Source organism: Microcebus murinus, chromosome 19, assembly GCF_040939455.1.
Source record: "Microcebus murinus isolate Inina chromosome 19, M.murinus_Inina_mat1.0, whole genome shotgun sequence".
Taxonomy (NCBI): Eukaryota; Metazoa; Chordata; class Mammalia; order Primates; family Cheirogaleidae; genus Microcebus; species Microcebus murinus.
Genome location: NC_134122.1, coordinates 25,121,196 through 25,175,636, shown reverse-complemented (window position 1 = coordinate 25,175,636; position 54,441 = coordinate 25,121,196). Strand labels below are relative to the sequence as shown.

The window sequence follows — 54,441 nt, the reverse complement described above, 5'->3', positions numbered from 1 at the left end:
CGGGGCCAGGGACACGGCACTGGGCTCCAGCGTCCCCCAGGCCACCCCATCTGCCCAGACCCCTGCATTCCTGCCCTGACCAGGAGGGACCTGCAGATGGAAAAAGACCCTCGCCTTTCTGGCTCTTTCTTACAATTGAATTGAACGTTTTCCTTTAAATCGTCATCTTTGGGGATCACAGTTATCCCTGACAGTGATGTGGAGAGCCCTGGCTGTATTTGCCTAGACTTAATGGGGACTCTCAAGACTCAGTTTTCCTGTCTGAGCAATGGGAGGTGTGACTCTTGCCACCCCACCCACAGCAGGTGTGGTGGGGAACCCGACATCAGAGCTGGGGATGTCCCTGCTGGCCCCTGACCCAGCTGGTGTAAGATACTGGGCTATAAGGACAATGGACACCTTTCAGCTTCTGTTTACTGCTTGTTTGCTAACCACAAGGCATTATGAGTACATTATGGGATGCAGAGGAAAAAGATAAAGAATGTGGAAACCAGAGTCTCTCAGCTAGGACCCGGAATAGGTTAGAGCCTATCAGGGGCAGGATGAAGTAAGAATCACTGTGGGGGCGGATGCATGACCAGTGTGTAAACAACTGAGTTATAAAAAGGGGACTAACACACAAAGGAGGGTCCCTGCCCGGAGAAGAGGCCACTGCGCTGGCACTCTGGGGGCTGGGACCCTAGCTCGAGCTAGACAATAAAACTCCTTTTGATAATTACAGCCTCGGTGACTCTGTCTCTCTGTCCTGCGGCCTTGTGAATCTCGAATATAACACTGGTCCCCTGGGTGCTGAGTCTTTGCAGGCTGGGACCATGGTTGGCTGTTCCTGGGAGCCAGTCTGTGCCAGCACATACGTGTGTCATACGTGTGTCCGTGATAGTGTGTGCCCGTGTATGCACACCTATGCGCGCGTCTCTTTGCACGGGCTCTTTGCGCGTATCTGTGTGAGCGGGTGTGCGCACACGCACATGCACGCACACAGGACCGCGTGTGAAAGTTCAGAAGTGTGTGCACATGTGGCGGCCACGCTGAGGAGTCAAATGTGACTCAGGCACAAGCGGGAACTGTACCCGCTGTCCCGGAACCGACCCTGGGAAGCCCCAGAACTGGTCGCGACAGGAGGGACCCGAAGCTGGGAAAAGGTCCAGAAACGGGGAGCCCTGTGCCGGTCTCTTTTCCTGGGTGGGGGCTGCCTGCTCAGGAATCTGGACTCATCCAGGGGCCTGGGCGCCGTGGGGGGATGGCAGGGCCCCCCATCATGGTCCTAAAGAGTTTGGCCCCGAGGATTCATCTGTCCCTCCCACGTTGAGATTTTGCAGGCTGCCAGCCTGGCTTTAATGGGGGCTTGGGGAGTGGCCGCCGGAACCTGCTGGGGGCCCCACAACCCTAGGCGGCCGCCACCTGCCCCTGTCAATCTCGAGACTCCCGCCCCCAGCAGCTGCCAATCACAGCGCAGGCCTCCCAGTTTCGTCATCAGCAGCCAATCAGCGCCTCCTCTGGCCGCGCTCCTCAAGCAGGGCCGGAGCAGGTGGGGACGGGGCTGCTGCCTAGTGTATGGGACACCTACGGGGCGCCCAGTGCCACCGCTCAAGGCATGCCTTGCTGCTCTTCACCTCGGTTTGCTCCTCTGTAAAATGGAGCAACAGCGCCCACCCCTATGGATGCTCTGGGACTAAATGAGACTCTACACAGAAGGGGCCGGCCGAGCGCCTGCCCCCCACCCCAAGTCCCTGCAGGGATGGCCTGGGACCCAGGGCGGGCTCAGGATTCAGTTTTCCCCTGGCCATGACTCTGGGGAAGTCTGGAAACTTCCGCCGCTTCTCGACTCTGACAGATGGAGACAGGTCTCCCTCCCTCCCAGAGTTGGGCCTGCGGCTCAGGGTTGGGATGTAGGCACCAGCCCAGGTCCCAAACTTAGCCCACGCAGCTGACTCCTTCCAGCGTCTGCACCCCAGGGGTCCCAGCCTGCTGTTGGGGGAGGCACTCCAGGCACTCACAGACCCCCCTCCAAAGTCCCCAAGTCCCGGAACACCTGTCAACTGAAGGATGAAGTTTGCTCTCCTGGTTTGAGTGTTCCTGTCTCTCTCTGCACCTTTAAATATGCAGCGTGCAGCGCCCAGGGCCACCCCATGCGCACCCCCACCCCAGGCTCCCGCATGGTGCAAGGTGGGCTGGCCTGCGGGAGAGCCCCAGATTTTTGCCCTTCCTGCCACAGAGCACTTATTGTCTATGTGCTCTGGCCACTGGGGGCTCTGGGCAAGAGTGCGGAGACTACCCACGGGTGCTGCAGCCCCGCCCTCTGGACTCTTCCACCACCAAGCTGGGAGCAGGGCAGCCACCTGTTCCACCTGCCCTCCCCCCACCTCCAGCCCCAAGACACACACAGGCCAGCTGGGGGCTGCAGACTCGCATCATTTTATTTTGCTCTTTCCAGTTTGAAGCTACTATCATGGGCGTTTAGAGTTATACAAATGACACTTACAAAAAAATAAAAGACCAAGACACCCAGAGTGAGATAGATGCATGGTGGTACAGGGAGCTGGTGGGGTTGGGGGCTGGGTGCGGCTCACCCTAGGGCTCCCAGCCGAGGGCAGTGCCTGGCTTCATCTCGCCCAGGAGACGACCGAGGGTCCAAGCTCCAGGGGACCCCGGTAGACGTGCAGCACCAGTCACGGCAGGGGCTCTGGCTGAGGCAGTGAGGGGGGCCTGGGGCTGGGGGCAGGAGGGAGAGGACCAGCCATGCCCAGGAGGGAGGGGCTGAGACAAAAGCCCCTGGAGAGGTGGGGTGCAGGTCTGGACCCCCCAAGCCCACTCACCACTTAAAACCAGGCTTGCCTCGGGCACCTCCAGCAATAACAGTTCATTAAAAAAAAATACTGATTTGGTCATTTTCTGCTTCCAGTCAGGCCAGGGTGAAAGGAAAGAGACAGGAGCAGGGTGGCCCCACCCCCACCCCGGTGGAATGTGCAGTGGGGCAGACCCTGTGGCCACCAACCCGGCCGCTCTGGGCCCCCACTGGGTGAGGGGCTGCCTTCCAGCCGCGCGACAGAAAGCACAGGTACGGGAGTCCCAGCCCACGGGGCTCCCTCCTCGTGCAGTGCAGGGAGGGTGCACCAGGAGGGGCCCAGGGGGCGAGGAGAGGGCCCGAGGAAGGGACAGGAGATTCCAGTTACATGCCCACCTCGAGTGGGGGCTCAGGAGGCCCCCAGCCCCCCAGTTCTCCTCAGCCACTTCCTGGGAAATAAGGCTCGGAGCCGTCTGAGGTCAGAAGAGGTGCCAGCGTCGCCCACAGCAGGGGAGACGGCAGAGGGGTCTGAGGTCCCTCTAGGGAACAGGCGGGAGCTGCTGGCCCATGGGAGTGGGGACCCGGGCGTGGGGGGAGGAGCGGTCCACAAGGGGCAACAGGTGGGGGCACCGTTTCTCTGGGGTTTCCAGTTTGAAAGGCAAGGGGCTCGCCTGCCTCCGGCCCACCCAGGGAGGAGCAGGACAGGTGCGGCTGGCGGGCGGCACTAGTACTCCCAGAGGGAGGCGGGGTCAATGGTCTCCGCCGAGGCCTTCAGGACACCCGCGTGGTCCCCCTTCAGGTAGCGCCCGCCCACCTTGATGGCCACCTTGTTGTAGTCACAGAACTCAAAGAAGAAGTCCACAGGGGCGTCACTGCTGCTGGTGACCGCTGCGTCGTTGCCCACCATCCAGTACTTGCCCGTGGAGTCTGCGGTGGCAGGGAGCCCGTCAAGCTGTGCCCTATGCCAGCCTCCCCACCCATCCCACAGTCCCCTTCCATGCCCGGCTCCACACCGGAGTGGGTCCCTGGGCCCCACGCCCTCCCGCCCACAGGAACGGGGCTCTGAAAGGCATTCTGAACCCAAATCAGCACCTCTGATCACCCAGGTCCTCCTCTGGGGGGTTCTAGTCCCATACCCTTCTCTATCTCCGTCCCCTCCTCCAGAGAAGAGGGGAAGGGGCTGCTCCAAGCCCAGAGCCCCTGGTGGCCATAGAACACCTGTCCCCTTGGGGCCTGGAATGGCCCTGAGCCAAGCCACAGGATGGCCAGGCTGAGCCCCAAAGCCAGGGCCCGGCAGGGGGTGAGGGGACTCCCACAGCTCTGATACCAGCCCCCTAGACAAGGCGGGGTCCCTGCCCGACAACCCCCCTCAGGAGAACCTGCCTTTGATGTTATAGGCACCGTCGTTGAACTCGAGCTGGAAGACATCGTAGTTAGAGCGGTTGGCGTCCAGGGTGCCGGTGACCTTGCGGCAGCCAATGAAGCCATGCTCCCCGCGGAACACGATGATGGGGCGGTTGATCAGCTTCATGAGGAAGAGCTCCGAGTCCCCTGTCCCAGAAGGGGGGGAGGACAGTGAGCCTCCTGGTAGGGGGTGGGGTGGGGACCAGGGTGTCCAAGGTGTGGCTCAGAGAAGGCCAGCCAGGAGCCGAGGTAAGGCCTGGGGTAAGATGGGCATGACCCATTTGGGAGGGTCCCCAGCAGACGCAGTGGGCCTCAGGTGGGGCTGGCAAGTGGCCATGATGTGGCCAGCCTGCCAGGGTTCGAGGGCAACACCAGGGAACCAAAGGCTCAGGGGTGCACCTGCAGGCGGCTACCTGCTGTCTCCACCGAGGCGGCCAGCTGCCCGTTCTTCTTGGCGGTCACGAACTTGCCATTGGACGCTCGCAGTGTGATGCGCCGATCACGCCACTCGATGTCAAAGTAGCAGCTGGCATTCCTGAAGGTGGTGGGACAGGGTCAGGCAGGGGCCGGCCCAGGCGAGTGAAGGGGTGACAGGCGGGTGGCAGGGCACTCACTTGGTGGACGCGGTGGACTGCACGCCCCCGGTGGCTGTCAGTGTCCAGTACTTGCCCGTGTGGGTGCGGAAGGCACACTTTTTGGTGTCACGGTCGATCTCCAGTTGGAAAGTCTCCTGGTCGGTCTCTTCGTCCTGGTTGGCCGACAGGTCCATACCTGCGGAGAGGAAGCCTCCAGCTGGCCCAGGGCCCCACGTCTCCCAGTTTTGGCTGGTCACAGCCCTGACCTCACCCACCAACACACACACACAGGGCCGCCATGGGGTGGCAGGGCTGCCGAGACCCTCCAGCAGGCAGGACCCAGGGACACAGGGAGGGCCGGCCAGGGCCAGGGCCAGCTACATCAGCTTTCGCACCTTGTCCCTGATCACAGAAGTTATAGCTTCGAAAGACATTCTAGAGCCAATCAGGAGGATCTTAACGAAGCACAGGATGAGATACTAAGGACTGATTATTGTTAATCACGTGCAGTTATGTAAGAAACGGCCTCATTTTTCAGAGACACAGATGGAAGTATTTTGGGATAAAATGCCCTGATGTCAGGGATTTGCTTTAAATACGACCAAAAACAGTGTATATAAGGACAGATGGAGCTAGCACAGCAGAACCTCGCAGCTGGGGGGGTCAGTCTGGATGTTCACGACATTCCTCCTGCTTCCGTACATGTGCAACAGTTAAGAGTATAAAACACAATAGCACGTGTTCCCTTCTGAAAATTTAGAAAACTCATAAGAGCATAAGTGTGATGTCATATATATCCCACCCCCACCACTACTGCGCGCCACCCGTGCAGTGAACCCCGTCTTGCCTTTTCCTTACACGTAAGAAGCGTGCACATCGCTCTGTGTCTGCATTTGCAAACCACTTCCTGTACGGCACCCTCAAATGTCTGCACAACACTAAACAATCCGAAGTGACCACACTGATCCCTGAGGTCAAGATACTACGGTGGCTGCCAAGGCTCTGTGTCCCCACACTGCCCAGAGGTATTAGCCCTTATAACCATGTCATTTTGCAAACCAAAGTTCATTCCTTCAGATAAAAGCTGGACATAGTTTGGTTCCAACAGAACAAACTACACTCCCCAAGTGCCCTGGATTCTAAGGACTCGGCCACATGGGCATCTGCTGGGCTCCATGCCGCTGCCTGGCTCGTCATTGCTCAGGCGCCTTCATGAAGCAGGGACCCCAGCAGTGGGGAGCAGGCATCACGTCAGGTGAGGGGGGCATGTGGGGGGTGGAGCCCACACCCAGAGGACCCCTCCCTAGTTCTCCAAGCACCCCCAGGGAGCTCCAGGGGGTCAGCTCCACCCTAACCTGACTGTGTGTCCCCACGTCAGCACCCCAGGGTGACCTTCATCACATTTCACAAATGGAGCTGAGGGTCGGCATGTCCTTGCCTAGGGTCACAGGGCGAGAAAGTAAGGGGTCCAGCCAGTGACTCTCAGCAGGGGAGGTGCGCAGCCCTCTTGTCACAGCCTCCTTCCTCGCACCCACCCTCCCGTCTATGGATCCATGGTCCTGGCCTCTGTGGGTCACTTACGGCCCTGACCCAGCCCCTCTCAGGAGCCCCTGGGCTCCAGCCTCCAGGACTGCCCCATCCACGCAGCGGCCACCACCCAGACCCTGCTGGTGCGCTGGCCCCTCTGAGCACCGGAAGAGGGGGGTGAGCGGGGAGGACAGTGGGGCTGGCGCCTCTCCTCACCCAGCCAGAGGCACTGCAACCCCCACTGGGAGGACAGCCACACCCATGCCACCTGGCCTCACTGTGCCCAGAGGGCCTGCACATCCACAGGCAGAGCTGCCACACCCTGCTCTGCGCAAAGCCACTGTGGGGGCCCACCTGGCCTGGCCCCACGGCACCAAGCGCCCAGTGAGTGGGGCGGCTGGTCCGAGGGAAGGCAGGGAACAGGCCCGGGGAAAGACCCCTGAGCCGCCCCCAACGGCAGTGAAGACAGGGGCCCTGGCGCCCCAGAAAGAGCGGCAAAGGGGAGGGCAGGCAACAGTGGACAGAGGCCAAACTGGCACAGCCTCGCCTGGGGCGCAGAGAGCTGGTCCCCACGCACCCTGCAGATACACAGGCGCTCACAGCCCGCACGGGAGGTCACTCGGCTCCTTCTCCACAAAAGGGGCTTCTGACCGCTGAGCCCTGCTAACCTGGGGCCAGCCCCTTGCCACCTGGGGACGCAGGTCAGCCTTTTCCTCCCAGCAGCTCCACAAATTAACCCCAGCCTCACCTCCAGCCAGGGTCAGGGAGGCCAGGAGCCCGCCCAGGGCCACACGGCTGCCGCCCTCTGCTCAGGCACTCAGACCGCCCGCCGCGTGCTCGGTCCTCACACTGGTGGATGAAGAGGCCCAGGCCAGCCAGGGAGGGACCACGGGTGGGGCCAGGCACCTTTGGACAAGTGCCCTCACCTCACACTCTGCTTCAGCTTCCCTACCTGCCAAAAGGGCCTCTTTGCTCTGATGCTGAAAGGACTTCGGGGCCTGGTGCCAAGTAGACACTGGGTCCCCCTCGCCTCGTGGGAAGGGGCGAGGGGAGGGGAGTCGGCCCCCTTCCAGCAGGGCCCCTCCTGGCTCCAAGGCCCTGCCTAGGCGGGAAAGGCCCCACTTGGCCTTGGAGTCTCTAATTAGAGCTGCGTTACTATGGAAACAGGGTTTTCTTCAAGATTTTTCTTTTCGTCAACAGCAGCACAGAAAACCTGAGTCACGGGCCCACAGGAGCCAGGAGATGCGGAGGCTCCTCCACTGAGCCCACGGGCACAGCCCCTGCCAGAGACTCCCGGGCTCCTGTCTGCCCTCCCTGACACCCCCCATGGTGGCTTCCCCTGTGCCCAGCTTCCCACCCCCACTCAGGCCTCAGCAGTTCTCAAATTCCCCTGGCATGTTCAAAGCAGGCGCCACCCACCTCATTTAGAGGAGGGAGCCTGGAATCATCTATGGCTTCCCCTCCCCTCCCGCCTTTCCAGTCAGCTTACAACTACCTGACCATTTCAAAATCCTCCTCCCTTTTTACACAAGCCATTCTCTGGCCTTGGAATGTCCCACCTCTTGGGGAGAACTCTTATACATCCTGCAAAGCCCAGTGAGACCAGCCCTTCTTCATCCAGCTAGTCCCAAGGTGGCTGAGACAGGGCACCTCTCGAGCCACCCCTGCAGGCCAGGTCCTAGGCCCAGTGGGGAGCCCCCAGGCGCAAGAAGGGTGGCAGGAGAAGACACTGACCGCTAGGAGACAAGACAAGACGGGAAGTGTGTTAAGTCGTGTCTCAGGGTCTGGCCCTGGCCAGGCGAGGATCCTGGGGAGCAGGGAGGAGACCCCACTCGGGCCATGAGGTGGAAGGACAAAGGAGTGCTCACTCAGCCCAGCCTGGCTGAAAGAACCAGGCCGGCCCAAGGGGGCCTGGGGCCCACCATTTACAGATGGGTAAACTGAGGCTGGGGAGCAGGCTGCAGCTTCTTCCGGTGGCACCCCGCCCCCACCGGCCCAGCCTGCACAGGCCTGCGGGGATGATTCACATCCCCCAGCTGGCTAAGCCCCGTCCTCCTCCTTCCTGGCTGGCGTTTCCCAACACATGTGTCGGAAGCACAGACACCGCCCCCTTGCCACGCAGGCCCGGCCAAAATGGCTCCGCAGACACGCCCCCACTCCCACTGCATGCAGACTCCTGTTCCTCGGAGGTCCGGGGGTTGGCTGACAAGGACCCCGAGATCTGAGGCCGCTGGAGCCCCAGCCTCAGCCCTCAAAGCTCCCAGCCCCTAGTTCCATGTCCCTCTAAACTCAAAGATGAGCCAACACCTCTCCTGGCTCCAGGTTCTCGCGGCTCCTGCCCCATCAGCCTGAATCACGGCCGTGACGCCTCCAGTAAGCGTTAGTAGAGGGGGGATCTGCCCAGGCTCGCTGCTCCTTCCTGACCCCAGGACCAAGGCCATCTGCTTCTGCCTCATCTGCCACGCCACCCCAACCCTGCAGGCAGAAGCATGTCTCTGCACTGATGATGACCTGTGACAGGTCCTGCGACCCTGCTGGCCCCTCCCGGGCATCTTCCACCCTCACAAGCTTCCTCCCGGCCACGCTGAGCTTCCTGTGCCTTCCTGCCTCAGGGCCTTTGCACAGGCTACACCCTCTGCCTGCAACGCTGTCCCACACACCTGATACCTGCTATACCTTCTATCCACCCAGCTCAAACTTCCTTCTGAGAAAGGAACCCTCATCTAATCTGGGAGTCTGAGGTATTTCTTGTACCCCCAGTCCTTTCCTTGACCCCTCATCACGTCCCTGAGGATGTAAGCCCCACTCTCGGCTCACCACTCTTGGCTCAGCGTGTCCTGTCAGCAGGGGTGCGGGACTGCTGCACAAGTGGGGGATTCTGACCCACCCCTCACGGCGTGGGGAGGGGAAAGGGAAGCTGAGGGGCATCAGGGTCCAAATAAGACCCATTCTTCAATCAAACGTGCCCAGTTCTGCATGCTGCTTACTTGCTGTCACTTGCTGTGTGACCTAGGGCAGGTGACTTCACTTCTCTGGGCGGTAACAGAAGAAACTCAGACACAAAACAGCCATCACTCCACCCAGGCCTCCACATTCACCGCCCCACTACCGTGGTGATCTAGCCCCTTCTGCAGAGCCCAGAGCCAAGAGGGTGGCCGCCGGGAGGCTCCTTCCATGGGGAGGGGAGGCAGGGGACCGGTGATTGGCTCCATCCAGCTATCTCCAAGGCCTGGGGTCCAACTTCCCATCCTGGGGCGCAAGGTCCCCACAGGCCCCTCTGGCTGGGCCCCGGCGCGGCATCAACAGCCTTTCCGCACAGGAGTGGCAGAGCCGCCGGAAGGCGGAGCGGGGCCTGGGGGAGGGTCTGAGAGAGGACTGGGCGAGGGGCTCACTTCTGGCCTGCGCACAGGCCGCGCAAATGGCCGTGCCTGCGGGAGGACCCGGAGGGGAAGGATCGAATTGCAGTCAATTGTTCCCGGCGAGGGCCCTAGGGATGGGTTCACTCGAGGGTAGGGGCTTCCCTAGGGAACCAGGCCGGGGTCTCCCAGGTCGTGCTGAGGCTGCCCTCGGTCGCCAGCGGAGCGCAGCGCAGCACACCAGCCCGAGACGCGCGCGGCGGGCGCAGGGCGGGGTGCCTGGCGGGCAGCCATCCGCGCCACGCCGTTCCCGGCCACGACGCGAGGAGGGAGGCCACCTCCTAGGGAGCCTCCGGACCCCGCACTGGGACAGGGCCTAGGGCCGGCACGGGGGGCTCCTCTGCAGGGGGGCCCGCAAAAGCCAATCCCCTCCCCCGCCCCGCCGCATCTGGTTTTCCCATCGGCAGAGACCGAGCAGGACAAAGGGGGTGAGGGAGGACCCAGTCGAGGCGACCCGCCCCCCTCCTCACAAAGGCCGCGGCCTCTAGCGCAGGGCAGACGCGGGAGGAGGGGCTGGGGGGAAGGGTAGACACTCCGGGAGCCCCCCAGCGGGGCCGACCCCGCCCGGCAGCGGGAGGAGGCGGAGGAAGGCCGGGCGGGCTGGGGGTGGAAGCGCACCCTGCAGCGATCAAAGGCCCCGCTAAGCTCCCCCACCCAGCCCGCGAAAGGCGGCCGGTGGGGGGTGGGCGCGCGCCCAGAGCGTGAGACGACCCTCGCCTCCGCCCCAGAGCTAAGGCCCGCCGAGAGGGGACGAGGGGTGGGGACGAGGAAATGGGCAAGGGGCGCCCCCTCCCCACGAGCTGGGACCGCCCATCCGAGGGATCCGCGCGCAGCGGGGCGAACTCAGATTGGGCTGGGTTCGGAGGGTGGCACCCACAGCTGCGCCTACGCCGGGCCTAGAGAGCCCACGCCCCAGCCCGACTGGGAGGTGTGCAGGGGCGCCCGAGGATGGGCAAAGCCCATCGCCCCCTCGCCCCCGCTCCAGACAGGAGCACACGTCCCGCGGCGGGGCGGGGTGGCCACTGCGCCTAGCGGGGGCACACCGGGCGCCACTCGGGACAGCAGCGGCGCCGCGGGCGAGAAAGGGCGGGAGGCTGGAGGGCCGCGGCTGGGGTGCGCTTTGTGCATGGACCGGGAGAGGCGGGGTCAGCGTCCCCACTCACCCTGGCGCGTGGACACGTTCCTCTCATTGGCCGCCTGCAGCACGACCTGGGCGCAGCTCTGCTCGAGGGCGAAGAGCTCGTCCTTGCCCACCTTGGTGGCTTTGCCCGCCTTGAGCGTGCCGCTGGGCCCCGACGGCGCCAGGTAGCGGCCGTCGCAGTCGCGGAAGGCCACCTTGCCGGAGCGGAACTCCAGCGTGTAGCCGGTGGCGGGCTCGGGGCGCGCCACCAGGCGCCCGTCGTGGCGCAGGAAGCGGTGGTCGGCCGTCTGCACGCTGTAGCGCTGGTCCTGGAAGGCGAGCGTGATGAGCGAGTCGACGCCCCAGGGCACGTCGCGGTCCACTGCGATCTCGTCGGCGGGCCGCGCGCTCAGGTGCGCGTAGCGCTTGCGGGTCAGGCTGTAGATGTTGACCTGCGGGTGCATGGCGATGTGCACGCTCCATTTCTCGGCCGGCGACACGGTCTGCGCGAAGCACGACAGGCGGTCCTCGGTGCCGCCGAAGTAGCGCCGGTGCGCCTCGGACTGCAGCGACCAGCGGCCGTCGTCATGCGCCACGATGAGGAAGCGGCAGTCGGCGTCGGGCACCTCGCGCTCGCAGGTCACGTTGCCGTCCTTGTCCGCCGCCAGGTAGCGGCCCAGGTGGCTGCGCAGGCACACGGCCGCGCTGCCCGCCTCGTCGGGCGGCTGCTCCAGGGTCCAGATCTGCTTCTTCTTCAGGCTGCTGGCCGACGCGTTCACCTTGAAGCCGAACGCCTCGGCCGTCAGGTACTTGTTGCCGCAGTTGATGAGGCCGAACTGGATCTGCACCGCCTCGGCCGTGCCGTTGGCGGTCATGGTGGCTGCGGGCGGGAGGCCGGCGCGGCCCCGGGCGGTCGGTGGCGGGTCCCCGCGGCAGCGCCCCTGCTCCTTTGTTCGGCGGCCGCGGCCCGCGCTCACCCTCCGCAGCGCTCCACAAAGCCGGCCCGCGGCGCCGGCCGCTTTATAAGCGGGGTGACGTCAGCGCCGCCAGGCCCCGCCCCGGCCCGGGCTCGGAGGGGAGGGGCGGGGGCCGAGGGAGCGGGCTCTGCGGCGCTGGGGCCCGAGGGGCGCGGGGGGCGCTGGGCTCCGGCGTCCCCTCTTCTGCTCACCGGATCTCTGCGGCCGCCCAGTGCCATCGCCCCACCCCGCAGCGCCGCCGCCTGCGGGCTCGCCCCCAGCTCCTAGCGACAGACGCCCACCCCTCGGACGCTCCCCACCCCAGCCTAGCCGGGAGGAAGGACAAGCCAGGCCTGGGGTCAGGACGGAGACCGCGGGGACCACAGTGCAGATCCGTGCTGGGTGAGGCGCGGGCCTTAGAGCGGAGCCTTGAAGGCACCGACAGGCAGACAGGTAGGAGAGGCTGGGAGGGCCCGGTGGGGACCGGGTCAGGCCAGGAGCTGGGGCGGGGCCTGCGGACCCAACACACCCAGCCCAGAGAGTCTCTGAGGCCTTGCAGCCTGGCGCAGGGCCCCCGAGCCCTCCCTGTGGCCCAGACACCCGCCCGGATGGCCCACTGGATGTCGGTGGTGGCCGAGTTAGTGGCCAGTGTTCCCATTCTGGTGATGCATAGGCCAGAGCTCTGGTTCCACAAGGCAGCGGGCGGGCAGGCAGGGCAGGCGGTACTGTTCTCTTTTTAGGAGACGCATCGGAGAGGTGGGACAACTCTGTCCGAGCTCAGCCCTGAGCATCAGAGCCCAGGTGGCTAGTTCTAAGGCCAGTGTGCCTTCCACACCCCCCAGCCCCAACCAAAGCCCCAATTTCATGAGACTATGAGCTGGGCACACAGAAGGGACGTGGCTCTGGTGACAGTCCCCCATCCTCAGGACCCCAGCTCTCCATCCTCCTCCCTCAAAGGGGACATTCCATACAGACACCACTTCCCACCCCTCACTCACCCACCCCATCTAGGAACACTTCCCTTTTGCTGAGCCTCTCTGGAGGCTGAGACTTTTCCTGGGACATTCCCCACATGCCAAGCAGGCCCCTGGAATGCCAGCATGACCACTGGCTGCCCACAAGGTCTCAGGCTGGGGCCCTTCCCAGGCCTGCTAACACTGAGCTAGCCCCAGTCCCCAGCCTGTCCCTCTGACAACTGGATTGTTCTGGCTGGTCTGCAGCCTGCGCCTGCCCCCAGGCAGTCCCTCCCAGGGTTTTGCAATGAGGAGGAGAAGATGGTGGCACCGTCTCCCCATCCTGGCTCAAATGGGTTTCCTGGCAGGGCCTTGAGCCCCAGACCAGGCAGGACCCTAGCATCCCACAGAACCCACCCCCTGGAGAGCCAGGAAATCACAAGTTTGTCCAGCCTTGTGTGGTGGCTCACGCCTGTAATCCTAGCACTCTGGGAGGCCGAGGCGGGAGGATCGCTCAAGGTCAGGAGTTGAAACCAGCTCTGAGCAAGAGCGAGAACCCGTCTCTACTATTGGCCAAATAATATATATACAAAAAATTAGCCGGGCATGGTGGCACGTGCCTGTAGTCCCAGCTACTCAGGAGGCTGAGGCAGCAGGATCGCTTGAGCCCAGGAGTTTGAGGTTGCTGTGAGCTAGGTTGACGCCACGGCACTCACTCTAGCCTGGGCAACAAAGCGAGACTCTGTCTCAAAAAAGAAAAAAAAAAAGTTTGTCCATTTGAGCTTCTCTAATGGGTCGTGCAGACCTAGGCTTGAAACCCAGCAGCTCATGGGCTGTGTGACTTTGGGCAAGTTACTTAACCTCTCTGAGCATCCATTTCCACTGTTGCAGATGAGCTACAAATATGGTCAGAGCTCACTAAATGCCAGCTGCTTTATTATTCACTTAACAACACTGACCAGGGGGTCCTGGGGACACAGACAGTCTGCACGATGCTTTATCCCCAATCCACCAGGAGCGCCAAGCTCTGTGCATGTTTTTTGAGAATGTGAAAATCAATGGAGTTGGGGAGTGGGCTCCAGTGGGGGCATGTTGGACTCCCCGCAGGACAAGGGTAGTCCAGGTCGCATGAGCAAAATGGAGGCTTCGGTGTTAAGGAAAACTCAAAAGGGAGGCTGGTGAGGCCATCTGGGGTCAGTGTGTGAAGAATTGGGGTTAATTTCAACAGATGTGGAACCAAAGCCTTTAGTATCCTTCTTTCATTTTTTTCTTGCAAACAGACAATAAATACATTGGCACAGTTCAAATATCAAAACCCAGAAAAAGGCCTTCATCCATCCATTCCCACCCACCACCTCGACAGTTGCTGTTAGGGTTGTTTCTTGTGTTTCCTTTCTCTAAATAAAGACAAGCAAACGTGGGTATATTAAATGCATTCTTATTTTTCTCTCCATTTTTAAACAGGATTTTTAGTCCTGCTTTTTTTTACTTGAAGTAGCTGAGTGCAGTTTCTGCTTGACTACGTATGCAACTTCTTCGTTCTCTTTTGCAGTGGCGTGATGTTCCCTTGCACGAATGTCCCTTGGTTTGTTTAACTGTGCCATTCTAGGGGACACTTGGGTTGTTGCTACTAATGCCATGGCCAGAACCCCCTCTGAGAGTTAAGCCCGCCACCACAAACCAACGTGTTCTTGTGCTTCTCTTTTCCTGGCCCTGGGCCATACACTATATAAAAAATCAAGGCTGTCCAGTCCGGGCTTGAATGCCTCTGGTGATGGGGAGCTCACTCTGTCCTCTGTCCATGGCCAATGCAGGTGATAGGTATTTGCCCTGCTCTAGATTGGGTGGCGATTTGGGCATCAGGGAGCCCAGGCAAACAGCTGCTGCCAGGACAGAGGAGTGTCCTTGTGGACAGAGCAAGCTCCAGGTGGCTGTCTCATGACCACAGAGCCTTGGCTGGGGGGAAAAGAGTATCTTGGTTTTTACTATTATTATTAACTATTAATGGAAAGCCAATATAGGAACCAAGTAAGTCTCAGGCAAGTTTAGCAAAGGAACATTTTCAAAGCTCATTCCTGCTGTGCACCACGCTGTGTCCCTCCCTCCTCCCGCCTCCCCCAATGTCAGTGACACTGGGCACCTGTGTGTCCCGTGTAGGATGCACTGCCCCAGAGCAAGTCACACAGTCCATTCTGCAGGCCCCCCGCCTCAGGTCCCTTAGAAGGAAGAACAGGGACACGGACACTGTGTCCCTCGGCCCCACGGGAGCCCAAGTGCCACCTGAGCCACTCTGGAAGGAGGGCATGGCACGGAGAGAACTGAAGTGCTTGGATGAGGCCAGGCCTGAGCCGCTCCCGGGCAGGCCACGGGGCGCAGGCAGTGTGCCCCGAGGGGAAACCAGCCAGCAGGAGGGGCTGCTCCGCTCCACCCAGACGCTTCTCCCCAGCCGGGCAGTCTGAGGGATCCCCGGGACCCCGCTGACAGAGCAGGGACAGACTCCCCAAAGGGCACGGCTCCTTCAGACGTAGGTGCTTTCCTGGGGCTTGGCTGTGTCCTCTTCCTCGCCGGGGCTCCCCTCACTGCAGCGCAGTCTCACGCCTCCTCGCCTCTGGTGGCTCCGCCGGCTTTCCTAGAAGCCTCATGTCACACCTACTCGGAGCTCCACAGCTTTTCTAGGCCCTGGTGCTGCACGTGGTCTTGACTGGTCCAAAGACCAGGATTTGGGGTTTGTGGGCGCCTCAAATTGCAGCCCCTCTTGAAGCTTCCTTCATCTGTGCAAGGGTGGGGGCGGGGTGGCCCTGAGTTCTGATGCCATCCCGGGAGCTTCCTGCCCAGTGTCACCAATTAGAGCTGAGCAACCCAAAGTGAGTCCCAAGTCCCTTCTGAGCCTCAGTTTCCCGTATCTCAAAGGGAGATAAGTGTGGCTGGCCCAGGCGTGTATACGGGACCGGAAATGCCGTCCATGTTCCAAACGCACAGATGTCAGAGGCTCAGCCCTGCATAAATGACCGGCCTCATGGCCGAGAGCCTGTCAATGGTGTCTTTGTTGCTCTGCGGCCAGTGACTCTGTGGCACCCTCGAGGCAGCCTGGTACTGCCAGCAACCCCCCAGGGGAGCCTCGAGAGTGGGAGGGGCTGATTCCAGGGTGGGAGTCCTGCCAGGCCTGGCCTCCCAGCCAACCACGGAGCCCCAGGACAGCTGTGCCCTCTGGGGCCCCAGGCCACGGCCCAGCACTGTCAGCTAGGGCCAAGGAGGGCAGGAGCAGGCTGTCACCCTCACTGCCCCATCTCCACAAACGTCCCTGCCAATTTCTGGTTGCAAGGCCTTGGGGTTACAAATGGAGAAACTGAGGCCTGGACACAAGAAACAGGGTCTGGCCCAGCTTTAAGGAAGGACATGCAATGTTGGAAAGTCCAGGCTCATGGCTCTCATCAGATTTGCAAAGAGATTTGTGGACACCCCCCCACCCTAAACTGTAACCTTTCAAAGACAGGAACCAAGGCTGGGCGCGGTGGCTCACGCCTGTAATCCTAGCACTCTGGGAGGCCGAGGCTGGCGGATTGCTAGAGGTCAGGAGTTTGAAACCAGCCTGAGCAAGAGCGAGACCCCCGTCTCTACTATAAATAAAAAGAAATTAATTGGCCAACTAATATATATAGAAAAAATTAGCCAGGCATGGTAGCACACGCCTGTAGTCCCCGCTACTCGGGAGGCTGAGGCAGAAGGATTGCTTGAGCCCAGGAGTTTGAGGTTGCTGTGAGCTAGGCTGACGCCACGGCACTCACTCTAGCCTGGGCAACAAAGCGAGACTCTGTCTTAAAAAAAAAACAAAGACAGGAACCAAGCCTGTGGGTCCCTAAGTGAGCTCTCCTGGGCAGGGGGGAGTCCTGGAGGGCTTTCAGGAGGAGGTGATGCCTTCAACAGGTGAGTAAGAGTCCAGGGGCGGAGCCTGGCAGGGCTGGATCTGAGGAATGAAGGCTGCTCTGCCTGGTGTCTGGCACTGAAAACGCGTCCCTGGAAATCATTTCTGTTTCTATCAGCCTGATGATGATGCCCTGAGGTAAAGGCCCACATTGACCCCAGTGGGCAGCTCAGAGGCCACGTCGCCAGGCCAGGGCACCCGCACCTGGCAGTCCTAGTCCTGGTGTGGGCGATGCTGGTCCAGCTCCAAGCCCGGGTGTGTCACAGCGAGGCTGTGGCGGCCGGTGCTGGGCAAGTGCCCGGCTAATTAAAAAGGCATTAGCGCCCCAGGCAGAACCCGGCTCCTGCCAAGATGTCCTTGCCAGGAGAGGGGCCACCGGCTGGTGCCAGGCCTTGGCCTCCCCTACCTGGCCGCCACCCATCCCGCTCCCCCGAGGCCCTGGGGCCGAACCCCAGGGATCTCCTCATCCCTGCACTGTGCCCAGAAACCTCAGCCTCCACCTGCCTCCTGCCTCTGGCCTCGGGCCCCCACCTGCCATTTGTTCACCCCTAATGGAACCCTCCCTGCTGCGAGTGCCGCAAGCCCAGGGCATCACGCTCAGCTGCGAAGGACACCCAGGCACCTGCGCCTCCCTGATTCAGCGGGTCTGAGCCCTGTTCTGATCAACTTCTGACGCTGGGGGTGGGGGGTACAAAAATAATAACAAGCATCACTCAGAGGGACAACTGCCACAACCTCCACCCTTGTCACCTCCAACCCATCCACAGGGCAGCCAGGGCGGCTTCCCAAAAGGCAAATCTGGTCGTCGTGCCCTCCCCAGCTTACACCTCTCCCATGGCTGCCCAGCGCCACAGGACAGCCCAAAGCCTGGAAGGCTCCGGGCCCGGGTGGTCCGGCCCCTGTTCCTCTCTCCCCCTCCCCGAGCTCACAGCCTGCACCCCTCCCTGTGTCCCCACCTGACTCCTCCTAAGGCCCAGTTCCAACACCACCCACCTCCTCTGCGGCGCCTCCTGTCTCCTGGGCTGTATTCCTAGCTACTGGTACCTTCCCTGAGTCCCACACTGTCACCAGCCAGGTCGAAGTGTCCCCAGGGTCAGGGTAGGCACCTGGCCCAGAGCTGTTCAATAGGACTTCCTGCAATGACAGAATGTTCTAGAAGCTGCTCTGTCCACTGTAGGAGCCACCCTTCACACATATGCCTATTGAGCAATTGTGAGAAAGAAGAAAACGTTTTGTCTGAGGAATGTGAGACCCTTTAAATTGTCAGAAAGGCATTTAAAGTGGAACCGCAGTCCCGTCTAACTCCCCCTTGAGCTAAATCACTGCCTTGCTTTGTGGACTCCAGGCTGACTGGCCCAGGCGGCCACAAAAAAATGCCATACACCCAGTGTTCAACAGTGGGTGGCCAATCACTGGGCCGTGTTATTTCTGTAAGTCAGCAAGCATGCCTGAGGGACAGCCTCCGTCAACCCCCCCTTGGTCCTTCGCCTCTGTTTCGTTGCACAGAGCCCTCCCCGAGCAGCCTGGACGTGTGTCCGGCTGCACCCCTGAACTTGGCCCTCGAGTAAAATCCCTTTAAATGACAATCTGACCTTTTGATGATTTTAGGTGGACACTTGAAATGTAGGCATGGGATTGAGGAACTGGACTTTTTGTTGCATTTCACTGTAATTAATTTAAATGTAAAAAGCCACAAGGTCAGGGCTGTGCCTGGCAGGGAGGAGGCACTAAACGAACTCCTGCCAGTGGGGCCCTGAGACGCACCCAGAAGCCAGGCAGCCCCAGGCCAGACAGCGAGGGACACAGAGGGACACAGAGGGGCAAGGCCGGGAGGCACCAGATGATGTGCTGGGTCACACCCTCCCTTGACTGCCCCAGCGCTGGGCCTTTGTGGCTCAGTCTGTCCCCTCTGGCCTGCGGGCGCTCTTCCTTGTGGTGCCCAGTGACAGTGTGACTTCTCGGGCTCCAGGCCCCAGCAGGTCCATACGTAGGCGTGTGGCCCCCAGACCTGCTCTGGCTGCTTCCCTGAAAGATCTAGGGTGGGGTCTGCCCACAAAGCCGGCATTTCAGGACGTGCCAGCTGTCTGGGGATGGCGGGCCAGGATATTTGAGATGCTTTTGTTGGGGATGGGGTATGCAGGGGCGTCTTTTGCTCCCTGCCTGGGGGTGCCCAGCGGGCTCAGCCCAGCCCTTCCCCACCCCCACCCAACGCACGGCCAGGTCACTTTACAAGGGACCAGGACAGTCGTGGGGGCCCACAGGTGGCGACAAGGGCAGTTCGGGGCATGAACAAGAGGCACATGCACACAGAGCAGTCCTCACTAGCGGGGAACAGAAGCGGCAGGACGTGGGTGCGGCTGTGCTTGAGGGGCTCCCTCCAGGAAGGCCCAAGCGCCTGTGTGTGAAGCCCACCTGCTCTCCCCAACCTGGGCATGCTGTCCCAGAGTCTCCATGTACAGTCACACAGGCTGTGTCCGCACAAAGGCTATGTGGGGATGAGGCCACTCTCGCTCTCCATGACAACCCTGCACCCTGGCTCAGTGGCTCTGTCAGCCTGGGGAAAGGGGCTTTTATCTTTGCCAGAAGTGAGAGCCCCCCCACACCAGGGCCCCTTTTTTCCCCACCCAGAGGAGCACTCTCTCTAACTCATACAAAGGCACCAGCAGGCTTCTGCCCTCACCCGTCTTTCCCTGGGTTATTCCCAAACCCCTTTGGGAACACCCTCTTTTAGTCACAGTAGCTTCAAATGAAACAACTGGCTAACCAACAAGATGGTTAATTACAGCAAGAAGTAAGAAACTCCAAAGAGGGGAGTTTCCAGGGTTGGTTTATTGTAATATAGCTGGGAAAGGACCCTGGAACTTCCCCCATTCCTCACTCTGCCATTCTTGTCCATAGCTTTGCCTTCAGACTGAGCCCCTCAGAGTACAAGACAGCTGCCAGGGCTCCAGACATCACATCTTCCTGACACTATCTAGGCTTTTGACAAATTGTGAACCTCCTCTCAGTATCATGTTTTCAGATGCACAAGATAAAATACATACAATTACAAAGAAAGCCAATTACATTGAAATCATCAAAATATTGGTTAATTGTGATATGCTAATCTATGTGCTTCTTATTAAAACATTAGGCTGCCCAGCCTGGGCAATAGCAAGACTCTGTCTCTATAAGAGATTAAAAAATTAGCTGGGCATGGTGGCGCTCACCTGTAGGGACCGTGCCCCAGGTCCCATAGCCAGGGAGCATCTGTGCACATAGCAGCTGCCATCTGAGCCTGGGTCACATCCCCCAGCTCTCAGTGAGATTGGGGGACTTCAAGCCATCATGTCTGCGTTTTTGGGTTTTTTTTCTTTATTGTCCAGCTAATTTCTTTCTATTTTTAGTAGAGATGGGTCTCTCTCTTGCCCAGGCTGGATAGTGGATTTTAGAATATTTTGCTGCTCCACTGACTTGAGTAGACTTTGCTGAGTTACTCAGTTCTTGCATGTTAGTTTTTCTATCTGCACATAGGAATTTTATGTGGAAGGAATTTTAAATATCATTGTCTTATCCTTTTGCTCTGCAGATGAGGACACAAGCCTGGGGAGGAACAGTCTGGGGAATGTTTCAAACAAATTTCTAGGAAAATACTATGTAAGATAAAAGACACAACAATTTTATTCTCTTTAAAAGAGAAGTGTAGCATCTCCACTATTCTGACCTCACATATACTGAAATGTATATTGATATATGTTTTATTAGTGTCCTTAATAGTAATAGTGCATTTAAGGTGGCTTTTATATGGCAAATAATTTCTTAAAGATTTGCAACCCATCATATATGCTGACATTTAAGACTTCACTGTCAATGTTTTATTTCTTTTTTTTTTTTTTGAGACAGAGTCTCGCTTTGTTGTCCAGGCTAGAGTGAGTGCCGTGGCATCAGCCTAGCTCACAGCAACCTCAAACTCCTGGGTTCAAACGATCCTGCCGCCTCAGCCTCCCGAGTAGCTGGGACTACAGGCATATGCCACCATGCCCGGCTAATTTTTTTTTTTTTTTTTTTTTTTTTTGAGACAGAGTCTCACTTTGTTGCCCAGGCTAGAGTGAGTGCTGTGGCGTCAGCCTGGCTCACAGCAACCTCAATCTCCGGGGCTCAGCGATCCTACTGCCTCAGCCTCCCGAGTAGCTGGGACTACAGGCATGCGCCACCATGCCCGGCTAATTTTTTGTATATATATTTTTAGTTGGTCAATTAATTTATTTCTATTTTTTGGTAGAGACGGGGTCTCGCTCAGGCTGGTTTCGAACTCCTGACCTTGAGCAATCCGCCCGCCTCGGCCTCCCAAAGTGCTAGGATTACAGGCGTGAGCCACCACGCCCGGCCTAATTTTTTATATATATATATCAGTTGGCCAATTAATTTCTTTGTGTTTATAGTAGAGACGGGGTCTCACTCTTGCTCAGGCTGGTTTTGAACTCCTGACCTCGAGCAATCCGCCCGCCTCGGCCTCCAATCAATGTTTTATTTCTTCCATGCCACAATTTCAATAAAAAATTCAGTCCAAAAATAAGTGGAAATGAGGAGTTAATTAAAACAAATACTTGTGAAATATTAATAATATTCAGTTTTTGGCCGGGCGCGGTGGCTCAAGCCTGTAATCCTAGCACTCTGGGAGGCTGAGGCGGGCGGATTGCTCGAGGTCAGGAGTTCGAAACCAGCCTGAGCAAGAGCAAGATCCCGTCTCTACTATAAATAGAAAGAAATTAATTGGCCAACTAATATATATAGAAAAACTTAGCCGGGCATGGTGGCGCATGCCTGTAGTCCCAGCTACTCGGGAGGCTGAGGCAGAAGGATTGCTTGAGCCCAGGAGTTTGAGGTTGCTGTGAGCTAGGCTGACGCCACGGCACTCACTCTAGCCTGGGCAACAAAGCGAGACTCTGTCTCAAAAAAAAAAGCACTCTTAGGTGATTCTAATATGCAATAGAATTTGAGAACTCCGTGAGGTAGGTTGGTTCTTTAATGTTTACAGGACTTATTTTCCTCCTGTGTAAAAGGTGGATAATATCCACGTGGTTCCTGACTTCCTTTCCAGATTGTGGCATATCCAACCAACCCTAGTTCGGTCTTGGGAGCCCGCCTCCCCGCCCAGTGTCCCAGGGCCTCGCCCAGAGTAGCCAGTGCTCCCCACGGAGACGCGCAGTAGCATCAGGGACGTGCCGTGCAGCCCGCGGGGGCTCCCCAGACGGCGCCCCCAAACAGTGTCTGAGTGGGATACGCATGAGCCGAGCACACGCCCGGACCGGCGCTCCTGTCTGCGTCTTTGTGCAGCTGTTAACTAATGGCCCTTGGATTTGGGCATAAGTGCTCCGTGCCCTAGGGAGGGCTATCTCAGAGGTTCTACAGTCTCCCAGGGTCCCTGGTGGGATTAACATGCAGTGGGGGCCCTCGTGGTGACTGACTTGGTAATTCACCCTCTGGGGCCCCCTTCCCTGCCCCACATTCCTGTCCCCTGCTAACACCTCCCGTGCTGAATCCTTGTCTCAGGCTCTGCTTCCGGGGATCCAGATGATGTTGTCACCATCAGGGTCCTTCGTCCTTTCACCCATGACACTCTTGCTGCCCTGGGGTCCTCAAAGGGGGGTCCAGGCCCTTGAGGGGCCGACACTGCATGGAAAGAAGTCAAGCGTCAGGGACTGGTGGATTTATACCCAGTAGATGACCTCATCAATGGGGCTCTTGTGCTGGGAGGCACCTCAAAGGTCATACCATCCAACCCCTTCACCCACAGACCAGAGAGGGCAAGAGACTTACCGAAGGGCACACAGCAAGTCAAAGGCAAGAACAAGGCCAGCACACAGCCCTCCAGCACCTGGGCCCAGGCCGGGTCCAGCCGAGCGGAGACCCAGCCCTAGAGTATCCTGCCCAGCAGGATGTGGAAACAGAATCGTTTTGTTTTCTTGGCTGCGCTAGCAGGACGGATGCAGATGTTTCTCTTCACCTGCCAGGAAGGTTTGGAAATTAAGCCCTCCTTGCAGGGAGGAAGGGGACCCAGTGCTCTGCTTTTCCAATTTAATGGGCTGCCCAGATCCTCGGGGAGCCTGAACAGCAGGGGTTTGAGGAGGGGGGAGAGGAGAGGAAGCGCCTGAGCAGGAAGAAAGAGATTTCCTGGAGCTGGAGAGTGGGGCTGAGGGGAGCGGGGACTCCTTGCTGTGACTTCCCTCCACCTCCTTCCAGTGGAAACTGGCTTTGGGGTTTTAGTGGGGACATCCTGCCTGGTGCTGTGCCTCCACCTTCCTTGCAGAAAGGGGCATGGTTTTAGGGCAGAGACATGGCTTTTGTTAAAACTTTTTTTTTTAAGAGACAGAGTCTCTCTCTGTTGCTCAGGCCGGAGTACCATGGCATGATCATAGCCCACAGCAGCCTCAAACACCTGGGCTCAATTGATCCCCCTGCCTCAGCCTCCCAAGTAGCTGGGACTACAAGCACACACCACCCCACCCAGTTAATTTTTTTTTTTTTTTTTTTTTTTTTTGAGACAGAGTCTCACTTTGTTGCTCTGGCTAGAGTGAGTGCCATGGCTCAGCCTAGCTCACAGCAACCTCAAACTCCTGGGCTCAAGCGATCCTGCTGCCTCAGCCTCCCTAGTAGCTGGGACTACAGGCATGTGCCACCATGCCCGGCTAATTTTTTTGTATATATATTTTTAGTTGATCAATTAGTTTCTTTCTATTTTTAGTTTCTTGAGACGGAGTCTCGCTCAGGCTGGTTTTGAACTCCTGACCTTGAGGGATCCACCCTCCTCCGCCTCCTAGGGTGTTAGGATTACAGGCATGAGCCACCAAGCCTGGCCAATTTTTCTATTTTTTATAGAGAAGGGGTCTTACTGTTGCCCAGGCTAGTCTCAAACTCCTGGGCTCAAGCGATCCTCCAAAAGTGCTAGAATTACAGGTGTGAGCTACCATGCCCAGCCTTATGGCTTAATAATTTCTTCTACCAGCCCCTGTAATACTCTCATTCTCCCAGTAAGCAAACCTAATGGTCAAGGATGGGCATCTGTTCCAGATCTCCATGCCATAAATAATATCGTTATATCCCATCATTCCACCGTTTCAAATCCACACACCTTGCTAACCTCAGTGTCAACTGATAATAAGTTTTTTTTGTTTTCTTGTTTTTGAGACAGAGTCTCACTTTGTTGCCCAGGCTAGAGTGAGTGCCATGGCATCAGCCTAGCTCACAGCAACCTCAAACTCCTGGGCTCAAGCAATCCTTCTGCCTCAGCCTCCCGAGTAGCTGGGACTACAGGCATGCGCCACCATGCCCGGCTAAGTTTTTCTATATATATTAGTTGGCCAATTAATTTCTTTCTATTTATAGTAGAGACGGGGGTCTCACTCTTTCTCAGGCTGGTTTCGAACTCCTGACCTTGAGCAATCCTCCCGCCTTGGCCTCCCAGAGTGCTAGGATTACAGGCGAGAGCCACCGCGCCCAGCCTGATAATAAGTTTTTCATTGTGATCGAACTCTGTAGTGCCTTCCTTAACATCCCTGTCAATCAAGACAGTCAATACTTAATTGTCAGCCAGGTGTGGTGGCTCATACCTGTAATCCTAGCACTCTGGGAGGCCGAGGTGGGCAGATCATTTGAGCTCAGGAGTTCGAGACCAGCCTGAGCAAAAGCAAGACCCCCCCCCCATCTCTACTAAAAAATAGAAAGAAATTAATTGGCCAACTAAAAACATATAGAAAAAATTAGCCGGGCATGGTGGCGCATGCCTGTAGTCCTAGCTACTCAGAAGGCTGAGGCAGCAGGATTGGTTGAGCCCAGGAGTTTGAGGTTGCTGTGAGTTAGGCTGATGCCATGGCACTCTAGCCTGGGCAGGAGTGAGACTCTGTCTCAAAAAAAAAAAAGAAAAAGAAAAAGAAAAAAAATTTAAAAAAAATACTTAATTGTCTTCATCTGTGGAAAACTACAATACACCTATACCGTTCTGCCTGGAGGCTATACTCAAAGTCCTCCCTACTGCTCCCAAATTCTGCAGGCGGATTTAGCAGGTACAGCCTTTTCCCAAGCCGCAGGCTTACCACACTGTGTATTATAGATGACTTCCTGCTTTGTTCTCTCACGGGCAGCTGCAAAGAAGACAGCGTGCATTTATTACAACCCCTAGCAACCCAGGGACATAAGGTTTCTAAGGAAAAACTACAGCTAGTTAAGATCCAAGTTAAATATCTGAGTTTATCTGATCTCTGAAGCAGGACTACATTTGGACCCTGAACAAATACAAGATGTCCAACAATTTCTTAAACCCAAAACTAACTAAACAACAACTTTGAGGGTCTCTCAGACTCTCTGGATACTGCCATCACTGAGTACCAATCTTCTCTCCCTACTTCAAACCTCCAAACCTGATCCCATGATCTGGGACAGATGTGAAGATACTGCATTTATTAAATTAAAAGACGAGCTTTTGAATCCCCCTGTCCTAGGACAGACACCTCAATTATCAACTTCCTTTCTTCCTTTTTGTTCCTGAACAGGAAGGAAATGCCTTGGGCATCCTAACCCGGTAACAAGGAGATTGGCACCGCCCCACTGGGTGTTACAGTCAGCCACTGGATCCCTCGGCTCCAGGGTTAACCTGGATGCCACCCTAGTAATTAAACCCACTGAAGAAACTGTCCTGGGATCTCCCTTCACCGTTTCGTTCCCCTACACGGTTGAAATTGTTCTGAATTCACATCACACTCAGCGTCTCTGCTAGGCATCCTTCCTGCCTCTCTTACTAGCTGCCCCCATGTAACTGTTTCTCCAAATCATATCTCAAACCCGATACCCTCTCACCTCGTCCCTCTGACAAGAACCCCCCATGACTGTTCAACACTATCTTTTGACTCCCCAAAAAGATTTATAAGAAACTCTGTGAGATAATGCTAAGCTATCATGGTTTACAAATGGATCATATTTTTAAAATGACATGGGCCGAGTGCAGTGGCTCACACCCGTAATCCTAGCACCCTGGCAGGCCGAGGGGGGTAGATTGCTTGAGCTCAGGAGTTCCAGACCAACCTGAGCAAGAGTGAGGCCCTGTCTCTACTAAAAATAGAGAGAAATTAGCTGGACAACTAAAAATATATGTAGAAAAAACAAAAAATTAGCCGGGCATGGTGGCGCATGCCTGTAGTCCCAGCAACTCAGGAGGCTGAGGCAGCAGGATTGCTTGAGCCCAGGAGTTTGAGGTTGCTGTGAGCGAGGCTGATGCCATGGCACTCTAGCCAGGGCAACAGAGTGAGACTGTGCCTCAATAATAATAATAAATAAATAAAGGTCCATTTAATCAAATCTCTGCTGTGGCCCCACCAAAAGAACCTTTGGAAAGTGAGCTGAAAATAATTACCAAGGATGCCCAAATTTGGGTACCAGCAGCTGAAAACCAACACTGGAAAGATCATGGCTGCTGGTTCAAAGATAAAAAAGAACTGGGGGGCCGGGCGCTGTGGCTCACGCCTGTAATCCTAGCTCTTGGGAGGCCGAGGCGGGCGGATTGCTCAAGGTCAGGAGTTCAAAACCAGCCTGAGCAAGAGCGAGACCCCGTCTCTACTATAAATAGAAAGAAATTAATTGGCCAACTGATATATATATAAAAAATTAGCCGGGCATGGTGGCGCATGCCTGTAGTCCCAGCTACTCGGGAGGCTGAGGCAGAAGGATCACTCAAGCCCAGGAGTTTGAGGTTGCTGTGAGCTAGGCTGACGCCACGGCACTCACTCTAGCCTGGACAACAAAGCGAGACTCTGTCTCAAAAAAAAAAAAAAGAACTGGGGTAACCAGGCATGGTGGTGCACGCCTGTCACCCCAGCTACTCGAGAGGCTGAGGCAGGAGGATCACTGGAACCCTGGAGTTAGCATTCAGCCTGGGCAACATAGCAAGACCCTGTCCCTTAAAAAAAAAACAAAAAAAAAAAACTGTGGTTAGGACCTGCCAACAAACCAGTTCTCTCAAATTCAATGAAAAATTCATCATTTGACTCATTGGCCAACTAACAAATTAATTTCTTTTATAAAACAATATTGGTGGGATGGCCTTTAAAAACCTGCAACACATGGCTATTTGGCCTGGGCCACCTGCCCTAAATTTAATCCAGGAAAACCTTCATGTACAGATTCTGGACATTTTAACTGACTTAATGGGCCTTTGGAGGTTTGGCAAATGGATTTTCTTCTACTCGCTTCTTCCCCTGGGTATACACGCGGACTGAACGTGGTTTGCTTGTTCTCCTGTCTGTTCTCTTGTCTATCCCTGCAGACAAGCCGCTGCTTCAGCCACAGCCAAAGTTCCCTGAAGAATTATGCCCACCCTCCCAGGCATAATGAATACGTAATAATCAGGGAACTCATTGTACGGGCCATGCTCAGTTTGGCCAGTTTGACAGCATTTCCATTGTGCCTTCCGCCCCCAATCTTCCGACCCAGTAGAACAAGCCAATGGAATTATAAAAACCCAGCTGGCAGAATCTATGGAAACTCTACACCTTTCTTGGCCTAAAGTGCTTCCTTTGGTGTTATTAAGGGCCATTCTCTTTGGGGGCCCATAAACTTTTGTCTTTTTTTTTTTTTTTTTTCGAGACAGAGTCTCGCTTTGTTGCCCAGGCTAGAGTGAGTGCCGTGGCATCAGCCTAGCTCACAGCAACCTCAAACTCCTGGGCTCAAGTGATCCTACTGCCTCAGCCTCCCGAGTAGCTGAGACTAAAGGCATGTGCCACCATGCCCAGCTAATTTTTTCTATATATATTATTTGGCCAATTAATTTCTTTCTATTTATAGTAGAGATGGGGGTCTCGCTCTTGCTCAGGCTGGTTTCAAACTCCCTCCTGAGCTCGAGCAATCTGCCCGCCTCAGCCTCCCAGAGTGCTAGGATTACAAGCGTAGGCCACCATGTCCGGCCAACTTTTGCCTTTTTTTTTTTTTTTTTTGAGAGTGTCACTCTGTTGCCCAGGCTAGAGTGCGGTGGTGTCAGCCTAGCTCACAGCAACTTCAAACTACAGAGCTCAAGCGATCCTTCTGCCTCAGCCTCCCAAGTAGCTGGGACTACAGGCATGTGCCAGTATGCTGGCTAATTTTTCTATATATTTTTAGTTGTCCAGCTAATTTGTTTCTATTTTTAGTAGAGACAAATCTCACTCTTGCTCAGAGCTGGTCTCAAACTCTTGAGCTCAAACAATCCACCCACCTCAGCCTCCCAGAATGCTAGAATTACAGGCGTGAGCCACCACACCCGGACACCCTCTGCTTTTGACCCTCAATTGAAAAACTGACACATACTCCAAAATTGTGAAGGCATTATTAAAGCACTGGATAAAAATCATACTTTGATTTTTCTGGCAGAACAATCTTTCCTCAGCACAATCCTGGGAGAGGAAGGCCTAAAGCACTACAGTCTACAGCATGGAGGCTTTGGTGCCTGGAAAAGACACCTGTGTAAGAATTCTCTTCAAAGACTTCTCTCTGTCGGCCAGGTAAGGTGGCTCACACCTATAATCCTAGCACTCTGGGAGGCCAAAATGGGAGGATCACTTGAGGTCATGAGTTTGAGAGCAGCCTGAGCAAGAGCCAGACCCCGTCTGTACTAAAAATAGAAAAAATCAGCTGGGCATTGTAGTGCACGCCTGTTGTCCCAGCTACTGGGTAGGCTGAGGCAGGAGGATCACTTGGGCCCAGAAGTTTGAGGTTGCTGTGAGCTAGGCTGATGCCACGGCACTCGAGCATGGGCAACAGAGTGAGACTCAAAAAAAAAAAGAAAAGAAAAGGCCAGGCGCGGTGGCTCACGCCTATAATCCTAGCACTCTGGGAGGCCGAGGCGGGCGGAGCAAGAGTGAGACCCCGTCTCTACTATAAATATAGAAAGAAATTAATTGGCCAACTAATATATATAGAAAAAAATTAGCCAGGCATGGTGGGGCATGCCTGTAGTCCCAGCTACTCGGGAGGCTGAGGCAGGAGGATTGCTTGAGCCCAGGAGTTTGAGGTTGCTGTGAGCTAGGCTGATGCTATGGCACTCACTCTAGCCTGGGCAACAAAGCGAGACTCTGTCTCAAAAAAAAAAAAAGCAAAGAAAAGAGAAGAAAAAAAAGAAAATATTAGATTTAAAAATGGTGAAAAACAGAACTTGACAAATTTTTAAGATATTTATAATCCTAATCATTCTTTCATTGTTGATAGTCTTAGAATTATTACAACAATGTCATAATTTAATAACAGAACCTTGAATAAGTACTGTCAACGCCTCGCTATTAATACGAATAACTATTAGTATACGAGGTGCCCCACGTGGCATTTCCTGACGTGGCCCACTAGGATACATTTTCATTTGTGGGGGATTTGATAACCATATGTGTGGGCAGCATCGTGCCTCCATAAGTGGGAAATAAAAAGCCAATGCGGTTTAGGGTATTTCTGGATTCAGTTTAAGTTAGCAAAATCTAAACATTGGTGGACACCTATTAATTTACACAATCATAGTATTAATAAAGAGATACCGGACCAAGAGGCATAAGTCCAGCTGGGTGGGCATCAGTCTCAGAGCTTTCCTCCTTTGGATGGAAGTTAGTCAGGTAAACAGTGATTAGAAACCCATCCTTACCGATTGGATCTTGCTGAAGGAGTATTAGACAACGAAATTGCTCTAGATCACTTACTGGTGAACAAGGTGGTGTTTGTGCAATAGCTAATACCACTTACTGTCCATGGATAAATTCCACTGGGGAAGTAGAAGCACATTTATACAGGATAAAAAAACAAGCCACCTGGCTTGGTAGAGTCTCATCAGATAGGTCTGGACTTTTCAACCTCATTAGTTGGTTACCTTCAAAACTAGGTTCATGGATTAGAATGATTATTCAAACTGGACATATTATATCATTGCTGATTTTTTTTTTTTTTTTTGAGGCAGAAGGATCACTTGAGCCCAGGAGTTTGAGGTTTCTGTGAGCTAGGCTGATGCCATGGCACTCTAACCCGGGCAACCGAGTGAGACTCTGTCTCAAAATAATAAAAATAAAAAATATGTTATTGCTGATTTTTTTGTGTCATGATTTTTAAGCTTTGTGCTTCTTCCCTGCCTAATTTTTGTAAAGCCAGCTCTTCCAATAGGATAATGTAGCACAACACTTTGAGGTGACTGCTGGTCCCAGAGCTAATAAGATGGAGCTTGGTGCTGGTCTTCAAGTAGACCTGCCCTGAGGACATTTTTCCTTCTGGCTTCTGTGTTACTCAAGTGTCACTCGCCCAGGTCCCTGGCTTAGCGCCCCCCCCCCACATCTTCCCCCTGACATGAGACTGACACAACTGGGACAGGTGCATCCTGGCACCAGGGACAATTAAGCTCTACTGCAAAAGGGCTGATCAGCAAGGCTTTCACAGAAAGATCTTAATCAAAAGGGGGAAATTGTGAAAGTTGATCATCCGATTGGATCATTCTTGCCATACCCAGCTAAATCAGAGTCAAGGGGCCAGGGGAGAAGCATTGCTCTAGAAATGTTATTCTCTGCCACCCGACAGCTGAAACCGCCTGCTGTAACCTGAGCCTGGCTTTATCTACAGCTGCTGAGATAACTTGCTGCAACTCTAGGACTAATTATGCCCTCTGCCCTGGCCCACGCATCCATCGGACCTAGCCAGCTCCCCAGAGCTTTACTTATACCAATGAACTTTCTCTCAGGGCCATCCAGAACATTGCTCTTTTTAATAAAACTGTCAACCTTGCCTTTGTTCTTCAGATATACCAGAGACCACCAGTCTGAGTGTATGTCCCGAATTGCAATTCTGTCTTCCCAAATAAAATGGTATATCTCTACATTTTCTTTTTTTTTTTTTTTTTTTTTTGGAGACAGGGTCTCGCTTTGTTGTTCAGGCATGAAGGCAGTGACATTATCATAGCTCACTGCAGCCTTAAACTCCTGGGCTCAAGTGATCCTCCTGCCTCAGCTTCCCAAGTAGCTGGAACTACAGGTGTGCCACCTTGCCTGGCTAATTTTTCTATTTTTTGTAAAGATGGGGTCTCACTCCTGCTCAAGCTCATCTCTATTTTTTTTTTCTTTTTCGAGACAGAGTCCTGCTCTGTTGCTCCAGTTAGAGTAGTAGAGTGCTGTGGCATCAGCCTAGCTCACAGCAACCTCAACCTCCTGACATTAGCAATCCTCCTGCCTCAGCCTCTCAGAGTGCTAGGATTATAGACATGAGCCACCGCACCTGGCCTCATCTCTATATTTTTACTTTGGCTTCTACACTCTTACAAACCCAATCCAGTCACTGGATCTAGGGCCCACGCTCAATCCAGGATCTCATATCAACGGTCTTAATTAATTACATCCGAAATGATCCCATTTCCAAATAAGATCACATTCTGAGGTTACATGAAATTGGGGGCTCATCGTTCAAGTCACTACAGTTCAGCTTGGGGCCTTGCTCATAGGAGTACCCCCAGACCCACTCAAGTGGCCTCCCCCTCTGCTGCCCCTCAGATCCCTGGCATCATTCCCACCATGCCAGCCTTCCAAGGTAAGGACTGGGCTATTGTTGTGGCCACTGTGTCCCCAAGCCCCATCCAGGGCCTGGCACCCAGGCAGTGCTGGTTCAGTTCTTGGTGAGTGAGCCTTGACAGGAACACCAAAGACGAATCTCACAGACAGGAAAGAGCACTTGGCTGTGACTGTATTTGCCTGACATTCAAGAACAATCAAAACTAGCCTAAGCTGATAGCAACCCAGTGACCTCTGGGTGGGGGTTGAGGGGACTTCCCTGGTCAGGGCTCGAGGGGACTTCCCTGGGCTGGAAATGTTCTCCGCAGCCACAGATGGAACTTTCACAGTTCCAGCAGCCACATTAAAAAAAGTAAAAACAAAAACAAGTGATATCACATTTCATAATGTATTTTATTTAACTCATGTCCCATATGATGATTTCAACCTATAATTAATGTGAAAATTATTATTTTTTTCTTTTTTTTAAGCCCTTCCATTCTAGAATCAACATGAAAATTATTAATGAGAGGTTTTAGGCCCTTTTCTCTGTCCACACTGAGCCACTGGAACCATCTCCACGTGGGGGGGACCACACTCCTGGGCGACAGGGGCCTGCGCTGCCCTCCTGGGCCGGGACAGACCTGGACACCCGCAGACATGTGCAGAGATGTACTGAAGGTTTGTGCACGTCGAGTTCGTTAAGCCTCAATTTTAAAAAAAGGAAGAGATCCCAGTGAGCTGTGATTGCACCACTGCCCTCCAGCCTGGGCGGCAGAGCGAGACTCTGTCTCTAAAAATAAATAAATAATAAAATTTAAATTTAAAATATGTTTAGAAAGGAAGAAAGAAAACTAAAAGGAAATCAATCTCTGTGTGATTGTGACCTGGAGCCAGGGGAGGTGTGGGCACCAGGCGGGGTCTCCCCGGACCTAGGGGAGCCTCTCTCTGGCAAGCAGAGCGGGGCGATGGGAGGATCCACAGGCTGCTGAGGCGGGTCGGGCCTGCAGGGAAGGGCCCTCCGCTGCGGCTGCAGCCACGCGCTGTGATTCCGCCCAGCCCCAGCCCTTATCTCCCGCTGCAGACGCGGCCCATTGTCTGGGGAAGGAAGCCAGCCCCACCCCCACCCCCCACCCCCACTCCCCACCCCCACTGCTGTCGGGCCTGCTGGGAGCCGGCCCAGGCCCCCTCTCTGGGCAGACACAGTCCCTGGATAGCCAGGGCAGCAATGTCACCTGAACATGGGTGGGGAAAACGCTGTGTCCTGTTAAAATGAAAAGAAGTATGTTCTAGACTAAAGTGCACACTGGCCATGAATTTTTAAAGATAAAGCAAGAAACAGAGAACCCTCTTTCTTCTTCCTCTTCCCTTTGTCCCTTCCCCTTTCCCTTCCCTTCCGGAACAATCTAGTCCTGAAGCCCTTAGCTGGGGCAGAGCAAGAGGATGTCCCCAGGGGGGTGTGGGGAGCTAGGAGGCCTCTGCATGGGGGGCAGGGTGAGCACTGAGGGGGGTCTGAAGGGGAGAGGCCAACCTGACAGTGGGTGGGGGGAACTCAGCTGGGGTGGGGGTGGGGAAGGGGACCTGGTGAAGAGTGTCCAAGCCCACACCAGGGGGAGGCACCCCTGCAGAGAGGCCGTGTGGCCAGAGCAGAGGAGGGTGTCTGCACAAAGGGCGGCGGTGGCCATGGACACTGGGTACCCCCAGGGGGTGGGGAAACAAACAGGTGCATCATGATCACAGAGCCAGGTTCCCACGGGCAGGGCAGGAGCTATAAACTGCAGTGAGCCCCAGGATCTATCGGTGTAAACCCAGGGCTTTCAATACACATAATCGGACACAGGGACTGACACAGATGTGCATAATACACTTTCCCAGCTCTGTCCCGAGAGGGCGAAGGAGCAGCAGCCCCCACTGCATCTCTAGCTACCCCCCTCCATGCTCCACAACACAAATCAGAAATAACTGGTTCCAGGGCTGGGACTTGTTCTGCTGTGGAAGAACATAGCAACATGTGGAAGGGATTTAGGATTCTCCAAAGGGGACCTACAGATAGCCACCAAGCCCAGGAAAAGACATTCGACATGGCTAGTCATCAGGGAAATGCAAATGAAAACCTCAGGGCGATGCTACTTCACACCCACTAGGATGGCCGTAATAAAAAATGAGTAAATAAAAAAGAAAATAACAAGCGTTGGTGAGAATATGGAGAAATGGGAACCCTTGCACACTGCTGGGGGGCATCCAGAATGGTGCAGACAGACGCTGTGGAAAGTTTGGTGGTTCCTCAATAGGTTAACCAGAGAATTACCATTATGGCTCAGCCATTCTACTCCTAGGTGTGTATCCAAAAGAATTCAGAGCAGGTGTTCAAACAAAAACCTGTACATGAATGGTCGCAGCAGCACTGGCCACAACAGCCAAAAAGTAGACACAACCCAAATGTCCATCAATGGGGGGAAATGGATAAACAAATTGTGGCCTAACCACACAATGGGATATTATTCAGCCTTCAAAGGGGATGAAGCCCGGATACATGACACAATGATGATGAACCTTGAGAACATCTTGCTAGGTGGAGGAAGCCAGACACAAAGGCCACATGCTGTGTGATTCCACTGATAGGAAATGGCTAGACAGGTGATAAATCCCTAGGGACACAAGGCTGGTTGGTCCCCGGGTTGGCAGAGGGTTGGGGGGGAATGGGGAGTGACTATTTGTAGGTTACCCTTTTGGGGTGATGGAAATGTCTGGGGAACAAACAAAGGTGGTGCTTGCAGAACATTGTAAGTGCACTAAAAAATGGTTAATTTTCCAGCTACTCTGGAGGTTGAGGTGAGAGGATCACTTCAGCCCAGGAGTTAGAGGCCAAGATGAGCTATGATGGGGTCACTGCACTCTTGCCTGGGCGACAGAGCGAGACCCGGTCTCTAAAAAAATTATTAAAAATAGGGGCTGAGTGCGGTGGCTATTGCCTATAATCCTAGCACTCTGGGAGGCCGAGGAGGGTGGATTGCTCAAGGTCAGGAGTTCCAAACCAGCCTGACAAGAGCAAGACCCCGTCTCTACTATAAATAGAAAGAAATCAATTGGCCAACTAATATATATAGAAAAAAATCAGCTGGGCATAGTGGTGCATGCCTGTAGTCCCAGCTACTCGGGAGGCTGAGGCAGTAGGATCGCGTGAGCTCAGGAGTTTGAGGTTGCTGTGAGCGAGGCTGACGCCACGGCACTCACTGTAGCCTGGGCAACAGAGTGAGACTCTGTCTCAAAAAAAAAAAAAAAAAATTGAAGTCCAGGCCAGGCATGGTGGCTCATGCCTATAATCCTAGCACTCTGGGAGGCCGAGGCGGGTAGATGATTTGAGCTCAGGAGTTCAAGACCAGCCTGAGCAAGAGTGAGACCCCATCTCTATTAAAAATAGAAAGAAATTATCTGGACAACTAAAAATACATAGAAAATATTAGCCAGGCATGGTGGTGCATGCATGCAGTCCCAGCTACTCAGGAGGCTGAGGCAGAGGATCGCTTGAGCCCAGGAGTCTGAGGTTGCTGTGAGCTAGGCTAATGGCAGGGCACTCTAGCCTGGGTAACAAAGTGAGACTCTGTCTCCAAAAACTAAAAAAATAAAATAAAATGGGGAAAGCTGGCAGACACCCTCTGAATCAAGCAATCAGCATGGACATCATCAGGAATGGGATAAACCAATCATTTGACACCTGATAGAGCGCAGTGAGAAGAGCACAGCTGTCACCTCTGTGATATTCCTGCCAAAAAGGCAAACCTGAGGGCAATCATGAAAAGACATCAGACAAACCCAGACTGAGGAATATTCAGTTCCTGGTCACTGGTTTATAATTTTCAAAAAAGTCCAAGTTGTGAGAGCCAAACACAGACAGAGAAGTCTTCCGGACCAAAGGAGATGAAAGAGATGCCACAACTAGACACAACACTTGGGCTGGATCCTTCTGCTACAAGGACATTTTTGGGACATCTGGGGGAACTTAGAGACTCAGATGCAGTCTGAGGATTAGACGGCAGTGACGTGTCACTGCATAGCAAAGTGTTAATGTCCTGATTTGGGGCTGTCATTTTGTGGCCATTTATATAGCAGAATGACCGTTTGAAGGAAACAGAGGGGATGATGGGGCATCAGGCTAGCAACTTACTTTCAAATTCGTTCAAGAAAAAATTACTTTGCATTGTACTTGTAGCTTTAAGTGTGTCATTGTTTCCACATTTAAAAAGAAATTGAGTGCCGGGGCATGGTGGCTCTCCCCTGTAATCCTAGCACTCTGGGAGGCCAAGGCAGGAGGATTGCTTGAGGCCAGGATTTCAAAACCAGCCTGAGCAAGAGCAAGACTCTATCTCTATTTTTTTTTTTTTTGAGACAGAGTCTCGCTTTGTTGTCCAGGCTAGAGTGAGTGCCGTGGCGTCAGCCTAGCTCACAGCAACCTCAAACTCCTGGGCTCAAGCGATCCTTCTGCCTCAGCCTCCTGAGTAGCTGGGACTACAGGCATGTGCCACCATGCCCGGCTAATTTTTTTTATATATATATCAGTTGGCCAATTAATTTCTTTCTATTTATAGTAGAGACGGCTCTCGCTCTTGCTCAGGCTGGTTTTGAACTCCTGACCTTGAGCAATCCGCCCGCCCTGGCCTCCCAGAGAGCTAGGATTACAGGCGTGAGCCACCTCGCCCAGCCTCTATCTCTATTATAAATAGAAAGAAATTAATTGGCCAACTAATATATAGAGAAAAAATTAGCCGGGCATGGTGGCGCATGCCTGTAAGTCCCAGCTACTTGGGAGTCTGAGGCAGGAGGATTGCTTGAGCCCAGGAGTGTGAGGTTGCTGTGAGCTAGGCTGATGCCACAGCACTCACTCTAGCCTGGGCAACAAAGCAAGACTCTGTCTCAAAAAAAGAAAAAGAAATTGACAAAACATTCCAGGTCGCAGAAGCACTTTAGGGAACTGTGGCAAGGAGCAGGTGATGGGGGAGCCCACGTGGTGTGCCGTGGTCACGTGGCCCTTGGACAGGCTGCTGGTCCTGGCTGTAGGAGGCCAGGCACGAAGGCAGGTACCAAAGGGTGGTGGCTATACTCGGACATTGACCGTGTAGGTGGCAGGAGAGTTTGGATTCCCGTGATGTTCAGGAAGGACCAGTGACCAGTAGAGACCAGACGTGGAGATGAGAGAAGGAGGCTTCTTCCAGGAGGACAGGGCCACTGACTGGTTAGGGGATGGGCAAGGGACAGCCTTGGCCCCTCAGGACATACATGAAAGGCTGACACTGAGAGATACGTCACGTGCATCAAACCCAGACCACACATAGTTCCACCTGGTCAGGAAGCCCAGGAGTCCTGGGCAAAGTTCCCCCACCTGCCCAGCACCTTGCAGAGCTTCAGAAGTGCTGACCACTTTAAAACAGCTGGGGTGCTTCTGGGAATTCAGGGGTTCTCACACCTGCCTGCACCCCGTCCAGGCCCTTGATGAGGACTGCTAGGCTCTGTGCCTGTATCCTCCCTCACACTCTCTGAGCCACAGTTTTTTCATATGTAACGGTTTCATAGCCAAATGAGTCCACCCACCCCAACCCCCAGCTCTATGGGCAGGGAGGGGCAATAGGGCGTGAGAGGGACTGGGGTAGGGGCGGGGAGTCAGTCCCCTGGAGGGACCAGAGGGCAGGGGGGAGGGGAGTTCTGGGGAGAGACTCCAGTTTCCCTCTCCCAGGCGGGACCCGAGGCCTCGGCAGCGGCAGTGGTCCCAAAGCCGCGCCTCCCTTGAGTCCGCGACTTCGGCGCTCGACAGACACCGGGACCGCAGCCGCTACTGCGACGCCCCCATGGAGGCTGTGACCCAGCCTGGCCACGCCGGGTGCTGACGAGGCTCACAGCCAGCCGAGGAGAAGGCTGAGCTCGCGCTCTTTGTGCCGGCCAGGGGGCGTGGCCTCGCGGAGACGGACCAATCCAAGGCCGACGTAACTCTGGGAAGCCAATGGTGGGGGCGGGGGCGTGGCGTGGGCGTGGCGGGCTCGCAGAGGAAGGGCGGGGGCTACAGCCCGCTGCGGCGGTGGGGGGCCTCTGGGGTCCTGCTGACGCCGCGCGGCACCCGAGGTGGTGCGGGGGCGGGGCCCGGGATCCAGCAGTGGGGGTGCGAGCCAGGGCTGGGTCGCAATGGGGATGCCCGCTGCGGGGCTCTCCCCGGGGTCCGCGAAGGCGCGTCTGGGGATGGGGTTCCACGAGGGCGCAGCTGGGAAGGAGGCAACCCGGGGGCCACGCGCCCTCGGCCACGCCCTGCCTGCCCGGGTCCGCCCTGCGCCCCCCGTGTCCCTGCTCTGGGCGCTGCCCTCACCCGCGGTGTTCCGACCGGAGGCACCCCCCATTTCCTGCCAGCAGAGGCAGGGGGAGCTCAGCTGGAGGTTTGAGGCGGGGTAGGGGCAGGGGGTGGCGGAAGTTTCTAGCCCAGACCCTGACGCCTTCCCGCAGGGTGCAGTTTTTGAAACGCGAGCTGGAGGAACCCTTCCCGGAGTTCCCCCGCCACACCCACATGCCAGCCCTCTGACCGCCCGGGGGCTTCCTTGTCAGTCCCTCCTTTCCTCACCCACGCACTCTGACACCTTTCCAGGACAGCTCAGAGCGTCATTCCGGTGCCTGGGGAGGTGCCCTGTCACACAGCCATTCCTCTAGGGAGGGGCGTGTAGACCTAACTTGTTCAATTAGCTACAATCTCTGGGCTGTTGCTTGGAACACTGCCACGAACCTTGCTCTGGACAAGACAGGGGTGTCACCTGGACCTGGAGCGGGCATTTGGCCACTCTATGGACACAGCTGACCCATGGGGAAAGGCAATGCTAAGACAGTCACAGAGAAATGGAGCTGGAGCCCTGATCATAACATACCTGAAGTCCCCTCCCTTCTAGATAGTGACAGAAGCCAATATTTATTTTAGCCAAGATGCAATGGTATCTCTATTCCTTGCAACAAGAAGATCCTAACTGACAATATGTTCATTCCACCCTCACCTCAACCCTGGGAAGATAGTAAATCTCATTTTATGATTTATGAAACTGAGGCTCAATGGAGCAAATTTCTTCAGAATCACTCAACAAGGCAGTGGTAAAATTGGGCCCAGAATCTGGGCTCTCCCAACTCTCTACTGGGCGCTGGGTTTACCAGAGAAGGCTGGGCAAATGCAGGACACACCAGCTTAGTCTTACTTTTGCACCCATGGCAGACATTACCAATCAACTGCCAGACTGTTTCTCCACTGAATCCACAAAAGGTATCTGACTCTCCCTCTGTCTTAGGAAGCCAGCCCTGTTTCCAAGCTCCAGGCCATTAGGAATACATCATGGCTCTCCTCTCCACAGCTCACTCCATTCAAATTGAATGGCATCCAGTGCCATCAAGGGGAAAGAGAATTCCCAGACTCTCAGATTTCGGGGGCTCTGCCCAGCTGCAATCAGGGTAGTGGCAGCCATGGTCCACCTTCCACCTGACCCAGTGCCCAGCTGGACACATGGGGGCCCAGGGAGGGACCACACTTTCCTGGGATCACACAGAGCCTGGGGGAAGAGCTAGGGAATGTGGCTGCTCCAAGTCTTTTGAACCCAGTCGTCATTATGTTCCAGGGGTCTCTAAGGCAGTTAAACCTGAGTGAGGAAACAGTAGGGGTGCGGGTGAAACGCAGCGGGTGTCTTTGGTATACATTTGAAGGTAACATCAATCTCCGGGGACAGGGGAGACTGAACCGGTTGGAAGATCTGGCCCAAGCCCTTTGGCTAAGGAGATTGGGGGGCAAAAAAGCGTGAGAACTATTTCCCATCCTTAGCATGCATCAGTGGCACAGCCCAGCCGAGCACCCACATCTTCTACGTTAAGAAAAATGTCATTCTGGGTTAAAGAAACAAAATAAATAAATAAAATAAGAATGAATTAAAATTGAATTAAAAAACAAAAAGAAAAACCATCTGAAATTATCTGAAATCTGCATCTGAGGCCAAGAGAAGAGCTGAGTTGTGCAAGGAGCCTGCCTAACGATTATTTAATTCTCTAGGAAACCTCTGTTTGACTTTGCTATTTACTTTTTTTTTTTTTTTTTGAGACAGAGTCTCACTTTGTTGCCCAGGCTAGAGTGAGTGCCGTGGTGTCAGCCTGGCTCACAGCAACCTCAATCTCCGGGGCTCCAGCGATCCTACTGCCTCAGCCTCCCGAGTAGCTGGGACTACAGGCATGCACCACCATGCCCGGCTAATTTTTTGTATATATATTTTTAGTCTGTCAATTAATTTATTTCTATTTTTGGTAGAGACGGGGTCTCGCTCAGGCTGGTTTCGAACTCCTGACCTTGAGCAATCCGCCCGCCTCGGCCTCCCAAAGTGCTAGGATTACAGGCATGAGCCACCACGCCCAGCCTGCTATTTACTTTTAATTAAGGGCTCAGGCTCAGTGAAGTTACAGGTTAACTTGTGGATTTGTGTCTGATACAAAAGATAACACCAAAGATTACTCTTGATTGCACAGAACCATGCTAGTCAGGTTTTTGGTTTTTCTTTTATTAATTTAATTTAGGAATTTTTAAAAATTTATTTTATTTTTTTAGTTTTTGGAGACAGAGTCTCACTCTGTTACCCAGGCTAGAGTGGCGTGGCACTAGCTCACAGCAACCACAAACTCCTGAGCTCAAGCAATCCTCCTGCCTCAGCCTCCTGAGTAGCTGGAACTACAGGAGTAAGCCACCATCCCTGGCTAGTTTTTCGCTGAGGTGGAGGTCTCAGTATATTGCCCAGGCTGGTCTCAAACCCCTGGGCTCAATAGATCCTCCCACCTCAGCCTCCCAAAGTGCTAGGATTATAAGTGTGAGCCAACACACCTAGCCACACTACCTTTTTCTTTTTCTTTTCAATAAGCCATTTAAAGGACTTGACATACTAGCTTTTTCTTAAAGGACTATATAAACCTCATTTCCTCAAATGCTCCTTTGCAACAGTTTTGTCAGCTTACTGGTCCCTCATTAATGAATGAGCTGAAATGAATCTTTGAAAAATGTTCATTGTCTAATTGCATGAGTTATGATTTTAGCTTTTTGAGAACTGTAGTTGGATACCTGCCTCCTAGCACAGTGCCCTTCTACCTGGCCCCCCTGGCTGGGAAGAGGGGCAAGGCTTGGATCTCCCTGGCCAACCCCCCACTGCTACTATATTGCCCCCCTGACCTCAACCTGGTGGGCACAACCCTCCCAGGGGATGTCTGGCTGAGCCTGCCATTGGCACAAAGACTCATGCTGAGGCCTGAGATTTTGTCCCATGGGTCCTGGGGAGCTATGGATGATGTTGGGCTAGGAGAAGAGAGGCAGGTGGGCTGTACCCCCAGGAGCAGGGCATGGCCCACTGGGGACCCTCCGTGTTTGTCAAGGCCAGTGTGTGATGGCAGGATGCTATGGTGATGGAGCACCTCCTTCAGTGTCCCCGAGACAACTCTCAGAGAAGCTGAGGTCAGTCCCAAACTGGGCAGCGCAGGGCATCACACCCAGCCCTTCACCACGCCACTGAGTACTCTACCCTCCTACCAAGCGGGTGAATTTCTCTCTCCATACTGTCTGGACCAGTCCCACCTCTCCACTCTGAGAAGCACCACCACCCAACCCTCCTTCCTCTAGCCCAGCCAGGGCAGGCCCCTCGGGCCCCCGCTGCGGACCCCCAACTCAGAGGGATGCTAGGCACCCGCTCCCCAAGCCTCAGCCTAGGAGTAATTAGGCAAGTTCAGTTGTATTAATAATTTGACCATATAAATATATAAAGATTGGTGGTCACTAATTAAATTTATAGTGACTCTTATTTTGCATTTTCGAACCCAGTACTTTTCCCCCAGCCCAAGGACTTCTAAATGGGTCCTGGGGGAGGTTCCCCCAAGGGGCCCCACCGCGGAACGAGCCCAGCCCCACCCAGCTTGGCGCTCCGGGCGCGTCTCCAGCGCCACCTGGCGGCCGCCAGGAGCCCCGCAGCCCCGCCAGGCAGTGGGAGGCCGGCGGGGGTCGCGCGGGCTGCTGAGTCCAGGGCGGCCTCCCCTCTCCCGCCCCTAGGAGAGAGCAGGCCGGGGGTCGCCCCACCGTATCTTCTGTCCTGGCAGCGGTGGACGGCTTCCCTAAGGAGGGCAAGTTGCAGCTGGGCCCTGCGGGACGCGTATTCGTTCGCCTTTTCAGTGCAGCCCCCTGGGGTGCAGGGGCCACAGTGTGGTTTTTACCCTGAATTAGGTGGGCAGCGCGCAGCCTGCCACTAACTCCAGCAAGCCTTGTCCTTGCGGGCGTCATGCCCATTTTAAGCGTGGGAAAACTGAGGCTCGGCCCTTAGATATATGGGCGCCACTGCCCTGATCCAGCGCCCAGCCCTTCCCTCAAACCGGCCCCAGGCTGGGGCGGGGAGACCCCCCTCCCTCCTCCACCCCACGACACACAAACCTCCTATCAGCGGCCAGGGAAGTGATGACCATCCTCGAAGGCCTGTTTTATCTCCGCGGACCCACTCCTGCCTGCTTGTTGAATAATTAATGTAGAGGAAGGGAGGTAGTCCCAGAGAGGGCCACGACTGGGCTGAGTCTCGCTGGGAATCCGGACAGGGCCTGCCCAGCCTGCCCAGCCCGGGGGGTTGAAGGCAGAGCCAGCCCCCGCCCCACCCCATTCCTCCCAGTCTGCACCACCTCTACCCCAAAATCTGACTTCGGGAAGGGGATTCCGGGAGGATGGAGCGAAATTCCAGGCGAGAGGCTCTCCCACCCTAAATCCTCCAGCAGCGCCTCCGCCCCCCTCGGCTGGTGCCTGGGGGGAGGGGGAGAACTAGACGGTGGGTGTGCCCGGGGGCCAGCAGGAGGTGGAGGTGGGGCCTGGGCGCCGGCGACGCCCCCTCACCACCCATCTGGAGCATCCCTCCCCCCTACCCCACTCCCAGGAATTCCGCTGAGTCACTTCCGAGGCCGCAGCTGCTACCACAGCTAGAACAATAAGTGTCATTCAATTCACTAGGCCGTGGCCCTGCGCTCACCTGGGAGACCCGGCCACCGTCTTGTTAGACGCCTCTTCATGGCCAACGAGGCGAGCCCTGCCTCACCTCCTACCATTCTTCCCCAGCCACACTCGGGGCCAAGCGGGCTCCGACCTCAGGGACTTTGCACTAGCTTTGTCCTCTGCCTGGCACACTCGTCCCCCAGGGCAACTGTAGCCTGGACATCCTCCCCACCATCACTGCCAAGGCCCCTGCTCCAGCGGGGCTGTGTCAGGAAAGAGCGAGTGGGCATCTGCGACCCTGATCCGCAGGCGGGCGGCTTAGGATGGGCTCTTGGATTGGCAAAGAGGTCCAGCTGCAAACGGCAAACCCAGGGCGCCCACGTGCTGCATGGTGCAGGTGGACAGGTGCGCGCCCCGGTCCGTGTGGCCCTGTGCGAGGCTGCCCGTGGCCAGCGTGGAGACGACCGTGCATCCCGCGGACGCCCCAGCTGACCTGCCTGTCGGTCACGAAGCTATTGTCTCCCAGCTCCGAGACCACCCATCTCAGCGGGCTCGAGGCGCACACGTGGGGGCTGCAAACTACGTTTCCCAGAATTCCCCGGGCGCCAGTTTCCTGCTAGGCTCGGCCAACAGGGGGCCCGGGACTCCCAGCCTTGCGGGGGCGGGACCCGTGTGCACGCTTGGCAGCTGGTGACACTTAAGGCGGATGACACTTAGGGACTCCTCAGAATCGTCTTTTTAAAAAATTGTAGTAAAAGACACATAACATAAAATTTGCCATCTTAACCATTTTATTTTTTTATTTTTTTTTGTTTTTTTCTGCAACCTCAGATCCAATCATCTTAACCATTTTAAAGTGTACAGTTCTGTATTGTTAAGTACATTCACACTGATGTGAAACATGGCCAGAACTTTTTCAAATCTTAAAATTCCACACCCATGAAACAATTCTTGTCCTGCCTCTCCTGGCCTCTGGTAACCATGTACTTACTTTATCTTTCTTTCTTTCTTTCTTTCTTTCTTTCTTTCTTTCTTTCTTTCTTTCTTTCTTTCTTTCTTTCTTTCTTTCTTTCTTTCTTTCTTTCTTTCTTTCTTTTTCTTTCCTTTCTTTCTTTCTTTCCTTTCTCTCTTTCTATTTCTCTCTCTTTCTTTCTTTCTTTCTGACAGAGTCTCTGTTGCCCAGGCTAGACTGCCATGGTGTCAGCCTAGCTCACAGCAACCTCAAACTCCCGGGCTCAAGCGATCCTCCTGCCTCAACATCCCAAGTAGCTGGGACTACAAGCATGAGCCACCATGCCCAGCCAATTTTTTCTATATATTTTTAGTTGTCCCTCTAATTCCTTTCTGTTTTTAGTAGAGACAGGATCTCACTCTTGCTCAGGCTGGTCTCGAACTCCTGACCTGGAACAATCCTCCCAGAGTGCTAGGATTATAGGCGTGAGCCACTGCGCCAGACCTATGTTCTACCTTCTGTCTCTACGAATGTGACTGCCCTTGGTATCTGGTATAAGTGGAATCATATAGCATTTGTCTTTTTGACTTTTTTCTAACTTATTAGCATAATATCCCTAAACAGTCATCCAAGTTGTAACATGTACCATATGTGAGAATTTCCTTCCTTACTTAAGGGTGAGTAATATATACTCTGGTTTCTCTTCAGATCCTATAAGGATGAGTAACATAGGCTGGGCGTGGTGGCTCACACCTGTAATCCTAGCATTCTGGGAGGCCAAGGCGGGCGGATTGCTCGAGGTCAGGAGTTCAAAACCAGCCTGAGCAAGAGTGAGACCCCCTCTCTACTATAAATAGGAAGAAATTAATTGGCCAACTAATATATATAGAAAAAATTACCCGGGCATGGTGGCACATGCCTGTAACCAAGCTACTCAGGAGGCTGAGGCAGCAGGATTGCTTGAGTCCAGGAGTTTGAGGTTGCTGTGAGCTAGGCTGATGCCACGGCACTCACTCTAGCCTGAGCAACAAAGCAAGACTCTGTCTCAATAAATAAATAAGTAACATATACTCTGGTTTCTCTTCAGATCCTATAAAGGTGAATAATATTCTGTCGTATGAATAGACCATGCTTTGTTTATCCGTTCGACCACCCACGGACACTTTAGTTGGAATTAGCCTTTTATTTATTTATTTTATTATTATTTTTTTTAGAGACAGGGTCTCACCATGTTGGGATTGGAACTCCTGGTCACAAGCAATGCTCCTGCCTTAGCCTCTGAGGTAGCTGGCACTGTGCCATTGAGCCCAGCTTTAGAATCATGCTTTTAAATGCATAAAATAAAATGCACAGAATTGCAAAAGGAATCTCATTATATTGCTATACTTTGTTGTCAAAAACTTGAAAGAAGAAATGTGTGATACGGTCATCAGTACATATATTTCCTTATTAATGCATTAAATAACCAGCAAGTGTTCTAATAACTTCTGTTACTGTGAAATAGGGATGAAGGTAAACTGTATTTTTGGATGTTGCCAGTGGCTGTCACATGACATGAAAATATCTGTGACTTACACTGATAACTAAAGTCATAGGTCATGCTCTGGTTTCTCTTCAGAACAAACATCTTTCGTCTTTTACTAGAGTCATAGGGGTTGCTTATGCTACTGTGGTTTGCTGCCACGTTCAAAATGGAAAGAAATGCAAAATTTCAGTTAGAAGGTAGTGAAAATAAATGACCTCTTCTGAAATCTAAGCCCAGGATTGGGAGGCAGGAAGAAAGGAAAAGGGAATAATAATTTTTTTTTTTTTTTTAGACAAGAGTTTCACTCTGTTGCCCAGGCTAGAGTGCCATGGCGTCAGCCTAGCTCACAGCAATCTCAGACTCCTGGGCTCAAGTGATCCTCCTGCTTCAGCCTCCCCAGTAGCTGGGACTACAGGCACATGCCACCATGCCCGGCTAATTTTTTCTCTATATATTTTTAGTTGGCCAATGAATTTCTTTCTGTTTTTAGTAGAGACGGGGTCTTGCTCTTGCTCAGGCTGGTCTCCAACTCCTGACCTTGAGCGATCCTCCCACCTTGGCCTCCCAGAGTGCTAGGATTACAGGTGTGAGCCACAGCGCCCAGCCGGAATATTAATTTTTTTAACCATATCCTCATTCATCTCATGCTACATTCATTATCTAACTTTTGTTTTGCTTCTTCTTCACCTTCTTTTGTCTGGGGAACAACCACCACCCCCTCTTTTTTTTCTGTTGGTAAGGATCATGTCAGTGTGGCAGGGGGGCTCAGGTACAGCTGATTCAGCCACAAACTGTGTATTTTGGTGGCACATCTTGCAGGCAAAATGACCAGAGTCTCAACTTACACCCTTACATCAGCACACTTGGTATTTTTAAACATGTAGAGCATAAAGTGGGCACTCTTCTTGAGTCCTGGATGCTGTATCTAGCCCCTGGTCACATCTGGATGTCTTTTAGGTGATGGCGGCTTTTCAATAAATTTATCTGGATGGCTTGGGCACCTTCATGGGTGTTTCTGAAGTGAACTCAGATTTTCACCCTTGAATTGCATGACTGAAGGCTGATTATACACACAGCATGGTGGCGTTTCTATGTCCTTCCTCAAGGGTCCCACCTGCCCTTCATTCAAGGGGCTCCGAGTCCATGACATAGCTCAAGCCTAGACACACCATGGTGAGAGGCCAAGCAACTATACTGTCATGCAGCCAGACAGGTTTCTGTCCACCAGACCTTGAGTTCTCTGATTAGCCAAGTGATAGTCAAGTGATCCTTTAGCACGTGGCCCATTCATTTTATTCCTAAGAAGTGCATGATCCATTATCCTTAATCAAAGATTCCTGCAGGTCAGAACATTCTGGAAATAGCTCTCTCCCAGTGTACTTGATCCATATTGTCTGTAGGCCTTCAGGGCTGCCACTCAGTCTCTGCCATTTGGGGTGCCATCAGGCCCCCGAGAATGAGCCCACCTCAGGGGAGCATTTCCCCCTGTTCTTGCCCACAGAGGACAACCACACAGTGTCCAGGGACACGGTGCTGCCTCACAGAGGCACTGCTCACTGATGTCCCCACTCTCAGTGAGTATGGAGTGCTGGTCCCATCAGTGGGTGTGGTGGGGGGACAGGCAGGATAAACCACTGCCTTTGGGTTCTTCCCTTGATTATGCCAGGAAAGTTCTAGCATCTCTGGATGTGAAACATCTCCAAGCAAATATCTGGAGGCCCTTCCAGCTACCCCAGCAAACATGTGGGATCCTGGCTATCTGGGATGCACACCTGCTATGGACTGAATGTGTGTGTCCTCCTCCAAAATTCACATGCTGCAATTCTAACCTCCCAGTGTGATATTCGGAGGTGAGAACTTTGGGAGATAATTAGGTCATGATGGTGGAGCTTTCGCAAATGGGATTCATGCTCTTATAAAAGAGAGAGCCCCCAGAGAGTTCTCTTCCCCTTCTGCTATGTGAGGACACAGCTAGAAGGCAGCCCTGTGAACCAGGAAGCAGCCCCCACGAGACACCCAATCTGCAAGAGCCTTGATTATGGACTTCCCAGCCTCCAGAACTGTGAGAAATAAATGTTTGTTATACAAACCACTCAGTCTACGGTATTTTTGCTATAGCAGCCAGAACTAAGACAGCATCAATATCCGTAAATCCATCCCAATCTGGTGTTATAGTCCACCCGGGAGGGTCTAACACCCCTACAGTCCATCTCCACACAGGGTCCCCAGGTTCCTATGGATGGAAATTAGGAACATTGGCTGCCATGCTTTTGGAGTACAGTATAAACTAGTTCCTCCAGGGATAACCTTGACCAGGGAGCCCCAGGGCATGCTGAACTCTGACTCTAGGTGAGAGGTGGAGGCCACAGTGTGGGGGGGGTGGCCTGCAAGCAGGATAGTGGGGTCTTCCAGCCAGGAACAGGGAAGGCTGGATTTCTCAGACATGGGGGTGTGGGAGGTGTCGGGTGTGTGTATGTGCTTTCAGTTCCAACTGCATCCACCCAGAGCCGCCCAGATGCCAAGACCTGGTGGTGCCCAGTTCCAAGGAGCGCCAACATGGCAGGCTGGGGAGGTGGTCGGGTGTGCGATCATGTGCCGTGCACAGCATGGCTCAGCACCTGAGCCGCTTGGGCAGAGCCCTGGATCTGACAAAAGCGCTCCAGCTTGGCTATTGGTCAGCCACAACCCTAGGCAAGTCCTGTGAGCCCTCTAGACCCCAGTTTCCTCTTCTGTATAAAGGGGGAGCAATGCCCCCTCTAATGTGGTCGCTAAAGGGACGCTGCCAGCCATGGGGCAGCTGAGAATGCTCCTCTGGCCCGATGCTTTCCCATGGCCTCTTCTGGTCCAGCAGGCCCGGAAGGGAGACACACTTCTGACCCCCAAGCCTGTGGGGGACAAGGGAGGGTTGGGAAAGGGGTGCTTGTGGATGGGGTGCCCAGGGTCTAGAGCATCAGGTAGGAACGTCTCAGACCACCTCGCCTGCGACAACGGCAGAGAAGGTCCCCACTAGAGGGCACCCAAGAGCAGCCTCCGTCCGGCCGGTCCTCCCTCAGTCCGTCCAGCCAGCTCATCCGCTTCTAGGCACCAGCTCGCCTCCGGCCTGCACCCGCCTTCCTGCCCCTTCCACCTCCCCTTCATGTCACCTGCTTCCCACCCACCAAGGCTCTGCTACCCCAGCCGTGTGTTTGGCACCCTGTCTCTCTCTCTCTCTCTCTCTCTCTCTGGGTCAATGCCTCCTCCTGCCTCTCCCCTTCTCAGCTGGGTACCCTTGGCGGAGCTGCTTAACCTTGCTGTATTTGGGGGTCTTAATTCCCCTGGCAGGGTCGTTGGGGGGCTTCCCTCAGAGAGCCCATTGCAGCGCCCCACACGCTTGGGTGTGCAAAGATGCAGGAGAGGAAGCAAACCCTTCTTCTGCTTTCTGTCTCCTCTTCCCTCTCCTTCCCGGCTGCCCTGTCCTAACCCCACACTCCTCCCGTCCTCCTGGGCTGGCTCTGACTGCCACCGCCCTCTGGGCTGTGCTCCCACCACGGTGGCCTGGCTCCAGACCTGGCCAGCTGGCACCTGCCACCCTATGTGTCCTTACCACTCAGACCGGCTGCCTGAAGATCTGGCCTTGGATTCAGAGGTCAGGTGACCTGCCTGCCTGTGTCCTGCTGGGCACGCTGATCCTGAGTCTCACCCAGAGTGACCCTGGCCCTGGGGACAGGACAGGACAGAACAGCACAAGCAGGACATCGGGTTGGCTGGCCCCGTTTGTCAGAAACACAACCCTTCCCAACCAGGCCAGGCCAGGAACTGGGCATAGGGAGCTACAGGCCAAAGACCTTCCCACGTCCCTCACTCCCCCACGCCCGTCCCTACCCTAGCAAGTTCTCCCTTCTCCCAGGGGAGCTGAGGAAAAGAGGAACACCATGCCAGACCCCTTTGTTGAGCACCTACTGTATGCTGTGTGCCAGGGCTCATGCTTAGCACTTTGCATACATTGTCTCATATTTTTCATAACAAACTAGCCCCAAAGGGATTACTGCCTCATGATACAGAAGAATCAGAGGGTCAAAGACGTTGATCACCATGTCCAACTCTGAGCCGTTGTGCTTTCTTTTTTCCCCTTTTTGAAAAGTATGAAATATTTCAGATATGCGTTAAAATACAGGGGGGAATAAAACATATCCCTAGACTGTGCAATTGTAATATTTTGCCGTATCTCATTCAGCTGTTTTCTCAAAAACTATGGGATGTCAAAATCAGTGGACACACCCTCTGGCTCACTGTCCCCTCCCAGTGAATACCTGCCACCACCTGTGCAGACATTATCTGACCGCTGTCACCATGAATTCCTTGTGCTCTTCTCGAATCTCACCTAATGGAGCCAGACAGCATGAGCCCGCTTGCGTCTGGGTGCCAGTGACTTTCACCCACGTGGCCGACTGTAGCCCTGGCTGCTTCCTTTGCGCCATGTCCCCTCCCCTGTTAGTGTTATCGATCCATCCTCCCTTGGACTGATAATTTGGGTGGTTTCATCCAGGGTGTGCTTACAGTTTACAGACTGGACGTCGCCGTCTTGCACTTCCCTACCGAAGGGAGCCGGCCGAGGTTTCTCGAAGGAGACACCCCGGCCTCCTGGCCGGCGCGCAGGGGTCACTTGCCTCGCCCCTCCCCCCACGCCACCCCGCGCCGGGCGCTGGCAGCTCCGGGGTTAAAGAGCCGTGGGCTCCTCCGTGGGGCGGGGCGTACCAGCCCCCTCCCCCCGTCCCCGAGCGGAGCGCGCCCCCCACCCTCGGGGCGCCCCATCCTGGGGTCCGGCCGCCCGCCGCCCCTGCGGGGAAGCCAGCCGGCATTTCGAAAGCAGCGGCCACACCTCGGGCCCCTCCGCGGGCCCCGCTCCGAAACGGGAAGTTCGCGGAGGAAGTTGGTGCGGGGCGCCGGGCCCGCGGGCCGCATGACTAAGTTTGGCTGCGCGACCTGCGCCGTTTGCCTTTTATGGCGGACTCGCGGGCGGCGGCGGACGTGGCCGGCCCGGGGCCCACCCTGCCGCGGGGCGACTGGGACCGCGGGCCGGGCTGTCGCCCTGCCCCGAGGGCCTCTCCGCGTGCCCGGACCCTGCGGCTCACCGCCCCACGGCGAGCGAGGCCCGGCCGCCCCCAAATTGTACCCAGAGGGAAACTGAGGCCCAGAGAGAGGCGAAGACCTGCCGAGGCCTCATAGCCGGGCGGGTGGAGCCAGCTGCCACCCAAGGCCCTGCTTCCCAGCCCACGGCCTGGACGAGGATGACTCATACTCCCAGGGATGTGGGGAGGGAGGGGCGGAGCGGCATTTATTGAGCACCCAGTGTTTGTGGCCGAGCATTCATTATGTCTCCCTCTCCGCAGTCCGGCCCCGGCGGGCTTGGGTCCCGCCCACTTATCCCGGGCGGAGACTTTAAAGAGAGCGGCGGACCGGGGCGCGGGGCGGGAGCAGCTCGGCCCCTCCCCGTGCCCAGGTGCCCCTCGCAGCGGCCGCGGATGAGTGTTGTACAGAGTGTACGAGCCAGCAGTTGAAAACCCTCTAATAGATGGGGAAACTGAGGCGGGAGTAAAGGCAAAGTGCCCAAGGTCGCGTGCCAGCTAAGTGGCAGTGCTGGGGGCCTAACCTAAGCCTGTGTGGGTGGGGTACCCCAATCACTAGAGGTGTTACACCTAGGAGAATCCGCATGCGTCTTCGCGGAGCTGGCCTTGGCCCGCGGCGTGTCCTCTTGGCACCTGTAGGGTTCCCTGCCGTTCTGTTCCTAACCCCGCGACCCTGGTCAGGCCGCACAGCGGGCCTCAGTTTCTGCAAACGCGAAATGGGGACAGAGCGCCCGGGGCTGCTGCGGGGGCTGCGGATCGTGGTCTGGGGGACTGGGGGGGGCCGCAGAGGCGGGCGTTTCGAAACTCCGGGTGCTGGGCTGCGCCCCCTCCCCACTGGGGGCCCCCATGCAGGGCGACGGCTTGCTGGGGGGGAGGGGGACATGGTGAGGGAGGCCAGGCCCTGGGCACAACGCCCCCTCCCGAGACGCTCCAAACTTCGCCTTTTATGGAGAGGAAGTTGGGCCAAGTGGGCCGGGCCGGCCCGAGGGGCGGGGTGGGGGCCGGGCCCGCGGCCCGCGCTGGACACGCACGGGGCAGCCTGTCTTATCTCCCGGGCTGCGACCGGCCGTGGGACCCAGCCCCGGCCCACGTGAGCTGCGCGAGCCTGCGAGCGCCGATAAGAACGTACATCCACCCCCTGAGGCCCGAGCAGAGGCGGGCCTGAACCCCACGGCTGAGACCCCCAGCCCTGGCTCTGGGCTCGAAATCCCACCCGCAGTGGCAGGCACGATGGGGAAGGGGTCTGTCCTTGCCCACCCTGGGCAGTTGGAAGGGGTTTCAGATTGGGCCAACACCCTCCTATTAGCTCAGAGCACGAACCACCACCCACTCTGGGAGAGTTGGGGCCTCAGCCCTAAAGCTCCAGGACCCCAGGAGACCCTGGTGTGGGCAAAGTCCTCCTCTATAACACCCGTGTGGTCTGGCACCCAGCCGGGCCCTGGGAGGCCAGTCTCAGGCCATTGCCTCCCTTATCCAAAGGGGCTCTCCGAGGCCCAGAAACAGCAGGGCATGACCCGGGTTGTGCAAAGCCTCTTCTGCCTGGGGCCACTAGACGCCAGAGTAGAATACTCTGGACACCCAAATGCTGTCCTAGGTATTCCCAAGGGAGGTGGTCCCCATAAGTAGCTTGTGACAAGCTGTGATTTCTACAAGCCCCCCAGGAGTTTGCAGCATCAGGGGCTGTGGCGGGACCTGTCCAGCTCCTTTAGGACTGCTGTAACACCCATGCAGTCACCTCTGTCCTCTGGGGGTCAGCAAGACCTGGCTGTGACTTCTAGCTCTGCACGCACTAGGCAGCAAAGCCCTCCCCGGCCTGCATTTTCTGACTGTAACAGATACCTGCTCCCTCCCTCGGGCCCTCATGGTTCCCTGGGACAATGGGGACAGGAGGGGGTTGTGCTTGCAGAGCTCAGCTGGAGGCCTGACACCACACCCAGTGTACCCTCGGGGAATGGTGGCTGTCATGATCAAGCCTAGATAATGCTCTGAGTGGCCTTTGGATGACAGGGAGAGGCCAGACTCCAGCTGGGCCCTTTGCCCTTTGTCCTTTGCCCTGGGATCAGATCCCAGGGTGTGGGCTGGGGCGTGGCCCGGAAGCTCAGCTCCTCACCTGATCTATGAACACCTTTCTCCTCCCTGCATCCTCCCTGCCCCTTCCCGGAGCCTGTAGAGAAGCAAGTGGCTTTTGGCCGCTCCCTGGGCGTGAAGGCAGTAAAGACAGCGACCATTTTATAGCATGGAAGCTCCTGGCAGCACTGTTCTGACCGCTGGACACACAGGTTTCATCCTCCCAGCAGCCCCATACAGCACGTTTTCACCCCCATTTTATGGATGAGAAAACTGAGGTTCTTCCAGATAATGTGACTTACCCAGGGTCCATGTTCCATCTTCCCCACCTTCCCCTAGCTGTGTGTGACCTTGGGCTTATCCCCTCACCTCTCTGAGCCTCACCTGTGATTTGAGGAACTGTCAGGGCCCGTGCCTCCAGGAATGGTTGAGGGGACACAGCAGGACAGGGCCTGGCTCCTGACAGCCCTTGAAGAGCATCTGGCTGTGGAGGGACAGTTGGTCCAGCTGGAGGCTCACCACGCCCCCTCGCCCAGGTGAGCAAGACCCCATTAGAAGGTGAGGGAGCCACACACACCCCAAGCAAGTCCCCGACCTCAACTGCTGGCCCAGGTACCTACAACTATAAAACAGTGTGATGATAGCTGCCCTCTTGGGGTTGCCATGGAGACAAAATCAAATTATAGAGCATCAGAAAAGTGAAAGAGCATCACAGACACACAGGTGGTTATTACTATTATTATAATCATTGTTACAACTCTAGTGCTTCTAATACAAATTTCTCCTTGGCCGGAAGCAGAAAGAAATCTGCAATGCAAGGTTACAGGGGTTTATTTGGAGCCCTCTTGGGCCCTTTTATAATGTCCAGCCATATCCTGAAACATCAGACTTGGCCTGCCCCTCTCCTGCTCACACTCCCTATATGGCTCCCTATGGCCTTGCAGAACAAAGTCCTAGCTCCTGAGCCTGTGCCCAACCCTGCAGGGTCCTCAGAACATCCCTGCCCCAGGCACCTGAGGCACCAGCTAATCTCCAGATTACTAAGACACTTTCCTACCTCCTGGCTGAATCCCAGTGTCGCATTCTTGCTATGTGACCATGCAGCTCTCTTTTCCGTCTCTGGCTAGGGCTGAGGCTGAGGAAGAGGGGAAGGGATGGCTAACCAGCTTGGGGGAAAGAAGCACGGGTCCCGCCGCTGGTTCAGAGTTCTAGCTGGAACTCTAGCAGTTTCCGCCAGGTTCTGTGACAGGTGTCATGTTAGCCCAGTGCTGGGCCCCAGAGGCTGGCTCAGTAAACTTGTGTCTGGTGCCCAAGCCCCAGGAGGGCCTGTCTCTTACCCTCTGGGGCTCCAGAACCCAAGCTCAGCCCAGGTGTGTGAGCCTAGGCTCTGTCCATGCCCTCCCGGGTCCCCCATGTGTCCGATGGAACCTGAATTCAGGGTCCCCTCTGACAACCTTTTCCCAGACTATTTCCTGGGAGGACTGGGGCAGAGAGAGAGAGAGGTGCTGGGGTAGGGGTGTTTTAAGAGGGCTCCCCTAGCCCCCATGCCCACCTCAAGCCCCCTCACCCAACTGAGCTCTATCTCACTCAGGGCCTCCACTACCCTGCTGGGTATTGGCTAGGACAGAAATGGTGTTTAGCCCAGACCTCCCACCACGGTCTCCCCAGACACTTCCCAAAGCGGCCACATCAGATGCTGCTGCACTTCCCCCACCGCCCTCCTTAAATTGTCTCCTGGGTGAACTCCTATTCAAACTTCAAGGCCCAGCCCCAAAGACCCCTCCTGTGGAGAGCCTTGCCGGTCCCTCCGGGCTGGGTTGGCCCTTGTCCAGCTGAGCCTCTCATACTTCCAGGATATCAGACAGTCTGTTTCCCCCAGGGGCCTCCGGAGAGCAAGGCTGCAGTCTGACCTAAGAGTACTATCAGAGCCCTGTGAGTCAGCTGCAGCCCAGCAACCTGAGGACTTCCTGTGACACCCACCCTCCTCTTCTCCCCTCCCGCCAACATCCTGTAGAAGGTGTGAGCCGTGAGCTGGCCCAGCCCTTTCCTCCCATGTCCTGTTCATCATCAGCTTTGGCAGTCCCAGGACACCATTCCTGCCAAGGCTGTGCCCACACCCTTCTGGGACACCCTCCTGGGACAGGACGCTCACTCCCTAGAGAGACAAGGCATCATTTCTGCTGCCTCTGTCCCTTCCGATGTGGAACTGGGCCTGCCCTCCCTCAGTATCTTCCTTCCATCCTTCCCTCCATCTGCAGACAGGAGCCGAGTTCACTGAGTGCTAGCTCCATGTCACAAGCTGGGGATCCCAAACTGATAGACACAGATGTGACTCCCGCCTGTGGAACAGGGAGTACAGGGAGTAAACCTCTGTACTCACCCAGATGACTCTGATCATCTGCTAGAAGAAATATTAAGACAGCAAAGACATGCAGAAGCCACAAGAGCCCTGACCTGGTCTAGCGGTCAGGGAGGACTTCCTGGAGGTGACATTTACAATGAGTCAGACTTAAAGAGGCAAGAAGGGTGAGTGTGTGGAGGGGGGTGTCCGTTACAGACAGCAAGAACAGCAAGTGCAAAGGCCCTGTGGCAGACAGGCGCTAGGGAAAGGCTAGAGAAGCTGTGTGTGTATAG

The 54,441-nt window shown here is 55.2% G+C and overlaps 1 protein-coding gene and 1 long non-coding RNA gene across 2 annotated transcripts; one reads left to right on the top strand and one right to left on the bottom strand.

Moving 5' to 3' along the window:
• Positions 1-2,402: 2,402 nt before the first annotated feature.
• FSCN1 (fascin actin-bundling protein 1) lies at positions 2,403-11,821 on the bottom strand. Its single transcript, XM_012759050.2, has 5 exons — positions 10,871-11,821; positions 4,804-4,960; positions 4,603-4,724; positions 4,169-4,336; positions 2,403-3,712 (listed from the first exon to the last, which is right to left on the bottom strand). Exons 1-5 carry the CDS (start codon positions 11,700-11,702, stop codon positions 3,510-3,512), a joined length of 1,482 nt encoding a protein of 493 aa, XP_012614504.1. The 5' UTR covers positions 11,703-11,821; the 3' UTR covers positions 2,403-3,509.
• LOC105868327 (uncharacterized) lies at positions 11,536-31,779 on the top strand. Its single transcript, XR_012913510.1, has 3 exons — positions 11,536-11,633; positions 28,032-28,162; positions 31,654-31,779. It is a non-coding gene; the product is annotated as an uncharacterized LOC105868327 (long non-coding RNA).
• Positions 31,780-54,441: the final 22,662 nt, after the last annotated feature.

Bases quoted from the DNA above. Each gene is read 5' to 3' on its own strand.
- FSCN1 (XM_012759050.2), bottom strand. From the start codon at position 11,702: ATGACCGCCAACGGCACGGCCGAGGCGGTGCAGATCCAGTTCGGCCTC. The intron at 4,725-4,803 runs GTGAGTGCCCTG...CACCACCTTCAG, and splicing joins CAGTCCACCGCGTCCACCAA to GAATGCCAGCTGCTACTTTG. The intron at 4,337-4,602 runs GTAGCCGCCTGC...CTTCTGGGACAG, and splicing joins CGCCTCGGTGGAGACAGCAG to GGGACTCGGAGCTCTTCCTC.